The sequence below is a fragment of the Bos indicus x Bos taurus genome, chromosome 23 (assembly GCF_003369695.1).
Source record: "Bos indicus x Bos taurus breed Angus x Brahman F1 hybrid chromosome 23, Bos_hybrid_MaternalHap_v2.0, whole genome shotgun sequence".
NCBI classification, from domain to species: Eukaryota; Metazoa; Chordata; class Mammalia; order Artiodactyla; family Bovidae; genus Bos; species Bos indicus x Bos taurus.
Genome location: NC_040098.1, coordinates 45894930 through 45949306, shown reverse-complemented (window position 1 = coordinate 45949306; position 54377 = coordinate 45894930). Strand labels below are relative to the sequence as shown.

Genomic DNA, 54377 nt, shown 5'->3' with positions numbered 1-54377 from the left:
TCTGTGCTTGATTAGATTCTCATGCGAACTGGGCATCTGGATGGTTACCTTAAAGTATGCATTTCTTTAAAAAGAAAACTCCTATTTGCATTTTGACCACTTTCCTTTGGTGTCGTTGCTGGGCTGGGTTCAGCCATCTGCAAACCAGAAAAGGTTTCATGGGCACAGGGAAGCTATAGGGTAGGGCAGGGAGAATTGTGCATTTGAGTCTCAACTTCACAGAAACAGGGAGATGACCGAAGTGGAAGGAAGGAAAGTCATCACTTACTGAGTGCCACTTGGGTGCCCAGGTCTGCATGGACATGTCTCAGGGAGGTTCTCTCGGGGGCTCCTCATTTCCTCTGGTTCTCCTCCAAATCTCTGGTATCAAAGATGAGCCCAGATGGTGAATACACCTCTTGCCAAGTCATTGACATGAGTATTAGTAACAACTAATATTTACCAAGCACATAATGCGTGCTTGGTACCAGGTGCTTCACAGGGATTCCTTCATTTAGTACTCTCAACACCTTAGGAGAGGCTTCTCATCCATATGCTCACATCCAGACAAAATAACTGAACCCTCGAGATGCTGACTTGTCCAGAATCAACGGTGCTGTGATTCAAAGTCAGGTTCCTGAGATCATACGTTTATTAATAGTTGTTATGGGATATCACCTTTTACTGAGACAGGAAAGGTATAACATGACACCTGCTCTCAGTAGAACTTGCCCCTATATTTATGTTTGATGTCTGCAAGGCCCTTAATTTTTGCTTCCTTTTTCTCCCTAAAGGCATTCTCTCTTCACTTAAGGTACCTATAGCCCTTCTTTTGGGCTTCCGGGTGGCACTAGTGGTAAAGAAACTACCTGCCAATGCGGGAGATGTAAGAGACACGGGTTTGATCCCTGGGTTGGGAAGACCCCCTAGAGGAGGGCAGGCAACCCACTCCATATTCTTCCCTGGAGAATCCCATGGACAGAGGAGCCTGGCAGGCTGCAGACCATAGTGTCACAAAAGAGATGGACGTGACTGAATGGCTGAGCGAGCACGCACGCAGCCCTCCTGTATTCTGTATCTCCCTACACTACATATATTCCTTTCCTCTTGAGCCTCCATCCCACCTCTCTACGTCATCACAGAGCACCAGGCTGAGCTCCCTGTGTTGTGCCTTTTTGTTTTTATGGTTTTCGGATATCTTGGGCTGGTAACTCAGAGAAGGCAATGGCAACCCACTCCAGTACTCCTGCCTGGAACATCCCATGGACGGAGGAGCCTGGTAGGCTGCAGTCCAGGGTGTCTCGAAGAGTCGGACACAACTGAGTGGCTTCACTTTCACTTTTCACTTTCATGCATTGGAGAAGGAAATGGCAACCCACTCCAGTGTTCTTGCCTGGAGAATCCCAGGGACGGGGAGCCTGGTGGGCTGCCATCTATGGGGTCGCACAGAGTCGGACATGACTGAAGCAACTTAGCAGCAGCAGCAGGGCTGGTAACTGGTTGGAATATCTAGGTTAAGAACCTCCTCTCAAGGTTTCCTGCTTATCTGGAGAAGGTGTGCTCCAGAACCAATCACAGGAAGTGTGTTCTCTGGGTGATGTGAGTTATAGAACAGGTGTCCTGGCCTCATTAGCTTCAGGAGCTGTGATTCTGAGACTCTGAGCCTACTCTGCCTGAGATTTCATTCATTCACCAAGAAAGCATGGCTACCTCGATTGGCACCAGGGATGCTCTGATAACCAAGACAGACATTGTTCTGTCTTGGTGATCACAATGCAAAATGGGAGACAGACATTAAATTAAAAACTTCAGTGAAAAGTGGGTAGATCTCATCTCTCGTTGGTCCTTTTCCTTCCTTCCTTCCTTCCTCTACTGACATTGTAATTTTTCTCCCATCCTTTTGCTCCAAGGCTGCCAGATACCGTGTATCTAGAACCATCCTTCCACCCTTTTGCCAGTATCCCATCTTGGACTTTCCTATCTCACTTCTGCCTAGTGGGTGATTATTTGGTCCAGCTCACTGCCAGCCAGAAATTCCATGGCTCGTGGCCCATTTTTCCTCTGCCATTAGCCTTTTGGTCATTCCAAACACACAGGATTAGGAAAAGTGTCAAGAACAGAGACCAGCTGATAATCAGGGTCAGAGTGTCCATTAGTTAATTCACTTATTCATTCAGCAAGCATTGCATAGTTGGTATCTTCCAGGAATTGAGATATGAAAAACAAAAACACAGTTTCTGCAGAGTTAAATATATATATATATATATCCAAAGGCAAGGACCCCATCTATCTTCTTCATGACTCTGTCCCTAGTATTTAACTCCTTAGCACAAGGTGGGAACTCAATAAATGCTTGTGACTAAAACAATGAATTCGTATTTTGGCTGAAAAGACAGATATATAAAGGATGGTAATAAAGTGGGATGATCATTTATTCAATAAATGTTGATTGACTATCTCCTAAGTGCTGAATATGTCCTAATATGACAAAGAAGACAGATGCAGTCCTTGGCCTTTTGAGTCTTACAGTTAAAAATTTGCATCATAAGTATTAGAGTTGTGATAAATAATGTGAAGAAGTCCAAGGTGAGTATTGTTGATGAGTACTGTTTTGTCATTTATTTTATTTTTTATTTACGTATTTATTTTATTTATTTGGCTGTGTCGGGTCTTAGTTGCAGCACGCGGGATCTTTAGTTGGGGTGTGAGAACTCTTAGAGGCAGCAGGTGGGATCTCTAGTTCCCTGACCAGGGATCAAACCTGGGGCCCCTGCTTTGGGAACATGGAGTCTCAGCCACTGGACCACCAAGGAAGTCTCTGACATGACTACCATTAATGTGTGTTATTATTCACTAATGCCTAAGGAAGACAGGCCAGCGTCACCCCTTAGATTTAAATATTTCCACATACTTACTTGCATAACCTCTGAGCAAGGCTAAGAGTCCCTGGCTGGAACTCTTCACTTTCCCACTATTTCCTAGTCTTTTCTTAACTCGTTCACTCACCACCTGCTTCACAGACGCAGAGTCTGAGCGCCAGCTCTCTGCATAAGTGAAATATGATGGAACTTGGGGACAGAGAGGAAGGGAGCTTGAAGAGTAGCTTAACTGAGTTAATTGATCTTTATAAGTGTCCTGGGCCAGAGGGAAACAAGTAATCCCATAATGAGCCTTAGCATCTTAGCAACTCACAATATAACAGGGCTCACACCCACTTGGGCATATGAATCTTCTTTACAGAAGAGTATGAGATATAAAAGCCACAGAAAATTGCCTGGAAAAAAAATGCATTAATTGGATTCTTGGCAAAAGACTGAAAAATGTCCCAGGCCGATGGAGCAAGTTATTTTTAGACAGTTTTGTCCTAAAATATGTTGATGTCTCTGTGAAGAGTTCATAACACATGCTAAAAACTTCTTTGGCCTGATCCTTATTTTAAAAAAATCTCCATTTTTCCTTTTTATTACATAATAAAATTAAAAAGCCGTCCCCCAGTGCCGTCTCTTGGAGACAATCCTCGGCTGAGATGCCTTTTTTCTGCTTCCATCTTTATGATTACCTTCACATTAGCTCCCTTCCTTCTTGTTTTTCTTTCGGGGTATGCCCTACTTTTGTAACCTAAAGACATTAATAGCAATTTAATTGTTTATACCACCATTCACATAGTATTTCAGTTGTCCCCGTTTTTAACCCATGAGCTCAACCTTATGACTCAGCAGACTGCCGACATTTCAGCCCTCTGCTCTTTTTCTAATGAAAAAGTTGAGAACCAACACTTTATATGGCATTGCAAGGGTAGGATTAAAGTCACTGGTAGTTACAGAGATCTGACTTTGTGATAAGAGGCTGGCCAGTGATTAGAAGACTTCACCTACTTGGTCTTAAAGTGGAATTAGTCCAGATGGTGCCAATGGGAATTAAGGGCTGCATGGTCCTGGAGCAAACACAATGGCTGTCTTATGGATGCTCTTAATCTCAGAGGTAAATGAGGGACATAGGGCTTTCCGAGGCCTGGCCACACATTCCATGGTGATTATAGTACCAAATACTCATGATTCAAAGTGACTGGTTATCAGATACTAGAAACATCGTCTAAATCATTAAAAGATTTCAAGTCAGCGTGATGGTCCCATGGATTGAAACTAGTGAGTTTTAAAGTCATTTATATTTCCGAGGTTGTATCTACAGAAGTTTTCAACAGTCTTGGTCATATATATCACTGAAAGGAAAGACAAATTTACTTCTTTTAGAAAGCACAGCATGTGTGTGTGTATATATATGTATATATATATATATATATATATATATATACGTATATACACAGCATGTCTGTTTATTTTGCTTACAGAAACTCTAGTGTGTATTGTTATTGTTGTTTAGTTGCTAAGTCATGCCAGACTCTTTTGTGACCCCACAGACTGTAGCCCTCCAGGCTCCTCTGTCCATGGGATTTTCCAGGCAAGACTACGGGAGTGGGATGCCATTTCCTTCTCCAGGGCATCTTCCTGATCCAGGAATTGAACCTGTGTCTCCTGCATTGACAGGCAAGTTCTTTACCACTAAGCCACCAGGGAAGTCCTTCTACTGTGTCCATCCTAGACAAATTTCAGGGACTCTATAAAGACAGGCATAGAGTTAGAGTGTTTCCTTCTTTATGTTTTTGGAAACTTAGAATTTGACATCAGAGTTAAAGTAGATTCTCAGTATACAGACTGCATTAAAATCCAGAGGCCCTCGGTACTGACATGATCCTGCCTTTTGAATTATTCCCTATACGATTAATTGTCTGATGACAGGAACAATCAGTTTCCAGTCTTGAGGTGTAAGCTCAAATCTCTGATGAAATGCACATTGTCTGACTGAAACATTCTTTATATTTCTATCACTCGTTTCAACTTTAATGCAAATAAAGATTCTGAGAGATTGTGACCTAGAGAAAAGAAGTGAACTGGGGTTACTGGGTTGCCATGGGGTAATAATGAGGAAAGATTCGCTGAGGGTGGAAATGAATCAATGCTGTTGTTGTCGTTGCTCAGTGGCTAAGTTGTGTCAGACTCTTCACAACCCCATGGACTGCAGCACGCCAGACTTCTCTGTCTTTCACTATCTGCTGGAGTTTGCCCAAACTCATGTCCATTGAATCAATCCTGACTTTGCTTAATTCAAGTCGAGCATGGGATAGCCTTGCTCTCAGTCATGAATCTAGTGCAATTCCTTCAAAAGGAGGAGCTTCCAAACTGTGCCGTAGCTAGGATGAGAATCTGAGACCAGCGCCCATTTCTGGAGGCCCCATCTGCGGGCATCACCAGTGTATGTTAGAGTGGGCAAATCGAAATGACTCCTTTTCAGAAATCTTAGGTCTTTGCATCCATCACTTATTCTTCATGGCTAACTTTCTTGCTTTTGGTTGTAGATTTAACTCTCGAGGAGGAGTGATGCAAAAACTTCCTGTCGAGTCATAGAGTTTGCATGTAGAGTTTTCGTTTCTTGTGATGTCTCTGTCTGGCTTTGCTGTCAGGGTAATGCCGGCTTTAGTACAGTAAGTTGGACAGTGTCCCCTTATGTTTTCTTTTTCGGGAAAATTTATGAAGGATAGGTCTTCTTTTTTAAACATTTGGTAGAATCTACCGGTTACACCACTGGACCTGGGCTTCTCCTTCTGAAATGTTTTTTGATAACTACCTGGTAGAGAAAAAGGAAGTAGATTAGTGGTTGTTTGATAGCCATCAGCTTGTGGCTGATTGCCTAGTAACTGCTAAGGGGCTGAGGGGGACAAAAATATGCTAAAATCAGCTTGTGGTAATGGTTGCACAACTGTCAGAATACACTAAAAACACTGAACTGTTCCCTTCGAGTCAGTGAACTCTATGGTATGTGAATTATATTTTAGCAAAGCTATTTTAAAAACAAGTATTGATTCTGTTCATCATTTCTACTGCTTCTCTTTTCAGTATATTATTAATTTCTGCTTTTTTTCTTTCTTTTAAATTTCATTAGGTTTGTCCTTCTTTCCTAGCGTAAGATGTAAATTTAATTCACTCATTTTTAATTGGTTTACTTAAAGTTATATATTAACCTTCGACAACATTCTAGCTACCTTTAACAATTTCTTAAAGTAATACTTCTATTCTGTCACAAATATTTTATAACTGTCATATATTTCTATGCCTCTAAAATTACAACTTCCAAATACATAAAATATATGAATATGTTGCAAAGTCTATTATGATTTCTGGTTTTCCCCATGAGTTATTTAGGAGCACATGTAAAAGTTTTTTAAAGTGTTTTTAAAAGTGTTTGTATTTATTACCTTTTGATGGATTTTTATTTTTACTATTATGTAATACTCAGCAGGACTTCCCTGGTGGCTCAGATGGTAAAGCGTCTGTCTACAATGTGGGAGACGCAGGTTCGACCCCTGGGTCGGGAAGATCCTCTGGAGAAGGAAGTGGCAACCAAATTTATTTTTATCTGGTCGCTAAGAGTCGGACACGACTGAGTGACTTCACTTTGACTTTTCACTTTCATGCATTGGAGAAGGAAATGGCAACCCACTCCAGCATTCTTGCCTGGAGAATCCCAGGGACGGTGGAGCCTGATGGGCTGCCGTCTATGGGGTCGCATAGAGTCGGACACGACTGAAGCGACTTAGAAGTAGCAGCAGCAGCAGTGTTGTTGTGCCTGAAATTCTGTTTTGCCTTATACTGATATTGTTATTCAAAATTTCTTTGGTTATCAATTGACTGATATCACTTTTCCCGTAATTTTTGACCTTCTGAGTGATTGTGTTTTCGATTTTGCTTAGGGTTTCTTCAAACAGCAAGTAGTTGGGTTACAAAAAATCAGTCTGTTAATCTCTGTCATTTATTAGACAAATTTATTCCATTTTCATTGCTATAATCACTGGTACATTTGAACTTATTTCTACCACTTTTTTTTTTTTTTTTTTACTATTTTTATTGGATTTAAATATATGTATATGTATCTTCATTCTTCCATGTTCTTTTTGGACAAAGTTGTGGTTTTGTTATTGTTATTGTTGTCATTGTTCTCTTAAATACTATCCATGCATCTTTTTTCTCTAGTATGTTGGTTTGGAAGTATTTATATTATTTTAACTTTATTATTTCTATTATTTTACTACCATCTCCAATCTTTGACTATAATATTTTTACTGAAGTCTACATTTAGTCAAGAAATTTTGGAATCTTACAAACTTCGTGGGCATATTTAACTACTCATTAAACAACCACTTCCTGGAGATTTTAAACTTTGCCACAAAATTTCTAAAATAGCTTTTAAAATAGTTGATTAAATTAATCAACCCATTTTGTTAATATTTTGTCTACCACTATTTCTTGAATCCCATGCCCTCCCTCTGGGTCCATTTTTTAGACCTTAAATACATTCTTTAATATTTGTATTCATAAGCATCGATTGATGGTAAACTCTCCTGTTCTTTCTTCATGAATCTAAAGCCACCTTTATTTCTCTTCTTTTTTTTTTTTTAATGATAGCTTGTCTGGTATGAAAGTTTAGACTGAGATAATTTCACTTAGCATTTTAAGAATATTATTCTTTTATCTCCTGGTATCTACTGTTGCTGTCAATTTGTCAGTCCTTTGTAAGTAATCTACCTTTTCACACTAGTCATTGTAAGATTTTTCCCCCTCCCTTTGTTCTCAGTGATTTGTAGTCTCACTACATTTGTTACTTTGTAGTAATTAATATTTATTTATCCCTCTGGGTCCTTACACTTAATTTTTAATCTGAGGACTCATGTCTTTCTTCAGTTTTGGAAAAACATTAGCAAATCTCTCCTAAATATTGCTTTTCTACCTTTCTGGGAAATTCTACTAAATAAATTAGACATTTCCATTTACCCTGTAAGATATTTAACTGTTTTGTCATATTTCTCTTTGCCTTTATGTGATGCAGTCTAGTAAAATCCTCAGGGTTATCTTCCAGTTCCCTGGTTCTGTACAGTCTAGTTGTTAAACAAAACATCTTCACGTCTAAATTTTTTACACTGTCTCTTTTAGATCCATCAGTTTTGTCTCACTTCTTTCTGATTTTGCTTGCCAATTCTATGTTCTATTTTTAGTTATTATTAAAGATGTTATTCTTTCACTGTGTCCTTTATCATCCTGAAAGTCTCTGTCTGGCTGCTCTTGTACTTTAATTTTGTTTGGCTAAATGTATATCCTTTTTATTGATTTATATTGGCTCTCTGTCTTAGCCTTCTATTCTTTGGTTTTGGTATCATGGTTTCTGGGCTCATTTTGGGAAGGAATTTTTTCTTTTTGTTTTTTCCCTTCTCTGCTTATCCTTCTCTCTCTAGTTTTTACAATTGCCTCCATTTGGCTTCTTGGGGCTTGCTGACCGAAGAAGTCTTATGATACAGGTTCAGGGCTCATATACCTCAAGGATTATGGCTTCAAGTATTAAGGTTTATGGCCAGTTCCTGGAGATGAGAATGTTTTTATGCTCTATCAATTCAAAGAGGCAATATTCCCAGGCAACAATTAGCAGAGCTTTTCTCAGCCTTTACTATTATTATTACTATAATTTTTTTTAATAAAGGGAAGTTCCCCCCAGTCTCCAGCTTTAGTCCTGTTGCCACTTTGTATAGAGTAATTTTAATTACCATAATTGCAGATGAGCAAAATTCCCAGAAATGTTTGCTCGTTTCCTGCCCCAGGAAGCAGGTCCAGATCTCTGTGCCACGTGCTACCGCTGACCTTGCTTTTCTGGCCTGCATACCTGGTCCATGCAGGTGTCTATTGTGTTCTGGGCCTGCTTACATCGATTTGACTTTTTAAATTATACTTTGCCTACCATTGTGCTTATTTGAAGGGGAAGGGCTTGAGTATATGAGCATGCACTTACTATTATACTATTAACGATGATGTGTAGTTCTGGGGTGGGTGGGCTTCAGTAGCTGCATCTCACAGGCTCTAAAGCAGAGGCTCAGTAGTCGTGGCACAGGGGCTTGTTGCTCCATGGCACGTGGAACCTTCCTGGACCAGGGATTGAACCCATATCCCATGCATTGGCAGGCAGATTTTTAACCACTGTGCCACCAGGGAAGTCCATCAACACTTTCTTAATGCTTTCTTAAACTCTGGAGCAGTTTTGTCCAACAGCAATAAAATGCAAGCCACATATATGCTTTTACATTTTCTAGCAGCTACACTAAAAATATGTTTAAAAAAATGGGTAAAATGAAATCTCATGATATATTTTACTTAGCTCAATATTATCATTTTTAAATAAAATCAACAAAAAGTTATTAATACAGGATCTTTATTCTTTTCACACCAATTCTTTGAAATCTAGTGTGTATTTTATACTTAACAGCACCTCTCAGTTCAGAGGAGCCATGTTTCAAATGCTCAACAGCCACATATGGCTAGTGGCTGCCACAATGGAAGGTGCAAATTTACGGTATTTATAAGATAACGATAATTCTAATATCACCACTACTACTTTGGACTTTTTAAACTTTTTTTTTGTTCCAAGAATTTCATCGAGTAATTAAGAACACAGCAAGATTTAGATGCCCTCAAAAGCTGTCTGGTCCTCTACAGTACGCTTGTCATCACAGTGCTGGTATATTTGGAAACCTGTTCTTATTTGCTTTTTCTGAATCGAGGGAAGACAGTGAAAAGTCTTGTGTGGACAAATTTACAACGGAAATAAGACCATCTTTCCACCTTGAAAAACTGGCTTATGAAAAATCGAAGTTTTGTTTTTTCTGAGACAGGAAATGAGAATATATAGTGTTTTGAAATGGTCGTTACATTAATTACCTAATGAATTAAGAAGTTAAACTCCATTTACTCCCCCAAAGCACTTGAAGGTGCTAGGAAGAGTTAGAAGAGTAAAGTATGACGGAGTTTTATGAGTTTATATGGATTTTTTTTGGTTAAGATTAATTTCCAATTCCCCCCAGGCAAAGGATATTTGGCTTTTCTGAGAGGTGTCTCTAGTGGTAAAGAACCCACCTGCCAATGCAGGAGACATAACAGACCTTGGTTCTATCTCTGGGTTGGGAAGATCCCCTGGAGGAGGGCATGGCAACCCACTCTAGCATTCTTGCCTGGAGAATCCCATGGACAGAGGAGCCTGGCGGGCTACAGTCCATGCGGTTGCAAAGAGTTGGACATGACTGAGTGACTAACTAGCATATGGAAAAGCAGAGACATTACTTTGCCAACAAAGGTCCGTCTAGTCAAGGCTATGGTTTTTCCAGTGGTCATATATGGATGTGAGAGCTGGACTGTGAAGAAAGCTGAGCGCCAAAGAATTGATGGTTTTGAACTGTGGTGTTGGAGAAGACTCTTGAGAGTCCCTTGGACTGCAAGGAGATCCAACCAGTCCATTCTAAAGGAGATCAGTCCTGGGTGTTCTTTGGAAGGAATGATGCTAAAGCTGAAACTCCAGTACTTTGACCACCTCATGTGAAGAGTTGACTCATTGGAAAAGACTCTGATGCTGGGAGGGATTGGGGGCAGGAGGAGAAGGGGACGACAGAGGAGGAGATGGCTGGATGGCATCACTGACTCGATGGATGCGAGTCTGAGTGAACTCCGGGAGTTGGTGATGGACAGAGAGGCCTGGCGTGCTGTGATTCACGGGGTTGCAAAGAGTCGGACACGACTGAGCGACTGAACTGAACTGAACTGAGCTGAGTGACTAAGCACACACACACACGATGCTTTTGATAGGCTGTTTACAGTCTGACATTCCAGGTATTTCGGGCAGCAAGGCAGGTCTGACCTCCTTGCCCCAGTGGGGGCATTAACAAACCTTGCTATTTCTCCGGGAAAGTAATCCTTTCAAAGTACTTGGTTATGTTGTTAGATTACTTGGTTTCCAAAGCATGGGACTACCTTCTCTTAAGATCTCGAAATCACACTTTATAGAATTGTTTGTTTTTACAGCTTAGAAACATCAATAGTTGATCAACTTCCTGATTTTATGGCCGATTTTTAGACACACTCATTTGTCACATCTTTTGAAACTCCTTCCTTGACGGGGAGTGGTTTTCCCCAGGAATTCCCAAGCATGTCATATTTAATGAGCACAATACCAGTAATTACATTGGTACACAGCTCTTTTCTCTCTGGAATCTCTAAATAGTTTCCAGATTGGTGCGGGGGGTGGGGGGTGGGGTTGGTTTTCAAAAGCTCCTTGTGGAGGAAGAAAGGGAAGGAATTAGTTCCCAGTCAAGATAGTTAGGGAGTGAGGCTCCGGACAGGATTGAATCGTTCCCTGAGTCTCTCAGTCCGTCTGTCCTATAACATTTCCGTCCTGACTGGAGGTTCCACTGAGCTGAAATGCACCTATTTGGAGAAGACTCCTCTTCTGCTGGCTGGGGAGCCATCGTGCTGTCATCACAGCTGGACATGACAGGTTCCAGGAATCCAGAATCTGTGCTCAGCATGATGGGAAGCATTTTTATGTCCAAGCGTCAGGAATGTGTTACCTCCCACATTAGGAAGAAGCAGTATTGCCCCACCCCCAGCTCTTCTCAGTTACCAGGATCTACTGCTCCCTGCGGCATTTAACATATCTTACGGCTCAGACGGTAAAAGCATCTGTCTGCAATGCAGGAGACCGGGGTTCGATCCTTGGGTTGGGAAGATCCCCTGGAGAAGGAAATGGCAGCCCACTCCAGTATTCTTGCCTGGAAAATCCCATGGATGGCAGAGCCTGGTGGGCTACTGTTCATGGGGTCGCAAAGAGTCGGACGTGACTGAGCAATTTCACTTCACTTCACCTCAAAGGAATACTAAATGCCATATGGCAGTCCAACCTAAAGGAAATCAGTCCTGAATATTCATGGAAAAGACTGATGCTGAAGCTGAAACTCCAATACTTTGGCCACCTGTTGCGTAGAACTGACTCGTTGGAAGAGACCCTGATGTTGGGAAAGATTGAAAGCAGGAGGAGAGGGGATGGCAGAGGATGAAATGGTTGGATGGCGTCACTGACTGTATGTACATGAGTCTGAGTAAGCCACGGGAGTTGGTGATGGGCAGGGAAGCCTGGCGTGCTGCAGTCCATGGGGTCGCAAAGAGTAGGATATGAGTGAGCCCCCGAACTGGCTGAAGCGTGTTGCACACTTGTTCATTCTCTGCCTCTGTGCACGAGCATGTAACCTCCATGAGATCCTGAGCTTTGTCTGTTTTGTTCACAGGTGTGTTTCCTGCCCAGGCACTTGGTAGGAGCTCAGTAAACCTTTATTGAATGAAAGGATGCATTGACATGCTGGAATGCGGTCTTCTTTCAAATAATGACGTGGGGTTAGGGGAGGCCAGACTGAGGTCATAGCGCGGTGGTCTGTGAGCTGTGCGATCCTGAGCAAGCTCCCTGGCTTTCAGGCGTCTTGTGTATGAAACAGAGCAGCAACATGTACCTTATAGGCTGACTGAGGATTTGATGATGTCAAATGCTCAATCAAGCCCAGAACCTGGCCTGCAGTAAGCACTCAACAAAGCGTGGCTATATGGAAAAAAACGCATTACTATTCCAGTGAGTCCTGACCTGGGAAGTTGTTAGAACTCAGAACCCTCCCTTCAACCACAGAGTTTAAGCCTCAGGGCTACGTCACACTCCTTCATGGATCAGGGCAAAGGCCTGGGCCTGTCACGGGTCCCACGGTTTCTAGGGCAGCAGAACACGCTTAGGGATTTTCCTGTATTGACACAGTCTTCAAGAATAACCTTGTTCCACATAACAGGGGCCATAGGCCGGGTCGTACCTTGCCCAGTGGGGACAGCTGCTGAGAAGGCGTGGGAGCATGTGATAACCAACAGCACGTGGCTTTCAATAGACAGAAGGGTAAAAATTTGATTCAGCTCGCCCTGGCTGGCTTTGCTAAAAGGCGCTTTGCCCTTATTTGAACAGGGTGAGAAGTGGGTGGGTGGGCAGCAGAGAGAAAGTCTGGGACGGGGTCCTTCCTACACTCCCATAGCTGGTAGCTGGTGCTGAAATAGTAGAGTCAGAGTGGCAACAGCGACTCACAGCCCAGCCCCTCGTCGTCAGAAAGAGAGATCCCTGGGCACTCCTGCTGCTGCTCCTCCCAGACCCTCCTGGAGGAGGCGTACCTCTGAAAAGCAAGTGAGTGTTAAGTGCATACGCTTATCTGCTTCTCCAAGCACAGAGAGAACATTCTAAGGTTCATTTAAATTAAGTGGCATTGCAAGAATGCAATATTCAGCCGATAAGCATTCCAGAAAGCTCCAGGAGTGGGCAGATGTGGGATCACTTCAAAACCAGCTAACAATATAATGTAATAAACGAGACAAAGATATGACAAGCCCACTTCGGAGCTGTTTGCAGTTCCGCATGTGAGCTATTGTTATCCTGACTGATGCTCAGGCTTTGTTTTTCAGGTTAAGAAAAGGGAGGTAAAAGGATTTCAGAGGCAGGGTGTGCAAATAAAGATTCCTATTAAAACACATATGTGCATGCATGGGTGTGCGTGTACCCATACACGCATGCATGTGCACGCACACGCTTGCACATACCCTGCCTTTGCAAGGTTCTCATCCTCTCTGACTCCTGCACAGAAAGTGGCTTTAGGGAACCCTGACCCTACAGACTCTGCCCACTCCCAGCTCCCCTCAGCTGACCCCTGCACAGGAATGCTAGGAATGCCTTCCCATGTACCCACATCACGGGCTCCAATCCCAGGGCCTGGAGAATTCTTCCCTAGGCACTGCTTGGTGATCCACATTCTACTGCCTCTAAATGTCTGTGACAGTTCGAGCTATCCGGTTTTTATCACTGGAAATTTGTTTCTGTAACTAGAAGAGTGGGATAAACCAGTCCCTCCACTCTACTCCCCACCCCGCTCACCAACCCCAACAAAGTAGGAGCTGTGTCGAGTGGTCCTTGCCCAGAGGGTCGTAAATCCTCACGCTCCTTCTTCCTCTGATGGAAGGTCTCTGAGAGGCCTCCCGAGGACAGGGACAGGACCCAAGGATTAGAAAAGCAGCATTTCAGAGCTTCCGCAGGGCTTCCTGCAGCCAGCTAGGATTAGCTGGTCCTGACAGATCCAGGGTTTCTGGACCAGGGGTCCCAAGCAGGCTGAGGGTGAGTGGGGCTGGGGATGGGGAGGATGAGTGGCCCTTGACACTGTGTGCAGCATTCATGCACGAATTCCACAGGATAGAATTCCCCTGTGTTCGTGCTGAATGCTTATGCTGTCCTCAGAAAGCACGTTTGTTCCTGGATGTGATAGTACATCACATGAGTTTAAAAAGCAACAGTCATTTCTGGAAGTTGTGAGTGTGCACGGTGTGTGTGCAATCAGCAAGCCCCCCTTCTCCGGCCCACGTTCGAGACTCCCAAGGAGACTGTACTTCAAAGCCTCTCCCAGACCCCAGGCAGTCAGAAAATTCACTGAGCTCCTAGTACAAGTCACGCTCTATGTAAATGAATCAGTCCGCACCCTCTGGAGGTCACAGGCTGCCAGGAAGGCAGGGGAGACAAAGGCAGAGGTGCCCAGTGAGGGGGGTGCCGCGGGCAAGGCTGATGGCTCCAACTTAGATGAATAACATGATTGCAACACGGATGTAAAAGCTAATTCTAGAAAAAAATTCCTCTCTCCTGGAGTATAAACAATTTCCTGTAACTATTTTATTGAGAAATCTAATCTCATGAGTGTTTTTTTTTTGTCCTTTTCCCGACTAGTTTGTTTTTCTGGGTTTGGCATGTGTGTGTGTGTGTGTGTGTAACTGTCACTGAGGTTGCCATATACACAGGGCCTGCTCAGGGGAAACTTGGCAGAGCCTGACCTGAGCCCCAGGTCCTGTCTACCCCTCCCTAAGCCCTTTCGGTGCCACCACACCCTTACACACACACACTACACCACACACTTCAAATGCCACACCACACCACACACACACAGCCCTACACACATCCCACCACACGCACACACATCCCGACACATTCCATACACACACACCACACCCCACACACCCCCAAATACCACAACACACACCCCACAGCCCTACACACATTCCACCACACACACACATACACACAAACATCCCAACACATTTCATACACACACACCACACCCCACACACCCCCAAATACCACACCCACACACACACACCACAGACCGACACACATCTCTACGCATACGATATAAACACACCACATAAACTCCCCAAATACTACACCACACACACACACACACCTCACCTGCACACATGGGCACCCCACACCCCACACCACTGCAGGGCAGTGACCTGGGCTCCCCGGGCGCCTGCGGTCCTCCAGCCCGTGATCGCAGGGACAGTGGACATGGGCCGCTGCTTCTCCCCTGGGACACTTTGTGGTTGAGAGCAGCCCCTGGGGTTTCTGGGATCCGCTCTTATTCCTCTTCATACCTTTATTCAAAGTTGACTAGGAACTTAATGATCCTTAAGATTCACTTGGAAAGTACATAGGAAGTCAGTTTTTTTTTTTTCTCCACTTTTCCTAAAGGGTTAAGACCACGGCAGGAAGGAGCCGACCATCAGTCCCATGGACTGGGCTGGGTTGCCCGTGTACCTTTCCCAGTCTCTCCATCGCTCCCCTTCCTCAGCTACGTGGGGAGTCAGCTTGGAGGTGGTTTCCTCGCCCGCGCTCTGAGCCCACCTTTCTTAGGCTGTTCTCCCCCTGCCCGGCCTCTTGCACTCTGTCCTTTAACCTCCTGAAAACGCCCTCCTGGCTTGACTCACCTTTGCCCCCTGACCTGAAAGAATAACCCCTTTCTGGTCACCCCCTCCACCTGATGCCTGGAGTCCAACCCCTTTCTGAAAGCATTGCTCGAATTCCACCTTCTTCATGAAGCCTGCCCTAGTCACCTGTGCCTGAACGGCTCACCTCTCAGCTTGGGAAGGACTCTCTGTCCTCAAGCGGGGCTGACCTCATTCATTTATTTGACAAATATTTGATGAACAGCTAGTAAGCACTGAATAAACACTACACTCCGTGTGGCAGATACAGTGATGGATGAAGCACAGAGCTTTCTGCCCTGCTGCCGGTCCCCAGACACTCAGAGGTTCATTGTACGGGAAGACTGGGTCTAACCATTATTTCCACCCCCCAGAAGGTACTAAGAATTCAGTCCAATCTACTGAACTGATTAACCAATGAAGTCATTATTTCTTTCATGCAATGCCATACAGAATTTGAGTCAACACTATAAATGACCCTTCTCAATAACCAAAGCTGAATGTGGAAAGAAGAGGAATACATTTCCTTCTTATGAAAAACAACATGTGATTGTTTTCTGTCTCAAAGGCAGAATCCTGGTTTTATCAAACACATCTCAGAGAAACACCCCAGCCTTCAAGCCAGACAGCAGTTGTAAACATCTCCCCTTTACGCTCAGAGGCTGTGGAATCTCAGAGCCTGAGCTGTGAAATGCCAGCCCTCTTCTCCCACCCCAGGATGGAAACCGAGCCCTCAGGGTATTCGTCTTTAGACTCTCTGGGTGATGATGACTGGTGCAGGACAGGGACTTAGCTCAGCCCACAAACCAGGAGCAGGGAGGTTGGAAAAAGACAGATGGGACTCAGAGAAGAGGGAACACAATTGCTCAGTGACCCAGGATCCTAGTATGACACATTGCTAGTATGATCCTAGGTCAGACACATTGCTTCATTACTGACCTTGTTCTTTGACACATAGATTCTCCTGTGTACACTGCGTCTTTTTCTAACCAATTCCTCCTTCCTACCAGCACAGCTCATACTAGAGGATGGCAAATCGCACCTATACCAGTGTTTTTCTCCAGCTTAAGACCTCGTCAACACTCTTGATGCCTTTTAGGAAAACACATGACATCAGCTGCTTCCTTCCTGATATCCACACGACGTTAAAGGAACACCGAAGTTTTGTTTATAAAAACACACAGATGATTAGGTAACTGATGAGACCTATATTCTCACCATACTTTCTTACAGACTCAAAAATTTCAGCCCTAGTTGTAATCTTGCTTAAGCTTTGTGGTTTATTGGACAACCTGGTGAAACTTCACACTTACCTGAGGGTTGCGTGTGCATTTTAAGGTGTCAGGGCATAAGGAGTTCTGTGCTGAGGTGAAGGAAGTCACATGGAATAGGCTTCCTGTCTTAAATTAGCATTAGACATAGGCTTCTGGGGGACCCCCTGACGTCAGATGACCACAGTGCTGGAGCAAGAGCTGTCACAAACCCGTGATGGCTGGGGAGGAAACCCAACAATGCTCCCGTCTAGCTGAGATTGTTAACGCCCCGGCTGGGGAAGAACTGCGTCCCCTTTCTGCAGCCCTGAGCTGGGCAAATCTGTGGGTTTCTGAGAAACCCCAGTTTGTAGGGCTAGATATTAATAATAAAAGACTGTCTTGAACAGGTCTACACTTACACTGAGTGATGAGCCACCATGAGAGCCCTGGTAACTGATCATAGGTCTGACTGAGCCAAACCACAGGAATCTTATGGTTTTCTGTGCTCACGTCCACTGGCATTGGGGCTTGGCTGGAGGAAGGTGTCAGTCAGTTTCTTCTGCACCACATATTCCTTCTCCTCCCAATATCAGCAAGAGCTGGGCTATGGACTAGATGTTTGTGTGTCTCTGAATTGGTATGTTGACTCCCTAATCCCCAAGGTGATGGTATTGGGTTGGTCTACCCAGTATGTGGAGGTGGGACCTAAAGAGGTGGTTTGGTTTAGCTGACATCCTGAGGGTGGAACCCCTATGGTGGGATTAGTGCCCTTATGAGAAGAGACTACTTCTCCATCATCTGAGGACACAGCAAGAAGGCAGCCCTCTGCAAGCCAGGAAGAGAGCCCAGCTGCTGCTGCTGCTGCTGCTAAGTCGCTTCAGTCGTGTCCGACTCTGTGCGACCCCATAAATGGCAGCCCACCAGGCTCCCCCGTCCCTGGGATTCTCCAGGCAAGAATACTGGAGTGGGTTGCCATTTCCTTCCCCAATGCATGAAAGTGAAAAGTGAAAGTGAAGTCGCTCAGTTGTGTCCGACTCTGTGCAACCTCATGGACTGCAGCCTACCAGGCTCCTACATCCATGGGATTTTCCAGGCAAGAGTACTGGAGTGGGTTTCCATTGCCTTCTCCGAAGAGAGCCCTACTAGATACCAAACACTCCAGCAACTTGATCTTGAACTTCCCAGTCTCCAGAGCTATGAGAAATAAACGTCTGCTGTTTAAGGTGCCCAAGCTATGGTATTTTCTTATAGTAGCCCAAGCTGACCAAGACAAGCTGTCTATTTTTGAAAAGAAAATGGCTCAAACCCACCTCTTTCAAGCACACTACTCTCTTTTTCTCTTTGTGTGTTAGTCGCTCAGTCGTATCCGACTCTTTGCAACTCCACGAACCGTAGCCTGCCAGGCTTTTCTGTCCATGGAATTCTCCAGGCAAGAACACTTGGGTGGACTACCATTCCCTTCTCCAGAGGACCTTCCTGATCCAGGGATTGAACCCTGGTGTCCTGCACTGCATGAAGATTCTTTAGTGTTTGTGCTATAGGGAAGTCCCTCTTTTCTCTTTATTCACCTAATAATTGTAGCATTTACTGAGCATCTTTTTATGTATTCTCCTTTTGTCTTTTTATCTGTCCCAATATCCTTTTCCACCACACTGCATGTCTTTTCTGCTTCTACATAATCACCTGAATAAACCCTACTGCATGTATGTCAAGACTCAGCTCAGGTGTCCCCTCCTACATGAAGCCTTCCCTGCTCTCTTCTTCACCTGAAGCTGAATTCAGGGCTGATTCTACACCGCCCCTCACCCCCCAACCAATATCACCCCATGGTGGCTTCTACCAAAAGCCCTATTCCTCTGAGTTTTACTCTTTACTGTCCTTCACTAGGCTGAGCTTCTCATTGAAGACAAGGGTATATGCTGAGCTCCAGGAGTAGAGCCTAGACCAACAGGCGTAGAAAATGCTTGCTAAGTGAAAGGTGTTTTTCAGTGAAATTCTTGGAACAGGGAGTTAAGTTGTTGGCACAAAGTAGGGCCGGGGTGCAGGGAAGGAGGGAAGGACGTGGTGGGGGGTGGGGGGTAGTTTGCTGGGCAAAGACTAGGGAGCCGCTCGGTGTTCAGCATGAACCTCCAAGTCAGACTGGGGCCTCAAACGTGGCTGGAATCATTGAGACGAAAGACTCCATGCTGCCAGTGTAGGGGGTGTGGGTTCGATCCCTGGTTGGGGAACTAAGATCCCATGTGCCCTGCAGGGCAGCCAAAAGATAGAAGAAAAAAGAAAAAAAAAGATGAGGTCATTAAGTTGGGCCCAAATCCAATATGACTGATGTCCTTATAAAAAGGGGAAACTTGGCCACAGAGACAGACACACGTGAAGGGAGGTAATGTGGAGACACGGGAGAGCACTACCAACAAGACAAGGAATGCCTGAGGCTGCTGGAAGCAGGAGGAAATAACGGAACAGATTCTCCCTCCCAGCCTGTGCGTGTGTGTGTGTGTGTGTGAGTTACTTAGCCGTGTCTGACTCATTGCGACCCCGTGGACTGAAGCCCTCCAGGCTCCTCTGTCCATGGGGTTCTCCAGACAATACTGGAGTGACTTGCTGTGCCATCCTCCAGGGGATCTTCCCGACCCGGGGACTGAACCTGAGTCTCCTGGGCCTCCTGCATTGGCAGGGGGGTTCCCTTACCACTAGTGCCACCTGTGAAGCGCTCCCAGCCCTCAGGAAGAACCAACCCCGCGGGCACCTCGATCTCAGTGTTCCAGCCTGCAGAACGGGGAGGAAGGAAATTTCTGTTGTCCAAGTCACCCTGTTTGTGGTACTTGGTTAACCACAGCCTTGGGAAGCTAGTACAAACTTCTCCGTCAGACTTTGAATTACCTGCACACAGGGACTTGGAGTTATTAATCCCGGGATCCCTAGCACCTGGCAACCTCCCTGGATGTTTGCAGAAATCTGAGGATCAATTCCCTAGTTCAGAGGCTTGAAGTGCCTTCTAAGGCAAGCTTTGCTCAGGCTTTAAGCTGGAAGACAGAGGCTACAAAGGACAGAGAACAGAGAGGCTGGAATTGGTAGACATTGGAATTTTGCCCAAGATTTTACCGTCACCGTCCACCCTCCACTCCCAAATCATGACACTTCTTTCTCTGTACAGAGACCCCCCCAGCAAGATTCCAAGATCCAAGAAGTCCATTTGTGTTTACAGCCATCACAAACAAGGGTGAGTGAGAACACCATGTCCTTGCCCTGGGTCCTGCCCCCATTCCTACCCTGGGGTTTGGCTACCCCACAATTGCATAGGAAACTCTTGTTTCTTATTATTTAAAGGTTAACTTGAAATTCATTTCTGATGAGAAAAGTCACAGAACTCTGGAGAGCTGTGCTTGAGTAAATGTTTTACCTTAGGTTAGCCTCCAATTCCAAAAACTTTGAAAGCTATAAAACTGGAGCGATGGATTTCTGTGGTTCCCTGACCAATTCAGATATTTGTAATAAGAATAATAGAGCAAAAGATAGCACAACCTCAGATTTTTTTCCCTTTACTCAGCTGAAAATTAAACCAGACAGGCAATTACCAAGGTTTTGCCATAATATATAATATGTGTACACCACATTTACGGCATATTTCATATTACATGGTTATTATTCTGCATTTTCATCCAATCATCTTATTAGCTCTGGCATTTTTATGTGGTGAATGACTACAAGCTAAAAGTCAAGTGAGAAAGGCACTGGTGGAGAAATGAAACACAGACTCAATAAAATAGGGCCCATTAAAAGTGTGACCGTCATTACAATGGACCACAGCTGGGGGTGTGGACAATGACCTTCTGAAGACCCGGAAAATACTAAGGTGAGAAACACCGTCTCTAATACCATCTTTCCTACTCCAGTTCTGTAATTCATCCTAATATGATACACAATCATTCCCTATTCGTCTTTCTCAAGAATCATGGTTAGATGGCTTTGTGAGTGGTTTTGTAATGTTCTATGCACTTAACTAAAAAAAAAAAAAAAAATTCACAAGAGAAGAGCACCATGCTCAATCATATTTTTACATATAAAATATATTTAAGTATATATTTTTAGACCTTAGAGAATGCCATTGTATATTCTGACATGTTATTAGAGGAAAATGAAACTGCTCTATTAAATTCTAAAAATAAACTTGGGTCTATTTTTTGTAGCTCATTCAACTGATTTTCTAACTTATGAGTCATTTGGTGCTTTTGGTGTTTGATGTCATTTACTTGAAGCTAAGTTGAATCCTATTTTGGGTATATAAGCAAAGACATGAAGGATTATAGTAAATCAGCCTGCTGTTCAGACTAAAAAAATATTTTTCCTAACAGTGTTTGGTCCATCATTTCTTTTGCTTTCTTTCCTCTTTCTAAATTTCCAAACTTCCTTTGTCTTTTCTTCTGGAGCTAAAGTTTTGTTTTCTTTGGTTTCTTTCTTTCTCACTTGCTCTAACTTTTCCCACTTTTTCCTTATCACCACTGAGAAGTCTGGAGTTTTCTATCCTGCAGATAAATATCCCTCAGCTAAGCAGGTTTGAGGGTAAAATCCAGCTTCTTAATCATATTCTAAAAAGTAGGATTGGTAGAGAAAAGCTCTGCTTTTTTTCCCCCAGTGTAGGAGAAAGTGGTCATGTGAAGTATATTAAAACTGAAGGATCTAGATACCACTTATTGGCACCATAACTTATACACAAGTTATCATCTGTTATAATTACCGTATATTCTGACTTCGAGAACAAAAAACCAGCATGTATATGCTATGAGCAATTCTATTCTGACCCACCAAAGAGTAGCAAATGACAAAGCAATCTGTTGAAATATGTTAACTTCTTTTCTATAATCACTAGGTATAGTGAGCTAGTGAAACTCAGGATGTGGAACCATTTATTTCTGCTCTGTAGCTTAATGTCTAGCTCACAATAAGGCTTCAAAGGTCAAACTGAATCAAACTAAATGAGTAAACTCTTGATCAAAATCAAATCTGTAGCTGTCTATTGGAATAGACTTTGCTGCTTCCCTTAAATTCTGAGGAATTCCTTGTAATCTTTGAGTAACCTGATACAGAGCCTAGGCACTTGATTCTAGTCTTTTATTTTCTTATAACTTACTGTAAACTTTGAAGAAATTACAGATTCAGTGTTGTCTTAGTAGACAGAGCTTGTATATGTACTGTACTGCTTGCGGGCATGCTCAGTCACATCTAACTTTTTGCGAGCCCATAGACTGTTGCTCGCCAGGCTCCCCTGTCCATGGAATTTTCCAGGCAAGAGTACCAGAGTGGGTTGCCATTTCCTTCTCCAGGGGATCTGCCTGACCCAGGATTGAACATGCGTTTCCTGCACTGCAAGCAGATTCTTTAGTACTGCACTACCAGGGGAGCCCCATATGCAGGGTATAGCAGGGAATTAACCAAACCAACTCAATTCACGATGCCTGCTCTGATCAGAACAGCTACTGTGGTCAACCAGAATGGATCTTAGAGCTGCTTTTCTGTCACCAGAAACAGAAATGCATTCTTGGCCATAAATCAATGGCTGGCTTAAGGCCATCCACCGGATTGCTCAACCGTGTTCTCTGTGGTGCAATGCACTGTGTTGGAACCCCATATCCTGAATTCTTGATCCTCAGGCATGGCCAGGACACTGAACTCCAGGTCAGTTAGGAATTCCTGGCTGTTTTTAGGCATCCAGGTGGTCAGATGAGAGGCTGTGGAATTCAAACATGTGTTATAACAGGGCATCCAGTTCTATGCAGAGTCAGTGATCCACATGTCACTGCTCCTGGTAGGTTATTTGGATACTTTTGGGTGATAACAGAAGCACCTATAGCCTCGTTGGATGGAAAGAACATATAAGACCTCCTTGGTTCCTACCAAAAGCAGTTAAGTGTGCTGGAAACATCAGCCTAATGCCTAACATTCAGCATCAGTTATTGTTAGTATAACGTTTCACAAACATGGAGAAACATTTCTCTCCAAGAGAAAATGTAAATCCCCAGTCACCAATTCATTCTCTAAAAAGAATCAAACTTTTCTCAAGAAGGGATGAGACTGAGCGGGAGATGCCATCATTATAAAACATTTTATGACACTGCAGACAGCAGGGCAAATGAGCGTTTATGTGAAACCATTCATTTCCTGCAGTGTGGTTCCCAAGCGTTTGCTTTCTTGGAACAATGATGGGAAATTTCCTAACACGAGAAGGACTATGACGTCAGCTCCACTTACGTGTTGCTCTTCCCAGTCTTGGAAAATGTCCCATTATCCTTCATGCGTTAGATGGATCTAAAATAAGCAAGTCTAGACAGTGGAAACCATATACAAGATCTACGATTTCTTTCCTCATTATTTAGTCCTGTAGCGTGTAAGTCACTCAATAATCTCCCTCTGATTGAAGGAAAATTAGGAACGTACACAAGGGTATAAAATACATATGTCAGGTAATAAATCTTTGGCTATATTTCTAGGTTATTCCTAGCTGCTTCAAGTCTTTTGAATAAGCAGTTGGATATTCAATAAATGGTGCTAGGAAAACTGGACAGCTAAAGAATGAAAGTGGGCCCCTATCTTACACCATACTCAGAAGTTAACTCAAAATGGATTAAAGACATGAATGTAAGACCTGAAACTAAAATTCCTAGAAGAAAACATAGGTGATAAGCTCTTCGGCATTAGTCCTGGCGATGGCTTTTTGGATTTGGCATGAAAAGCCAAGGAAATAAAAGTAGAAATAAGCAAATGAGACTACATCAAACTAAAAAGCTTCTGCACAGAAAAGGAAACCAACAACAAAGTGAAAAGACAACCTGCTAAGCGAGAGAAAATATTGCAAATCATGTATCTACTAAGGAGCTCGTATCCAAAATGTATAAAGAACTCATACAATTCAGTAGCAAAGAAACTCCAAACAAACAAAAAACCAATTAAAACCTGGGCAGGGACTTCCTGGTGGTCCAGTGGTTAAGAATTGGCATTCCAAAGCAGGGGATGAGTTTCAATCCCTGGTTGGGGAAGGAAGATCCCACATGCCATGGGGCAAGTAAGCCCATGCACTGTACCTACTGAGCCTGTGAGCTCGGGAACCCACATATCACAACTAAGACCCAGTGCAGCCAAACAAAGAAATACATTTATTTTTTTAAATGGGCAGAGGATCTGAGTAGACATTTTCCCAACGAAGGCATACAGAGGGCCAACAGGTACATGAAAAGGTGATCAATATCACTAATCATTATGTAAAAGCAAATCAGAACCACGGTGAGATATTATCTCATACTTAACAGAATGGCTATTATCAAGAAGACAAGAAATAATGGGTTGGTGAGGGTGCAGGGGAAAGGGAACCCTCGTGCACTGTTGGTGGGACATAACTTGGGGCAGCCACTAAAGACAACAATATGAGGGTTCCTCAAAAAATTAAGAATGGAACGAACTTATGATCCAGCAATTCCACTTCTGGGTCTTTATCCACAGAAAATGAAAATACTGATTTGAGAAGGTATGTGTGTGCCATGCTTAGTCGCTCAGTCATATCTGACTCTGCAATCCCATGGACTGTAGCCCTCCAGGCTCCTCTGTCCATGGGATTCTCCACGCAAGAAAACTAGAGTTGGTTGCCATTTCCTCCTTCAGGGGATCTTCCCAACCCAGGGATTGAAGCCAGGTCTCCCATATTGCAGGCAGATTCTTTACCATCTGAGCCACCAGGGAAGCCCATATATACCCCCATTTTCATTGTTCAGTTCAGTTCAGTCATTCAATTGTGTCCAGCTGTTTGTGACCTCATGGACTGCAGCATGCCAGGCCTCCCTGGCCCTCACCAACTCCTGGAACTTACTCAAACTCATGTCTAGGGACTTGGTGATGCCATCCAACCATCTCATCCTCTGTCGCAGCACAGAGAAAAAGGGAAATAGACAATATGAAAAGTTATGGGGATAGAATGAGAAACTACAAAATACCCGTGTGTCAGTCCTCCTTCCTGCCTTTGTTTTCTTCCTACTGATGCGCATCCTTTTGTAGTTTTTTCAGTGATAGAAAGACCCTGAGTTATAAGCTTTCTCAGGCTCAGTTTGTTTGAACTTGTCTTTACTTCACCTTTAGTCTTGATAATAATTTAGCTAGATAGAACCTTCCAGGTTGATGACTATATTCTCCCAATACATAAAGTCATTTTGCTATTGTTTTGGGGGCTTTACTAATGCTAATAAGAGTTTTGCTAGTCTAATTATTGGTCCTTTGTAAGTAATTTACTTTTTAATTCTGACTGCTTTAAAATTTTTCTTTGCTCTTTAGTATTCTGCTGCTAGCTACTGACCATGTGTCAGAATTTCCTTCATTTTTAAGACTGAATGATATTTGATTATAAGTGTATACCACATTCTGTTGGAGTTCTTGTTAATTTTTAACAAGGGTTCCTGCATTTTCATTTTGCACTTGTCCTGCTATTATATAGCTAGTTCTGCTTTTATTCTATCACACAAAACTGTTATTGCAAAGCTGTAAAAGAGGGACTTCCCAGGTGGCTCAGTGGATAAGAATCCATCTGCCAAAGCAGGGTTCGATGCCTGGTCCAGGAAGATTCCACGTGCCACAGAGCAACTAAGCCTGTGTGTCACAACTGCTGAGCCGGTTCTCTAGAGCCTTCGAGCCACAATTACTGAGCCTGTGTGCCCCAACTACTTAAGCCCAAGTGCCCTAGAACCCATGCTCCGCAACAGGAGAAGTCACTGCAGTGAAAAGCCCACACACCGTAACTAGAGAGCAGCCCCTGCTCGCTGCAACCAGAGAAAAGCCTGTGCAAAGCAACGAAGACCCAGTGCAGGCAAAAAATAAATAAACAAAGTAAAAAAAATAAAGACAAAGAAAAACTATAAAGAAATAGAGGAAGGGAAATTAACAGTGTGTCCTTCACAAAGCTCTTCCAATAGTTCATGAGAAAATCACTCAGAAAGTTAAACCTTTCCCAGACACACAGTGTGCTCAGCGTTGGCTCCTGAACCTTGGCTTTTACCTCTCTGTGAGGTGGGCTTCCTTCTTCAAACCAGTAGGGTGTGACTCTTCACTGACCCTTGGAGAAAGCCGTCCCTCCACACTGGTAGCAATTATGTCCTAGAATGATCTCCCTACTCATGTCTACACTCAAGCAGTACGATTCCTCGGACAACCCTTGAAGCAAGACATTTCTCAACTTAAGTCTCTCCCAGACTCTCGCTGGGAGGTGGGGGGTTTCCTGAAGACAGTCCAGGATAAATCTTGGCTCTCCAAGTTCAGCACTCTTTGAGATTTCCCCGGTAGTATTATGTGCAAACATGCCTTATTATTTCTGAGTCATCTCAGAAGTAACTCCTGTCTCAGGAGAGACATTAAGTGTCAGAAATACTGCAATCAAGATCCATGTTAAGGATGAGAAACGTTTTTCTAATTACAGCAAAGTGTGCTCAGACTGCTGAGTGACATACATTACAATGCACTGAAGTGGCAGGCTGGCCTCTGTCTCCTTCTTTATTCCACAACTTGACCAGAGGCCCACGGTACATTAAAAATGAGCCCTAACATATATCACTTTTTCAAGTAACAGAACTATTCGCTTTTTGAAGTCCTTGCTCTGGCCACACAAAAACCTAGATGAAGCTTTGACATAACGGTTTTTCTGTACCTTAGGCGGCTCACACTTTTAACCCAAATGTACCAACACTGCTTTTTGTTCTGAAAAGCCAGTCAGAATTAAAGTACTTTCCTAATTTAAAGAGATTCCCAGGGGTTGCAGGATAAGATACTGCCGGGTTATATGTGTAGGGGAGGGTATGCAGCGCATAACGTGTGTTGATGTGAAATCGAGTTGGATGACAAAATAATGGGCTTCCCTGGTGGCTCAGATGGTAAAGAAGCTGCCTGCACTGCAGGAAAAGCCTCTTAGGTTGCTGGAGTTCTAAGTATAAATGAACGAGGTCAGATCGCATGATAATAAGAATGTAGTCTGGCTTTATGATTTCACCTAGTCCTTCTGATCTGGCTCTCAGAGGTTCTGTATTTTAGAATTGTTTGGACTTGGGCTGGCCAGCACAGTGGCAACTAGTGACAAGTGACTTTGGGACCCTTGAAATGTGCTGTGAGGATAACACTTGCCCTTCACTTTGAAAAGTTAGTATGCAAAAAAACACATCTCATCCATTTTTAGGAATGATATCATTTTGAACATATTGGGTTTAAAATACACTATTTAAATGAACTTGGTTTCTATTTTTTTTTTTTAATATTTGTTATGTCTTAGTTTGCGGCCTGTAGTATCTTTAGCCAACTCTTAGTTTTGGCCTGTGGGACCTAGTTCCCTGGGTACTTAGTCACTCAGTCATGTCTGACTCTGCAACCCCATGGACCGTAGCCCACCAGGCTCCACTGTCCTTGGGGATTCTCCAGGTAAGAATACTGGAGTGGGTTGCCATGCCCTCCTCCAGGGGGTTTTCCCAGCCCAGGCACTGAACCCAAGACTCCAGCATTGCTGGCAGATTCTTTACTGTCTGAGCCACCAGGGAAGCTCAACCAGGGATCAAACCCGGGCTCCCTGCATTGGAAGCATGGAGTCTTAATCACTGGACCATGAGGGAAGTCCCTCTTTCTACTATTTTAATGAGGCTACAGACCATTGACAATGACTTTTGTAGCTCTCATTACACCTCTGTTAGACAGGACTGGTTCAGAATCCAGTTAGTTTTTGATACATACCATTCAGCTTTGGACCTTTGGTGTTCACACATCTGTTCTCACCCCCAAAGACCCATCCCAGTGTGCACTCTTCTTAACTTCAGTCTCAGCAGTGAGTCCTTTGCTGGTGAGCAGCCCAGTCTGCCCTCAGCAGACTCATCTCAACGCCTCTACAAGCTGTTTCCTACACAGACTTTGGGGAAAAGGGAAATCATTTTATTTCTTTGAAGAAAATACCCTCTTCCTCAATCCAAATGGACATTCCACACTGTGGGTTCTTTTTTTAAACTGAAATTTGGATTAGAGTAAGGAGTGAATTGTCAAATTTGGCAGAACATTTCTTTCTAACACCAATGAGTCTGTCAACCACACTATAAATAAATATACGATTTAAAGCCACTGATGTCTTCTTCAGTGTCTTGGCTGGACAGAGCAGGAACTGCTTATAAAGAGAAAGAGAAGATGTCAGCAAAAGCAGAATTTCACTAGACTTTATTCTAAAAAAGGCAGTTTTTTTTGTAGCGCGAGGAAGTGTACAGAAAGTTACGTGCTTGGTGGATTCAAGAGAGACTTATTAGATACAAAATTGGTTTTGCTGCTAATGCTAAAGGGCAGACAGAAGGGAGACCGAGAGGAGAGAAGCAGGTATAAGAATATTTTCTGTAGGGTTTCATTACTCAAGAATATACTCTGTGCATCAACTTTTTATTTTCTAAATGAAAGGTTTTTTCCATTTTGGTACTTGGTTAATAAATAATGAGTTTAATTTTATCATATATTAAAATTCACTTGGTGTCATATTGAGCAAAAAAATGTAGAACAGGATATGCTGCTCATTCATTTTTGTTGTAAATTTTATTTACGTTCATGTTAAGCTTGTAATTGGAGCTCATAATGAATACATCCTATGAAATACAGAATTTTGGATTCATACCTTTTTATAGCTATTATTTGAACACAAAATCCTTATTTAGGATTTTTGTTTAAGTCTGTTGTTTCTAGTAATTACTGTTGTTGTTCAGTTGCTCAGTCGTGTCTGACTCTTTGCGATCCCACGGACAGAAGCATGCCAGGCTTTCCTGTCCTTCACCATCTCCTGGAGTTTGCTCAAACTCAAGTCCACTGACTCGGTGATGCCATCCAACCATCTCGTCCTCTGTGGTCCCCTTCTCCTCATGCCTTCAACCTTTCAGCATGAGGATCTTTTTCAATGAGTCGTTTCTTCACATCAGGTGGCCTAAGTTTTGGAGTTTCAGCTTCAGTGTCAGTCCTTCTAATGAATATTCAGGATTGATTTCCTATAGGATGGACTAGTTGGATCTCCTTGCAGTCCAAGAGACTCTCAACAGTCTTCTCCAACATCACAGTTTGAATTAATAAGAGGTTATTATTCTAATTTTTTCCAAGCTGATTTAGAAACTTTTGATGCATCCTGATTTTTTTTTAGTTTTTCCTTGTGTGATATGAAATACCCTAATATCCCCTTAAAATGCAAGTGATGGGTAAGAGAACTAACATTTCCCTTGAAATCACTTTATTGTAGTTACTTTATTGTGTCCGGGAGCAGTGATGGATTTTTCTGGATGTCATCCAAATGTCTTTACTCTGTTTAACGTTATAATAGGAGTCAAGTCTTTTTTTTTCCACCATAATTTCAGCTCTTGAACATATTCCAGGATATGTGTGGTGCACTGTTTTGTACTGCAGTGAAGAACACTGGTTGCCTTCCTCCCAACCCCTCCTGGGGGTTAATATTAGGAATTATAATAAGTAAATGAAAGATGGAGCCCATTTCCTGACCTCACTCATGGCCTACTTTAAAAAGCCTCAAATAACTCTGAGAAAAAAATAATACGGATTTATTTTAGTGCTTCTAAAGTTAATTGTGATAATGGTATTTCTCTGCTAGGTAAATTAACTGCTTTATTTCAAATAAAAGCCCAGATGTAATCTTGCTGACTTCAATCTACCTAATGCATCGGTAACATTGGATCGGTATTACACTCATGGAAGTTGTTATTATTGCAATTCAATCTCAACTTTAATATCACATTTATATACATCTGAATCATAGCTGAACTAGTAATAACTATATGTGCCAAGGACTGCTTACTGCTAATACACTTAATTCTCTGTCTGAGGACTTTTTCTAGCCACTGGAGTCTGATCATTCCAACAACACAAAGACTAAGCCAGAAATGCCAGAGAACGAAAACCCCCAGAAACTGCCCACAACCCACGTCAAATAGGAGAGCGGAAGGATAAATCTCACAACTTCCCTGCCCCGTCGTTAGTTTAATTTTGAGGCATATTCTGCTCCAGTGCTCTATAAACTCTACCACTAGGGGATATTGTTAAAAATTCATGTTCTGATTCAGGAGATTTGGGGTGGAGCTTGAGAGACTGGAAGTCTTAGAGTCTCCCAAGGTCCCCAGAGAAATCAAGTGCCACTTGCCTTCAATAAGAAGTTGCCTGATTAGTCTCCTTTAGTTTTCTTCTCTTTCCTGTTTCGCATGGCTTCATCCTCACCCTAGTGTTTCCTTCCTGCATGTGGACACTTATCTCAGAATCTGCTTCTGGGGAACCCAAATCAATAGTATATGTACACATACAGTACATACCCATATATAGTCTACCGATCTAGATCCTACCTATATTCTGTCTACCTACCTATCTATCAATCATATATCTACCTATCTTCCCATCTACTCACCCCTCTATTTACCTATCATCTCGAAGAGAGCAACCCAGTGCAGTTTCTTAAAGAAGGCAGACAGCTGAAGAGCTAGAAGATAAAGAATAAAGAAATCTGGGAGAGAATAGAAAGAGTGAGTTGATGACCAACAGCTAAACTGACTTTTTCCTACTTCTATGCAGCTGTCAAGAGGATCTGATGTCTCGGAACTCTGGTTAAACAGAAGACTGGGCAGTTAGTTATGGCTGCATGAATGGTGCCTCTTCAGAAGTCCGCAGAAGGATAGCCATTCTACTAGGAAAGATGGTGAGGTCATTTCACCAGATTCTATCACTCAGGACTCGTTGTTGGGAGGGTTGACCATCCAGGTCATGGAAAGAAGGTAGGTCAGATGTTAATCTTGGAAAAGACTGAAAGCAACAGAGGCAGAGGGACACTCGGTGAGGAGACAAGGGAGGCCCTGCCACACTTGGTACTTGTGGGTCAGCTCGGCCGAGGAGAGGAAGGTGAATGAACGGGCTTTGCAGATGGTCACCCGGGAATTTTTACTGACTCTGCAGCTAATATAACATGCAACGTGTGCTGTTTATCTTGTGGGATCTGTGGGAGCAGAATCGGGGGCGAAATCAAAATCAAATCCCATCTCTGGCACTTCCTGGTTATGTCCCCTCAGGATGTTCCACAAACTTTCTAAGCATCAGTTTTCCCATCTATATAATGGAGACAATGCCTATCTCATAGCATTGTGATGAAAATCAAAGGAGATGTTGTGAATAAAGTAACTTGGGTTACTATAACCAGAGGATAAGAGAAGTGCCTTAATATTGGAAATATACCCAAGAATGCTGGAGAAATGGTGGGTGCTGATTTGACCAGCTTCAAGTATTGTGTACACACAGGCACACACACACGTGTTTAATGTCTTGCTTGTAGAAAGCCACTGGAGTGACAATGCCCTGATGATATAAGTCGATCCCAGCTATGACATCCGAAAAATTCCACCATTGCTCTTAGCTATGCATGAAATCCCTCTGTGAACTCTCTCTTCCACCAAAGCAAACACCTGTTTCTGATGGAATGCAAAAGTCAAACTTGGTTTAAAGCTCTTGTTCCCCCTTCTTTCAGGAGTCTGTGTTCTCTGCAAAGACAGTTCCTGCCGAGGTCAGCTTGGGCTTCAGAGTCAGGCCATCCAAGTTCTCTTAGCCCACAGGCTCAGTCTTGACAGTGTCCTACCGTACCTGAGAGTCTGGGGGCTGAGAGAGAAGAAGAGTCACTTTGCTTTTATCACCAAGACCCACAGATCACAGCCAGTGGTCTCACCGTTTGTGGTGGTTTCTCCCCAGGGTCCTGACGGGTTGGTATTCTGGAAGCAACATTTTGGAAGGCCAAGGACATGTCAGCTCTTAGGACTGCACGGAAGAGAGTCAGTCCTTGTTATCACCATTGGATCCCAGCGGCTCTTTCATCTCAGACTTGTGAAAGCAGCTTCTCCTCCTGAGTTCTGCCCCAGTTTCTTAATGGGCCAAGGAAGGGAGATGTTGATGGAACTCACAGATGTGGTTAGACCTCCCCAGCAGCAGTCTGGTCAGAGGTCAGCTGGTCTCTTTCCAGTAACAGGTGGCCCTTGGCCTCTATTTCTCAAGAGAGCTTGAATCAAGAGACATTCAGGGTAAAATGTGGTCATGTTGCTTTTTATGTTCTGAAAAGCCTATTTTCTATAAGCTATTTGACAGCTGACTTTTTGATAGAAGCTTGCAGGAGTAGGTGTCAGAGGTCTCAGAAGCAAAGTCTCTGCTCTTTCAGTCATGTGAGCTGCCCTTGTTTCAAATTTCAGGATGTCACAAAATATACCACACACACACTTTGTCTCATACACACTAACATACATGAGGAAGTGTGTAAGCAATCAGAAAAGGAAGCACAGAGAATTTATTATAATTATGAATAAAATAAATGAAATCTTCTTTATATCATGCTGCTGTTATGAAGGATAATCATATTAGTTAATCAGCATGCTGGACCTGAATGTAGTTCTTGTTCGTGATGAAACATGAAATGTTTGTCCTTTGCCCATCTCCTTTCCAACCCGGAAAAATAAAAGATACGTAATTCACATATACTTGTGAAATTCTAATACATTTTAAAAGAATCGATAGGCAGAAGGTCTAATCTAAAAGACTCATATAGAAACCACTTGTCACAGAAATCTAAGTGGTCTTAATTCACGAAGAAACTCAAGCATTCCCTGCTTGCAGGGAAACAGCTCCCATGCAGACCTGACATTCATGCAGAGTGCAAAAAGTGTGAGTCGCTCAGTCATGTCCAACTCTTGGCGGATTCTCACCTACCAGGTCTATAGCCATGGACTATAGCCCACCAGACTCCTTGGTCCATGGGATTCTCCAGGCAAGAATACTGGAGTGGGTTGCCATTCCCTTCTCCAGGGGATCTTCCCAACCCAGGGGTCGAACCCCCCAGGTCTCTGGCACTGCAGGCAGATTCTTTACTAACTGAGCCACCAGGGAAGCCCAGAGTGCAATCCCAGAGACCGTGGGACGTTACCTAGAGCTTCAACGATGGCATCAGAAACACAGACATTACATCTGACAATTGTGTGATCCAACACGGCTGACCTGGATGGACTCTTTTAGTACTGGCCTACTCTCCCATATGTGTAGGGGTTCAACAGGGTGCCCACCTGGGGATACAGGCATGCATGTGCCCCATGCATACCTTTTAACTTAAGAGTCATATTTGTAGCTCCCCTAGGAAAGAATCACAGGCCAGAAGCGGGTGGCCCGGACTCTTGTTTGGACTGGAGCGCACAGACAGCAGCTGCAGCCTATCAGTGAGATTGGCTGCTGACAGGAAAAAGCATTAACAATTTCATCGGGTCTTATAGATCAGGAACAACAGCACACCCTTCCCCAACTGGTGGCCACCACAGTAGCTGTCGTGGTTTGATTGAAGTCAGTATTTTAAAAAATGTTTTAAAAGTGGCAAAATATGGGTAACGTAAAATTCACCATCTTAATCACTTTTAAGTACACTTTTAAATCACTTTTAAGTTCAGTCGTTTTAAGTACACTCACGATGCTGTGCAAGCAGTCCCCAGAACTCTCTTTATTTTGCAAAACTGAAACTCTGTATCATTAAACAATAACTCCCATTTCCTGTCTCCCCCAGCGGTGGAAACCACTCTTCTGTGTTCTGTCTCTGAAGGTCACTCCCCTAGGTATCTTACATAAGTGGAATCATACAGCATTTGTCCTTTTTAAAAAAAAATTTTATTAGTATTATTTTTTACTTTACAATATTGTATTGGTTTTGCCATACATCAACATGCATCCGCCACGGGTGTACATGTGTTTCCCATCCTGAACCCCCCTCCCACGTCCCTCCCCGTACCATCCCTCTGGGTCATCCCAGTGCACTAGCCCCAAGCTTCCTGTATCCTGCATCGAACTTGGACTGGCGATTCGTTTCTTATACGATATTATACACGTTTTAAGCATTTGTCCTTTTGTGAATGGCTTATTTCACTTAGCATCGCGCCCTCAAGGTCTGTCTATATTATACAGCTTGTGTTAGAATTTCCTTTTAAAGGCTGAATAGTGTTCCATTTATGCATATACCACATTTTGATCATCCACTGATCTGCTATGAAGACTTGGATTGCTTCTTTTGGCTTTTGTGAATAATGCTGCTATAAACATGGGTGTATGGAATCAGCACTTCTAATTAAAACAGGAAAGGCTCAGATTCCCTTTCATGACGAGCTTATGAAATGGAGGGTTATGTCTGATCCTCAAGAAGTGGTGTTTTATGGAGAGTGTAAAACTGGTTCATTTCAGGAAGCTCTTTTGGCCCACTATCCTCACTGATATAGCTGAGGGGGGATTGGGAAATCTATGGGCATGGAGCAGAAAAGAAGCTAATTGGTCTGTAAATCTATCTCAGTTTTGATCTCTGTCTCCTTTCCACTAAATGTTCATTGTTCCCGCCAACAGGCACCGAATGAGAAATATTACTCAAGAGTTCTACCTTTATTGGTACAACTGTATTGGCTAATTCTTGCAAAGTGCCTAAAACGTTCCAAAAACATTCTTAACTATTACACTCTGAGTATACCTGTTGTACAAGCAGGAAATGAGTCAGAAAGTGGCAAAGCACCTGGCCCAGAGTACACAGCTGGTCGGGGTATTGGAACACCAGCAGTTTTACTCTAGAATTCATGCATTTTACCATCACACGACATGTATCTCACTCTTTCCAATATATGAATAGGTGTGCATAGATGTATACCTATAATAAATATTTTTTGACCATCAGCAATGAAAGAAGGAGGGCTTCCCAGGTGGCACTAGTGGTAAAGAACCACCCTGCCAATGCAGGAGACATAAGAGACATGGGTTTCATCCCTGGGTTGGGAAGGGCATGGTAATCCCCTCTAGTATTCTTGCCTGGAGAATCCCATGGACAGAGGAGTCTGAAGGGCTACAGTCCATTGGGTCACAAAGAATTGGGCATGATCGAAGCAGATTAAATAACCCTGCTTATCTAACTTACATGCAGAGTACATCATGCAAAATGCTGGACTGAATGAAGAGCGCTACATCGGTTACGGCTGATGAACCTACATGGACTCAGCGCCATCACCCAATGGCCAAGGTTCGAGTCAGGGCTCACCTTTGCTGCTGTACATTCTGTGGGTTTGAGCAACTGTAAAATGGCTCTGTTGGTTAAGAATCCGTCTGCCAGTGCAGGAGTAGCTGGTTCAATCCCTGGATAGGGAGGATCCCCTGGAGAAGGAAATGGCAACCCACTCCAATAGTCTTGCCTGACAATCTCATGGACAGAGGAGGCTGGTGGGCCACAGTCATAGGGTCGAGAGGAGCGGGACACAACTGAGCGACTAAAGCACCGCCACCATAGTGACATAAGCCTCGATGTCTAAGGACGGTGGACGCACAGGTTGCTTTTCCTCGTGGTTCTCTCTTGTTTATTGCCCATTATGGAAAGTCCAAGGCCAGTATCCAGATCAGCAGTGTGGAGGTGCTGGTGCTTTCCCAAAGGGGAAAACTAACTGCAGAAACTGCCATTTTCCAGGGCTGGATCACCATCTCTGACTTGGAAGAAGTGGCCACCAGCTCCTGCTTTCATGTGGTAGCTCAGGATTTCTGACATCTTTTCTCGAATAAGTAGGTCCCTCCTTGGGAGTGGGTACCACGTCTCCTGCCAACTCTTAAGTCGGATTATGTTTTCCCCTGAGGCCAACTCTGCTTATGACTGAACTATTCAGTTACTGCTCTAAAGCACTGTTCTCACATTTTAAAGGGTAATTACTGAACATTTGCATTTTTTTTTAAGTTCTCAGAACTGCTTTTCTCAGTTATCTGCACTATCTGCTGTGAGGACATATTCTCATTGTGGAGATGAAACCAAGTGTGAAATAGGGTAGCGACGGGTGAAGAGGTGAAGGTGAATTTTGGTTCAAGTTGAGAATTCACAGGCCTTGGTCTACTGAGCCATATTTCCCACGCTTACTATCTGTGAAACAGCAGCTGTGAGGTGGAACTCTGAGAAATATGCTCAATAAAGTTCAAGATTTTAAAAGAATCAACCTCTCCCTTCCCCTTCTTCTTTAAAAAAAAATTTTTTTTTCTTTTTTTTCCATCTGGCTGCACAGGACCTCAGTCACAGCACGTGGGATCTCTGACCTTTGTCGCAGTCTGTGAAACTCTTAGTTGCGACATGTGGGATCTAGTTCCCTGATCAGGGATCGAACCTGGGCCCCCTGCATGGGGAACTCAGAGTCTCAGCTACTGGACCACCAGGGAAGTCCCCCCTTCTTCTGATACAGCATCTGTAGTACTCCTTGCAGCTACCTGGACTCCTTGGCTTGAATACCTTGTGACGGGGAGATCACTACCTCATAAGCCACTCATCTCAGATCCAAGTATCTCTTCTTGACGGAAGGTGTTCCTTCTTCAGGTAAAAATCCCAGGTGGTGCTGGATTCTACCTAAAGAACCCACCTGCCAATGCACAAGCCTCAGGAGTCGCATTTTTGATCCCTGGGTCGGAGGGTTCTGGAGGAGGGCATGGCAACCCCACTCCAGTATTCTTGCCTGGAGAATCCCATGGATAGAGGAGCCTAGCGGGCTATAGTCCATGGGGTCACACAGAGTCAGACACGACTGAAGTGACTTAGTACACACGCTGTGTCCCTAAGAGTCTGCTCCTTGGTCCTTGAAACTTGGCCAGCATCTTGGGACAAAGAGTTTTAGAAGCAGTTTTTAAAGGGGAAAATGTTGCATGCCTGAGCAGCCAGATCATTGCCTCTGAAGTTCATGAGCCTTATTCATATAACTGGTAAGTCAGGTGAGTTCTCTGTTTCTCAGGGAACTGTCACTTCGCTTTTTACCTCTGCCACTTTCTTTGATTTCCCCCTGGCATCTTCCTTCTCTGGTAGATGTTTCTTTGTCTCTCAAGTTTATATTTCTCCCTGTGATGCTTTTCTATTTTTATCTTTTTACTCCTTTTTCTTTTCTCCTATTTGCTTTTCCCCTCAATTTTAATGAATAGTTATTAGACCCCTATTTCAGATTAAGGAATGTGCTTTGTTCAGTCACTAAATCGTGTCCAGCTCTTTGTAACCCCATGGACTTCAGCACGCCAGGCTTCCCTGTCCTTCACTATCTCCTGGAGTTTGCTCAGACTCATGTCCATTGAGTCGGTGATGCCACCCAACTATCCTCTAGTGCACTAGGTACATAAAGAAGTATAGAGAAAGCCTCTGCCCTTCAAGAAAATGAGTTCTTCTGTAGAGTCTGCTATCTCTCTTTAATTAACCACAACAGAAAACGGTTATTTTCCCTGGCTTTGTCTTTTGTTCTTCATAGTTAGTTGGGAAAAAAAGCAAATTAAACATGTTCTATCTCTTATTGGAAGGAACAAAAGGAAGATCTAAGTGGGTTTATTTTTGTGCCTATATGTGACACTCAACTTTTCACTTTTTACATCAATGGGACTTGGCTGAAAAACATGTTTTTCTCCATACCTGCATTACCCCCTTTTCTTTGACATGACAAAAATGTTAGGAAAAGGCTCAAATACTCTAGAGACCCTATTGGTTTTTCTATGTTACCAGTAAGCAATGGCGAATGGTTGACTTATATTCAACCTGCTGGTTCTTCATAGAGTGAATTGTTTGAAGCCAGTGGTCCTCAACTTGAGCCTGCCTCAGCACCACCTAGAAACCCAGTCAAAGCACCCATTTCTGGGTCCTACTCCCAGAGTTTCTGATTGGGCAAATCTGGGGTGCTAGTGAAAGAGTTACTCCCTCAGTCATGTCTGACTCTGCGACCCCATGCACTGTAGCCCCCAGGTTCCCCTGTCCATGGGATTCTCCAGGCAAGAATACTGGAGTGGGCTGCCATTCCCTCTCCAGGGGATCTTCCCGACCCAGGGATCGAACCCAGGTCTGCTGCATTGCGGGTGGATTCTTTACCATCTGAGCCACCAAGCCTGGGGAAGGGCTGGAGAATATGATTTTCTAAAAAGTTCTGGAGTGATGCTGCTGCTGGCCTGGGGACCGCATGCTGAGAACCACTGAATTCAACTGAGCCTTGATAGTTAAGAGGCAGCTTTGCCAGTAGGGGACTGGCGGCAGGGGTAGTCACTTCTGCTCATTTTTAGAGTTCAGAACAGTGAACCTTAAAAAAGTTTTAAATAAAATTATTTTAGATACACTGTTCTTATGGACATGTTTTCTGTATGAGTGAGAAGGATCGTCCTCCAGAACCTCAGGACTTCAGCCTCGCCCAGACCCCAAGGGCAGGAGGACCCTCCTTCATGCCCCTTGGTGTGCACAGCCCATCCCCTACCGTGCCGTGCACCACTAGCCAGGTTTTAGGTCAGCTCTGAGATACTGTTTTTTTTCTAAGCAAAGGAGCAAAAACATGAGCATGACTCAGGTTATAAAATGTTGGTTTTTAAGGACCCACTCTCACTGTTTTTTGTTTTCTTTAATTTAAAGATATCCAACCTCCGCAAACGATCCTGCTGTGACTTCCGCTGGCATCACGTTTGTCTGAGTTTTGGATTCCACAGTAAGATCATGATTTAAAAGCCAAAGAAAACAGCAACCTTAAAAGTCAGAGTTTCATCTAGACCCGGGCTGTGGACAGACCAGCGGTGGCGGTGTGGGCATACGTATCTGTACACGCGTGTGTGGTGTGTGCACATCCTTGCAAAGGGCAGGTGTGTGTGGGGAGAAGTGCAGAGCTCTGGTCTACCCAATCACGGAACATACAGATATGTTAGCATTTCACATCCCCGAGGATCAGAGCGATAGCTGGGCTTGGTGACACAGGGAAGAGTTCTAGAATTTAAAACTCCTACAGATCATAGTTAAATGTTATTCAATGAATTTAAACCTCCAAGAAAACAATTCTATTACTTTGATGCTTTCCAGTCCAATCTGTAATAGCAAACTTATTGCTCTGGTTCTCAAATGAGAACCTTTTTCATGTTCTGAGACACACTGTAAGTTGTTGTGATACTTCCCGTCTGAACTATAAAAAAAATTCACTGTGAGTATTGACAATATTTCACTTACAAACATTATACTATCTTTTACAATTTATTCAGCAGACTTACCTTCAGACCCCAGTTTAGTGGTGCAAGGGAACACTTCATCTCAATTTATTTAGTCTTGTCTAGGCCATGGCACCCCACTCCAGTACTCTTGCCTAGAAAATCCCATGGATGGAGGAGCCTGGTAGGCTGCAGTCCCTGGGGTCGAGAAGAGTTGGACACGACTGAGCGACTTCCCTTTAACTTTTCACTTTCATGCATTGGAGAAGGAAATGGCAACCCGCTCCAGTGTTCTTGCCTGGAGAATCCCAGGGACGGGGGAGCCTGGTGGGCTGCCGTCTATGGGGTCGCACAGAGTCGGACACGACTGAAGCGACTTAGCAGCAGCAGCAGCATGGGTACGATGGCAGTTGGACTTGGCAGAACTGGAGAGATTCTGACACACACGTGTGCCTGGAAGAGAGGAGATTTAAAATGTTACAACCACAGAACAGAAAATGGGACATCCCAACTTTATTCTGAATTACCTCTGTAATTTTCCCAAGATGAGAATATCACAGCAGGCCACTTCATCCGTTGTCTTCTTTGGTCTTTCAAAGAATGTCTGTTTCGGAAATAAAGACAGAGACCCTGGAGACAATCTAACTGATGAGGAAAGTAATTCCTTGTCCGAGAATCAGGCTAACCCAGAATAAAGTGAATCTTGTTCTCCTTGATGACCGTTAGTAACCTGTGAATTATTGAATCTTGAATAAATATCTGAACTTATCAAATTCTGAGCACCTGAGATCAGATTTCAAAACCTACAAATGCACAGAGCTTTCCCTCATATATTCTGGTATAAGGTATGAGGTAAGGCTGAGGCTTCGGGATCTTTTTAAAGCTTCTCAATTGATTCTAGTGCACAGCCAGGTCTGGGAACCACCCTGGTATTAAGAGAGAGAAAGAGAGAGAGAGGCTTCCCCAGTGGCTCAGATGTAAAGCATCTGCCTGCAATGTGGGGGACCCGGGTTCGATCCCTGGGTTTGGAAGATCCCTCTGGAGAAGGAAATGGCAACCCACTCCAGTACCCTTGCCTGGAAAATCCCATGGAGAGAGGAGCCTGGTGGGCTGCAGTCCATGGGGTCGCAAAGAGTTGGACACAACTGAGTGACTTCACTTTCACTTTTCTGGTATGAGAACACAGAGGGGACACCCACTGATCTTCCAGGAGAAAAGGAGGTCTGGGAAGACTTCACAGAGATGGTAACACTTAAGCTGGGCTCAGAAGCATGAATACGATTTTGACAAGTGCACAAGCCATTTCTAGGTAGAGAAGAAACCACAGTAGGTCCTGGGAGGTGTAAGAATTCAAGGCAAGTTTGGGGAGGCAGGGCAGCACGCTGTGATCACACAGGGCTACATCAGATGATGTACGTGGAATGAGAAGGAAAGAAGGGAGTTTCAAAAAGAAAACTGGCGGCCAAGGACACACTGTCCTGAGTGCTACGTCAAAATTTGAATTTTAGTGCAGGCAGTGGAAAATCATCAATTTTTATTTTAAGGAATTATTTTTTTTTTCAAAAAAGAATCTGTATTCTAGAAATGTAATTTGTGAAATGCCATGAAAGATAAAGTGAAATAAAAAGAGACATAAAGCAGAGTCTTCATTATTGGGGCTATCCAACAGACCAGAAAAAGAAATAGTCAGGGTCTGATTTTAAAAAATGACAGTGAGGCACTCCCCTGGCAGTAAAGTGGCTAAGATTCCAAGCTTCCAGTGCAAGAGGCTTGGGTTTGATCCCTGGTCAGGAAACTAAGATCCCACATGTCACATCAATTCAGTTCAGTCGCTCAGTCAAGTGATCTGAGTGACTTGACTGAGTGACTTTTCCTTATCCAGCTATAAGCCCCTCCAGGGTAGAGTTCATGACTTATTTGTCTTTATGTTCCCCAAACAGCATACTTCCTGCTTTATAGCAGGTGCCCAATGAATTCTTATTGAAAATACTCCCTTTTCTTAAGGAAAGAAGAATTTGGATCATCTTCTGAGAGTGAAGGAGTAAAGAACAGGGTGAGAGCTTGAGAAAAGAGATTAAGTTCAGAAACCCCAGTGCTGGAGAACAGGAAACTGGCTGGCTAAGGATCTATATAAGGACTGTTGGGTAAAAGTCTGTACCAGCGGAGAAAGAGGAGGCTTATCCCATTTGTGTAAGAGCAGCGAGAAGCTAATAATGATGCAGGCACCGCCTTGTGTGTGCTTTGTGAGCTAAGTCGCTTCAGTCGTGTCTGACTCTGCGACTCCCGACTCTCTGGACGGTAGCCCACCGGGCTCCTGTGTCCGTGGGATTCTCTAGGCAGGAACACTGGAGTGGGTTGCCAATAATGCAGGCATAGCCTTATAAGAGCAAAAATCCAAGTTGAGGCTTTCAGAGAGATTTGCTCTGCGAATTCTCTGAAGATTGTGTCTCACGTATTGGTGAGCTCGGAGCCCTGAAGTCAGGTCAGCCCCCCTCATCCGAAGAGACACCCTTCAGTGTGTCTGAGAAAGTGATGTATGTGCTGTGACCGCCTCCTCCTGGCCCCCTGGCATGGGAACAGTCAGAACCCCCTTCTGCTGGAAGAAGGTCACAGTCCAAGAAGACAGGTAAACCAGGGGTCGGAGCACACAGGGCTTCAAGGATGCCAACTGGCTTTGCCGCGTCGGGAGATTTCTCACACTCCCTGGGCCAAGTCTCCTGTTTTGTAACAATTCAGTCAAGGGTTTTTACTGAAGTAGAGAAGCATGAAATGCATTTTCCAGAGAAGTTTCCGAAGTGGGGGAAAGTTCATGGCTCAGAAGCACCGGTGGGTAATGAAAGGAGACTGCAAACTTCTGTTTTTCTTTATAAAAAAGAAAAATAAGAGTTTCCCAGGTTTTAAAACCTAAATCTAAAACTTGTGCTGTGTCCTTGACTCTTAGCCCACCTTCTTCTCTAACCCTGATGTTGCAAGCTTATTTGAGGCTGCTTCAAAATGCCCCAAGTGGGTGACCGTGGCGCCAGTCAGCAGCAGGACACTCTTGGAAATGCGTGCAGGCTGGCTTCCCTTTGCAGGGACCTCAGCTCTGTGACTCCCCTCCAGCCCAGAGTCACAGCTACCCAGAGGGACTCACTGAGAGCAGGCAAATCTAGTGAAGGCTGCTTGCCTTAACCGGCTGGTGAGCCCTCATTATAAGTCTTGATTAAACTGCTGTTTATTGTCAGGAACTCATCTTTCCCTCACCTAAAACCAAATGCTAGCCTTAAGGATGAAGAAACAAAACTAAGACAAATCTGGCCATCACTCTCTGCTTTGGGCATTAACCTATTCAGCCCGTGTCTTTGATATGCAATCAAGCACAAATGAATGTTAGGTTCCCAGATTTATGAGAAAAAAAATTAATAAAAATACAAATACAGCTTTATAAAACAAGCCAAGTGAAAATGCTTTGACTCATCCTAGTCCACCACCTAGCCAATCTGCTGGTTCTCAGATCTAGTTCCATTGTCTGACCTTGAGTAAGATATTTAATAAGTCACTGAGACTCAATTATCTCTATTTTTAAATTGAAGGATAATTGCTTTACAGAATTTTGTTGGTTTCTGCCAAGTATCAACATGAATCAGCCATAGGTATACATATGACCCCTCCCTCTTGATCAATTTTCTCTAAATTGGATTAGTAACACCTCTTTGGAAGTGTTATGAGAATTTAGTAACATATATAAAGTATGGAAAGTGAAAAGTGAAAGTGAAGTCGCTCAGTCATGTCCAACTCTTTGTGAGCCCGTGGACTGTAGCCTACCAGGCTCCTCTGTCCATGGGATTTTCCAGGCAAGGGTACTGGAGTGGGTTGCCATTGCCTTCTGCAGGGCATCTTCCCAATCCAGGGCTCAAAGCCGGGTGTCCCGTATTGCAGGCAGACGCTTTACCATCTGAGCCACCAGGGAAGCATTAAGTATGGAACACCTTGATAAATGTCTATTTCTGTTCCCTTCAAACTGCCTCTTGGGATTACTCCTGTATCTCTTTTAAAATAGCCATACCATCTGGCAATCCCACTCCTGGGCATATAGACAGAACTCTAATTTGAAAAAGGTACATGCACCCCTGTGTTCATAGCAGCACTATCTATAATAGCTGGTCATGGAAACAGCCTAAATGTCCATCGACAGATAAATGGATAAAGATGTGCTATAGGTGAATTCCGACCATCGTTTTCTTGACTACGCAGCCCAAGAGCCTGAGCTCAAGAGCTTCAACCAGCTCAGGAATGGACCCTCCTCCACAAACTCTGCCTTCCTCTCTTTGTCTTTCCTTCTTTCTTTTTCTTTCCTTCCAGTAAAGAAGTATTTTATATTGACTCTTTTATCCCGCTTTGCAACATCTTATATTTATCATTTCTCTACTACATTTTAGAGGTACTTCTTTGGTATTTTTCAAGAGTATCAAATGTAGTGTCTTCCCCTGACTCTTCACTTTTGCAGGCATTGTTTCAAGTCAGGATTTAGAATTGCTGAGTTGTATGTTTGAAGCAACGCACCTGTTAGTTGAAAATTTGTTTCATTTTTTACTTTAGAATTATACACAAATTTTTTTATGATACAGTGTGTTACAAAACACAGATGGTTCAGCATCCATTTATATTATGAGCTCATAGCATTACATCAGTGTTTTGTAGACACAAGTTCATAGGTTGCAATGAGTTTCACATCAGCATCTTTATTTTGTAATTCTTAAGAAGACTTAGTGTTATGTAATCCTGAGACCACTGTACTTGAAATAAACAAAAATGTTAATTTTGTAGCATTTTTAGCATCTTGATAATTGAAAATCACATATGGGCAGCCCTAAATCTTCCATAGCACTTCGCATTCCAAATTCAGATAAAATAAAACTCACAAAGCAGACAGAAATAGAAAAATTAAAATTTGCTCATAAAACCCTGCTGGCTCTCCTAACTGAATCTTTGATTAAGGGATACACAGCTGCAAAGCTAAGACTTAAAAGCCAGGACCTCCCTCTAATTATTAAAGTTCCACATCTTCTTTGAACAGAAGCTGCAAATGACCCACGTTTCTTCCTCCAGTGGTCAGATACCTTACCAAGGAGCAGACTGGCAGACAATCAAGGAAAAACAAATGGCTTGAATAATCTTAAAAACGGATTCATTCACTCAACAAATACTTATTGAACATCTACTGTGGCTAGGCATTTTTCTAGACAGCAGCGGCACAGGAATGAGTAAGACAGAGCAAGTCCTTACTCTTAGAGAGCTCACGTTCTTGTGGGAGACGAGTGACAGCAAATGAGAGACAGACAAGCCTGTAATTACAGCCTGTAGTCAGGGCTTTGCTGGGAATGAACTGGGTGTGCTGATGAGAGAGAGCACGTCCTTTGAACAGAATCGTCAGGAAGGTTTGATCTCAGGAGCTATGCTGCTGCTGCTAAGTCGTTTCAGTTGTGTCTGACTCTGTGTGACCCCATAGATAGCAGCCCACCAGGCTCCCCCGTCCCTGGGATTCTCCAGGCAAGAACACTGGAGTGGGCTGCCATTTCCTTCTCCAACGCATGAAAGTGAAAAATGAAAGTGAAGTCGTTCAGTCGTGTCCAACCCTCAGCGACCCATGGACTGCAGCCCACCAGGCTCCTCCATCCTCTTTCCAGGCAAGAGTACAGGAGTGGGAGACCTGACAAATATGAAGGTGCCCGCTGAGCAAAGGGATGAAGGGAAAGCACCCTGGCATACGGGAGGCACAAGAAGACGGCCAACAAGGCTGGCAGAGAGGAAGTGAGGGAGAAAGTACACTCTCAAGTCATGATTTCCACCAACAAGTAAGAGCAGGATGTGCATCTGGAAGAATCCTATTGAATCATCAGCCCAATATACAATATACAATCAGGCCGATATACAAAAGGAATGTGTTGTGTGGGGACTGATGGGAGGGCAAACTTAGCATATTAAAAAGCAGAGACATCACTTTGTTGACAAAATCTGTATAGTCAAAGTTATGGTTTTTCACGTAGTCATATACGGAGGTGACAGCTGGACCATAAAGAAGCCTGACTGATGCTTTCGAATTGTGGTGTTGGAAAAGACCCCTGAGAGTCTCTCGGACTGCAAGGAGTTGAATCCTGTCAATCCTAAAAGAAATCAAGTCTGAATATTCATTGGAAGGACTGACGCTGACACTGAAGCTCCAATATTTTGGTCACCTGATGCGAAGAGCCGACTCACTGGAAAAGACCCTGATGCTGGGAAAGACTGAAGGCAAAAGAAGAAGGGGCAGCAGAGGATGAGATGGTTAGATAGCACTGACTCAATAAACGTGAGCTTGAGCAAACTCTGGGGGACAGTGGAAGACAGCTGCCTGGCGTGTTGCAGTCCATGGGGTCTCAAAGAGTAGGACGTGACTTAGCAACTAAATAACAACACCAAGCACGGGGTGTACATTACTGGTGCAGCATGGACGGCGTGAATAGAGAACTTGGCACTTTAAGTGTAATCTAAGATATCTGTTCCTACCAGTTCCTAAAGACCAGTGCTTAGGTCTTTAGGGTGGTGGGCTAGACAGATACAAATTTTAAAGACAGCTTCAACTGTGTGCGTGTGTGTGCTAAGCTGCTTCAGTGGTGTCCGACTCTTTGTGACCCTATGAACTATAGCCCGTCAGGCTCCTCTGTCCATCGATTTCTCCAGGCAAGAATACTGGACTGGGTTGCCATTCCTTTCTCCAGGGGATCTTCCCCACCCAGGAATCGAACCCAGGTCTCCCATATTGTAGGGAGATTCTTTACTGTCTGAGCCACCAGGGAAAATCCATTCAAATGTGTGATGAATGTTAAATTCCTGTTGGAAGTAAACATCACTACTCTTGCAATTATCAGTGGAAAGTATTTCTGACTCTGTTATGTGAATACGATTAATTCTCTACTCCCCTTGGTGGATATTGTGACATTCTTAATCTCCAGATTGCTCTGTGGAATAGCATTCTGAAACCATTATATGATAATTTCAGGAGTCCCTGAGCATTCCATTATTATTTTAAAAATAAAAATAAAAGAAATTACGTTAAGTTAAATCCTTCGCATCTGCCTATATCCACTTGCTCTTCTTAACTCTGGGGTGAAAGACCGGTCCTCGTCTTTTTCACCAGTCAGAAAAAGCACGACTTCTCCTCCTCCTTCTCTTCTCTAGACTAAACATCCCCAGTTCCCCCAATGCTTTCTTTTTGATCTTCATTTCCAAACTATTTATCACTTATGCTCTCTTCCCCTGAAAGTTCTCCAGAGTTCCAAATAGTTGAGCCGCACAATGATGAAACAGCTCCCAGGAGGTTTAAGTGATTGCAAATAGAAGCAACCAGGACTTTTCTCGTCTTCCCTGAAAGGCCCATGGTGAACAAAATCCCAGGAAGACAGTTTCTTTCTTTATAACTTCACTTTCTTTTGGGGAAAGCAGTAGGTAAAGGAGGAATTAAGTGGAAGACATTGGTTTTGCATCTGATCTAGTTACTCTAAAAGAAATTTCAGTATGAAGAGTTTTTTATTTTCATTTAGAACAAAATGCATTTTGTTTATCACTTTAAAAAGCTAATTTGAAAGGCTTAATATTAATTAATTCACATATCATTTGCTGGTAACCGCACAGGTAGCACTAGCAGCAAAGAATCTGCCTGCCAGTGTAGGAGACCTAAGAGACAGGGGTTTGATCCCTGGATTGGGAAGACCCCCTAGAGAAGGAAATGGCAACCCACTCCAAAATTCTTGCCTGCAGAATCCCATGGACAGAGGAGCCTGGTGGGCTACAGTCCATGGGGTCTCAAAGAGTTGGACATGACTGAAGTGACTTAGTACAGCACAGAATATAGCATGCAACTAAGAACAATTATCAGGGGCAAGACCCTAAAAGTTACTCTTAAGATCTGTTAAAAACAAATGAACAAACGAAACACCGATTAAAAACAGAACTCTGTTTCCCAATACACGTTTTTCGGCAGTTGAACTGTCTTATGCCAACGTCAAATCTTTGGTCAGAGTGTTTGTTTGGATCCTGTTTTTAAGGAAGCACTACATTTTGTGTCCTATACTGGTCCTTACGCATCAGGCCTGTTTTTATTTCTTCTCCGAGTGATGAAAATGAATGTAAAGCACAGTTTCCATGCCCCCCACAGCCCCGCCCCAGCGCATGATCTGGGCATATTCACGAGCAGAAGAAGAATTGTGGAGGTGGGGGCAGACTTGATCGGCAGTCTCAGCTTACCATGTCGGTGTCAGAGACAGGCAGGCCAGGCCACCAGCCACCAGGCTCACGGCACAGTGCTTGGCACCGTGTCAGTCGCACCAATCAGTGGGAACAGGTGCGGAAGCTTGAATTTCACCTACAGAAGTGTGGGGAAAATGATGGGCTTTCTGAGGAACAGCCTGTAGGCATTTCCCCCCTCATTTAACATCGGGATTATCCGGGGATTCCAACAACTTAAGCTCAGTTAGCCATGCTTCAATTCAGATTCAAAGGCTTTCTTTGCCTTATCTGTAAATAAGATACACGGGAGACAGCCACTCAAAGAGGGAAATCAGAGATTTAGAGCACTCCGGGATGTGGCAACAACAAGAGTTGCTGGGGACAGGAAGGCGACAAGACAATGAGTCTTGAGCTTCCCTAAAAGTCACAGAGCTGTGCTTTGAAAAGCTTGTCATCTGAAACCAACACGGGGTGGAGAGAGACAATCAGTCAGCATTCTGAGGCCCTCATGTTAAAAAAATAAAACTAAAAATGTATCCGTGCTTTAAAAAAAAAACCAAAAACAGATACTAAAACTAAAATAAAATTGAATTACAAATCAAACTCTCCCACCACGAATCCCCCAGCTGTTCGAGGTTTGTTTTTTTTTTTTTTCATCAAAGGATGTTCTGGAAGACGGTCAACAAATCAGAGATGCAAACATTAAATGAAAGAGTAAGATCTCCTTGGTTACGTTTGGACCCATTAGTCCAACATGATTCCAGGTATTTAAAAATCATGCTGAAGTCACTTTGGAATGCCTACATTTTCCCCAATTAGCAACAAAGAATGGGAGTAAGAATTCGGAACAAGTTATCAGCATGATAGCTCAAGAGTCACGGGATTTTATAAGAAGCTGTCAAACCACCAAATCATCTCTCTGCCCATTCCTTTCACACAACCGAGTAGATGCCAACTCTGCTCATTGCTCTTTTCATCATCTTCCTGTCTCCTTTCTGGAAATGCATCCAAGTCAGATTCAGGGGTGTGGTTGGTGTAAGTCCTCTGGGACAAGAAGGAAGACCCCTGGGGCCTGGACCTACCACCGATCCAAGTTGTGTGACACCGGGCCTCAGATTCTTCAGGAGGAAAGAGAGTTGGATCCAGGGGTTAGCCAGGGGTGGCTTAAACAACAGCATGTGTCCTCTCCTCGTTTTAGAGGCTGGAAGCTCAAGATCTAGGTGTGGGCTGGTTTGGTTTCTTCTGGAGTCTCTCTGCTTAGCTTGTCTTCTCCCTGGGTTTTCACATGGTCCCCCCTCTGTGAGCACGTCTGTGTCCTAATCTCTTCTCATAAGGACACCAGACACACTGGACTAGGGCCCACGCATATGACTTCATGATCTCCTCTTTAAAAGTCCTGTCTCCAAATACGGTCCCATTCTGAGGTACCAGGAGTTAGAACATCTGAATTTTGGGGGAAGGCAATTGAGCTCCTAACCGTCCCCAGGGTACCTTTCAATTCCAGAGTTCTCTGATTTCTTTTCTCCCTCAAATAAAAAAAAACCTGCCTGTCAGAGCAGGAGACATGAGTCACAGGTTCTATTCCTGGGGACTCTATGGTCCATGGGGTTGCAAAGAGACATGACTGAGCGACTTTCACTTTCACTGGTAACATTCCCCACTACCTTTGACCTGGCTTAGCAGTTAACAAACTGAGTTCTGAGAAGTTTCTGGATATCACAGGGAGATTCCTCAAGGACATTCTGTAGGTGATAAGGCAAGAAAGTGGTGTGCCCCTCACAGAGTCCATTTCTGTGTCCTCATTGAAACAGAATCAGTTGTGTATTTTGTTTTTGGAGAAAACATTTTGTATTTTACTTAAAAAAAGAGGAACCCACATGTTGATTCTGTCACACGTCACACCATGAGACCCTATCTTCAGAGTACCGATCCTAAAATCTACTTTATAGTCAGCTTTCAGATTATTCAAAAGGAAGCACACTTTTGATCATGTCGTTTTTCCACTGTCTGGAAATGCACTGCTAGATATGGTGGCCATTAGCTATATGCATGCATGCGTGCTAAGTTGCTTCAGTCGTGTCCACCTCTGTGTGACCCTATGGACTATAGCCCACCAGGCTCCTCTGTCCGTGGGATTTTCCAGGCAAGAATACTGGAGTGGATCGCCATGCTCTCCTCCAGGGGATCTTCCCACCCCAGGAATAGAACCTGTAACTCATGTCTCCTGCTCTGACAGGCAGGTTTTTTACCACTAGCGCCGCCTGAGAAGCACATATGAATCCAAAAGTGAGTGGGTATATGCCCAACTGATTCATTTTGCTGAACAGCAGAAACTAACATGGCGTGGTAAATCAGCTACACTTCAATAAAAAAGTGTTTTAGAGAACAAACCCTAATGTAAAAAACATTAAGCAATAAATGAAACCAAATTTAAAATCCAGTTCATTAGTTGCCTTAGTGTATTTCAAGTGCTTGACAGTGACATGTATCTACTGGCCACCATATTGCACAACTTATATTTGGAACATTTTTATCATTGCACACATTTCGGTTGGCTAGAACTGGCCTAGCTCACTAGATAAAACTTTCTGACTTTGACTTAGGACTTGAATCAACCCTCTCTAGACCCTCTGTTGCTGTTTTCCTTCATGTAAGGATCCAATCGGACTGAAGTGTTCCCAAATAGACGTATTCACTTTCTGCCTCCATGCCTCAGTGTACCCAGCCCTGCCCAGAACATCCATTACTCCATGCCTGGATGCCCAACCCTACTCCCCACTGGGGGGCTGTCCTCCACGAAGCCCTTTAGAGTTCACAACTCAAGGTCATTTCCTTGTCTTGTGAATTGTCATAGGGTTTCTTTCACATGAAGCACCCTAATGTCATCTACCACCATTTTTTCACAGAATCAGTGACCTGGGGACCCAGCCAGGTAGCCTCTAACGAGTGCAGTGGGCGTGGCATACCTGCTACTTCAAGTCTACAAAGTAGTTTGAGGGAGCCTTAGGGTTTCTTGGACTTCCCTGGTGGCTTAGACGGTAAAGCGTCTGCCTACAATGAGGGAGACCCCAGTTCAATCCCTGGGTCGGGAAGATCTCCTGGAGAAGGAAATGGCAACCCACTCCAGTACTCTTGCCTGGAAAATCCCATGGACGGAGGAACCTGGTGGGCTACAGTCCATGAGGTTGCAAAGAGTCGGACACGATTGAGCGACTTCACTTTCACTTTCTTTCACTTAGGGCTTCTTAGCAGCATGTGTATGAAACTCTCTGGAAATTTCCATTACTAGCTGGGAGGGACTGGAGATACTCTGAGGTTCCCATAGTCCACAATTTGTGGTTAAGTTAAAGAGGGCAGCGTTTGCTATTACCAGAGTGTTATAGGAAAGTATGTTACATGTATTAAAGCAAGCACTGCACATCAAATGATAAGACTTCACCTTAAGTAGTACCTGAAAAGTAATATCACTATTTACAGACATGTGTTAGGTAGAAACATCATTCTACTACCTTCACTATATATTTGTGTTTGTACTGGCCTTGTTTTAACCCGTTAAGTTCAGTCTCTCAGTCGTGTCTGACTCTTTGGGACCCCGTGGACTGCAGCATGCCAGGCTTCCCTGTCTATCACCAACTCCCAGAGCTTGCTCAAACTCATGTCCATCGAGTCAGTGATGCCATCCAAGCATCTCATCCTCTGTTGCCCCCTTCTCCTCCTGCCTTCAATCTTTCCCAGCCTCAGGGTCTTTTCCAATGAGTCAGTTCTTCACACCAGGTGGCCAAAGAATTGGAGTTTCGGCTTCAGCCATCAGTCCTTCCAATGAATATTCAGGACTGATTTCCTTTAGGATGGGCTGGTTGGATCTCCTTGCAGTCCAAGGGACTCTCTAGAGTCTTCTCCAGCACCACAGTTCAAAAGCATCAATTCTTTGGTGCTCAGCTTTCTTTATAGTCCAACTCTCACATCCATACATGACTACTGGAAAAACCACAGCCTTGACTAGACGGACCTTTGTTGGCAAAGTAATGTCTCTGCTTTTTAATCCCCGTATGATGGGGATTAAAACAAGACAACAGGATCTGAGCTGATCAAATCTTGTGCTTGATCATCAACCTGGTGGGTCAGCTAGAGTTTGGGCTGCCATTTCTGGATGCCCTCAAAGAATCAGCTCTTCAGAGTACAGTTCTCTCCCACCCCAGCCCCCTTTGACTTACAGTCTTCTGGGTTTGCAGAGTCCCGGCCTCATAGCACAAGGCTCTCATCAGATAAACCCAGCACAACCCACCCTTTTTTATTCTTAAGACCCTGCCCCATTCAAGCCCCAGGAGTACTTGAGCCACCCTGGGGTAGGGCCAGCTTTCAAGACTTACTTCGAGACGGACAGACTGTCATCATCGCTCAGGCTGCCAACCTCCTCAGGTTACTATGAATGATTATGGGTAAAGTCTGCTTTGAATTAGTTGGAAAGAGGGGTGAATTACAATGTGTTTGGTTCAGGCAATTCATTTCAAGGCTCTCGTTTCCCAAATTTCCTGCAATCATAATCATGGCCCATTTTCACAGCCACTAGACTATCAATCCTGTGTAAATAAGAACTAGGGAAAAATAAGACCTTTAAAATCTGTGAAAGTGGTGGTACAAATACTCCTCGGGCCCCTGGGAACCAGTGCTCAGAATTACCCTCTCGCCATCAGAAGCTGTGACAGAGAGACTGCTGTTGCTGTTCCTAGATACGGTAAAGACGAGGTTCACTGTCGTTTATGGTAAAGACTAAGAACAATGTTGTTTAGAAATAACAGGTTTGCAGAGCCCTTCTCCTTTTCAGGGATTAAAGAAAATACAACCTGCTCGACCACATTTAAAATGGGGGAAAAAAAAAAGTGTGGGTGGGGTATTTTCTTGTTCTTTGTCTGCACATCCAGTACGGAGGTAGCGTTATTCATGTTTTCTTGTTTTTTTGAGAATGTGCTTACTACACATTCTTCCTTGTGTATGCTAGTTCACTGGTTTTGAATTCTTCTTCGGTCTGTTAAGTCCACCTTTTGAAAGGGATAGTGAAAAATGAGAGGCGGGCTCCCCCTGGTGCCTCGACTGGAGAACTGCACCGGCAGGTCTGAGACCGCATCAACAGATAAGTGTGCCCTCTAGTGCCCAGAAACAGAGTTAAGCTACAAATTAAATGCTAATTGTTGTTCACTTGCTAAGTCCTGATTGACTCTTGCCACCCCACGGCCTGCGCACACCAGGGTTCCCTGGCCTTCACTATCCCCTGGAGTTTGCTCAAACTCATGTCCAGCCCACTCGCTGGAAAAGACCCTGATGCTGGGAAAGATTGATGGCAGGAGGAGAAGGTGACGACAGAGGATGAGATGGTTGGCTGGCATCACTGACTCAATGGACATGCTGCTGCTGCTGCTAAGTCGCTTCAGTCGCACCGACTCTGTGCGACCCCATAGATGGCAGCCCACCAGGCCCCCCCATCCCTGGGATTCTCCAGGCAAGAACACTGGAGTGGGTTGCCATTTCCTTCTCCAATGCATGAAAGTGAAAAGTTAAAGTGAAGTCGCTTAGTCGTATCCGAATCTTAGCGACCCCAGGGACTGTAGCCTACCAGGCTCCGCCGTCCATGGGATTCTCCAGGCAAGAGTACTGGAGTGGGTTGCCATTTCCTTCTCCACTCAACGGACATGAGTTTGAACAAACTCCAGGAGATGGTGAAAGACAGGGAAGCCTGGCATGCTGCAGAGTCGCAGAGTCGGACACGACTGAGTGACTGAACAACAAACATGTCCATTGGACTCAGTGATGCCATCTAACCATCTCATCCTCTGCTGTCCTCGCTCCTCTTGCCCTCAATCTTTCCCAGCACCAGGGTCTTTTTCAATAAGTTGGCTCTTGGCATCAAGTGGCCAAAGTATTGCAGCTTCTGTTCCAGCGTCAGTCCTTCCAATGAATATTCAGGGTTGATTTCCTTTAGGATTTGACCGGTTTGATCTTCTTGCAGTCCAAGGAATTCTCAAGAGTCTTCTCTAGCACTGTAGTTTGAAAGCATAAATTGTTTGGTGCTCAGTCTTCTTTATTCTAATTACTAATTAAATACTCATGAAAAATATTAAAACTACAAAATACTAACATTACACAGGAAAAGTGACCAATTATGCTCTATGAGGCAAGCACTGTGCTAAGGACCAGGTGAATATTGATGATTTGGCTGTGCATTGTGTGTGCTTAGTCGCTCAGCCCTGCCTGACTTTGAGACCCCCCTGGACTGTAGCCCACCAGGCTCCTTTGTCCATGGGATTCTCCAGGCAGGAATACTGGAGTGGGTTACCACTTCCTACTCCAGGGGATCCTCCCAACTCAGGGATCAAACCCGAATGTCTTGAATCTCCTGCATTGTCAGAAGGATTCTTGACTGCTGCGCCACCTTGGTTGAGCATTGCAGGGGGAAAAATCATCTCCTAATGCGGTAATTTAAAACATCGATCGTTTATTATCTCGCACAGTTTCTGTGAGCCAGGAATTCCCGAGCAGCTCTGCTGGCTGGTTCTGGCTGAAGGTCCCTCATGAGACTGCAGTCAGATGGTGACTGGGGCATCTCTCAGATTTGTTTACTCACCTATCAGGAGGCTGAGCTGTAAGACTGGAAGAGCTGGAGCTAGAACATGCAGCATTGCTCCCTGTCTCTCAATGAGGTCATAAACAGTAATACAGCTTCCTCCTGGCTCTTCGTTGGGACCCAACCTGAAAGAAGTCTGGCTATTCCAGGGAGTCAACAGAAGGTCTACAGAGAGACCGGGCTCTGTAAAGTTAACATCCACTCATAGAAGGTCTATATATTGCAATTTATTCCTGTCCAGTAGAAAAAAGAAATCCTACAGATTGACTTTACAGGGCATTGATCAGTTTCAATCTCATGTGTAATCTCATTTCAGCATTCTTTTCACCTGCTGACTAGCTATAATAGATCTTCCTCTCCTCCTTTATATTCTCATTGTCATCATGCCAGTTCCTACTTTAATGTGTTAAATAAATCTTTGCCAGTTGCATGTGCACACACACAGACACACACATCAGCATCTTGGTAGAAGGCACAGAGTTCTTTCCAAAGGGCAGGTATGGCCATCATGGAGAGGTGCTACTT

The 54377-nt window shown here is 43.9% G+C and overlaps 2 long non-coding RNA genes across 4 annotated transcripts; both read left to right on the top strand.

Annotated features, from left to right (window-relative positions):
- The first annotated feature begins 19347 nt into the window (after positions 1-19347).
- LOC113881769 lies at positions 19348-32504 on the top strand. Of its 3 annotated transcripts, none has more exons than XR_003508153.1 (4): positions 19348-19468; positions 20127-20192; positions 20648-20825; positions 30572-32504. It is a non-coding gene; the product is annotated as an uncharacterized LOC113881769 (long non-coding RNA). The 3 variants fall into 3 exon arrangements; XR_003508154.1 differs by lacking the exon at positions 19348-19468 and adding an exon at positions 19607-20043; XR_003508152.1 differs by lacking the exon at positions 19348-19468 and having other exon boundaries at positions 19607-20192.
- Positions 32505-35234: 2730 nt separating this feature from the next.
- Positions 35235-39757, top strand: LOC113881770. The gene is made up of 3 exons (XR_003508155.1): positions 35235-35590; positions 36079-36383; positions 38430-39757. It is a non-coding gene; the product is annotated as an uncharacterized LOC113881770 (long non-coding RNA).
- Positions 39758-54377: the final 14620 nt, after the last annotated feature.